This window comes from Salvia splendens, chromosome 18, assembly GCF_004379255.2.
Source record: "Salvia splendens isolate huo1 chromosome 18, SspV2, whole genome shotgun sequence".
Lineage (NCBI taxonomy): Eukaryota > Viridiplantae > Streptophyta > Magnoliopsida > Lamiales > Lamiaceae > Salvia > Salvia splendens.
This window is the reverse complement of record NC_056049.1, coordinates 10,639,253-10,709,741: the sequence shown is the minus strand read 5'-3', so window position 1 is coordinate 10,709,741 and position 70,489 is coordinate 10,639,253. Positions and strand designations below refer to the sequence as shown.

The window sequence follows — 70,489 nt, the reverse complement described above, 5'->3', positions numbered from 1 at the left end:
TAATAATTGATCTTGGAATTATAAATAATCGTTGCTTCGTTCTCGAATGAATATTTCAAGTAAAAAAAAATAATAATAACACCTAATAAAAATTTATAATGTCCGACATATCTCCGAAGTCCGCTAAATTACTATTATACAAATTTATCAAATCCTTATCTATTACAATTAGAGAAAAGTTCACGCAGCCTGTTCAACGGTCGTGCTCGCACTCCAAGAAAGTCCGGTGCATCATCAGGGAAGACTATGGATGTTATTTGTTTTCCTACACCAAAGCCACGAGCTTAAACTGGGTTTTTCCTATACCAAATTAAATAAATAAGTAAATAAATATATAAATAATAAAATTTAATAAACAAATAAAATACAATAAAAAAAAGAGAAGACGGATTCTGTGTATCACCGACATCCCAAATGAATGTTCCTGCATAAATTGGTTTTGGGTGATAGTGGAAATTATATAAGATCTTGGACTTAATAATGCCAAAATCAAAATATAATGTAGCAATATGGATTTGAAGATTTTCTCAAAGATTTACCTAGGCATTCATTTATGAAGATTCACGTATTATATCAAATAAAATATGATGAGAGATAAGTAGGAATTTGCAAGTGGGTTGTGTGCATTTAATGCATATAATCTTTGAAGATTTCATCACAAGATTTGACGGAGTAGATTATGCCATGTAAACAAAAAAAAGATATCAAATCTCTGCATATGATCTAAACTTATCAAAACATAAGAGATATATGTACAAGATAAGCTTGGCAAAGCATATATGTATATACATAGGAATTAGCATTCCTTCTCCATCGCCCCTCTCAAAACAATAAGAGATCATGTTAAAATCCTTCAACAAATTCAAAGTAGAGACAAGGAGTCAAAGAAAAGTGGAGAGTTCCAGATCAATTATAGGGCCAAGTCCCACAATCCAACAACATATTTTTCCCACCAAATTAAGGTAAACTCCAAGCCTTCTACCTTTCTTTCTTTCTTTCATATATGTACAAGCATGCATATATAAATAGGTAACTAGAATCAGCCTAAGTGAAATTCCCAGCACACATAAGCTTAACATGATTTCACCATCAAGTCTTTTAGTAGTAAGACAATAATTCAAACTCATCGAATTCATAAAACAGATAAACCAAGTTCTACCACTATAGTAAGCACAAGTTAAGAAGTTATCTCAACAATATGAATCTGCCGGATTCCGACAGCAAGTTTCGGCACTCCGTCGTCGATAAAAACCGTTCCATACCCCAAATCAACCACCAAAATCGTAACTTTCACCCATCTACATGTTTCAAACACCAAGAACCTTATATATATGTATAAATTAACAAAGTAAAAGTCTAGAGAGATTAGGATGAATTTCTTACCAACTGGAGGAAGTAAATGGTGGTTGTGGTGTTGTCGGAGAGGAGAGGGGCAGCCGAGGGAGAGAAATAAGGAGTGGGAGAGGAAAGAAGTGATGGAGGGGAGGCTGGGCGACGGAGGCGGATCCGCGGCGGCCGGCGGTGCAAGGCGCGGAGAAGGCCGAAGCCGCCGCCTGTGCATGCACAGCGGCGGCGGCGGCTGACTTTAACGGAGGGGGACGGAGATGGAGATGGAGTCGGAGGAGGAGGCGGCGCTGATGGGGTGGCTGGTCGACGGAAAGAAGAGAGACATTTTCGCCAATTTTTGTGCAATTTGGGGAAGTAGACGGAATTGAGGATCTTCTTCAATTGGGGTTTTGTTTCAATTGGGAAAAAGGAAATGGGAGAAGGGAGTGAAGTGCCGATAGTGGGGAAGGGAGCTATTCCCATTTGTTTGGAGCTATGGTCGAGTTTTGTTGTTTTTCCCCTTTCTTCCCCTTTCTTCCCCGCTTCTTTAACCCTCCCCTAGTGGCGATCAACCGTGTTTTCTATCCTTAGAAAATGCGGTCGTGACAAATAGAGAGAGTAATAAACAGTTACAAATAATATTCATTTATTTTAATAAGAAATTGTCACGCCCGCTTTTTCTAAGGATAGAAAACACGGTTGATCGGACTAGGGGATGATTAAAGAAGCGGGGAAGAAAGGGGAAAAACATACACATTTGACCAAAAATTTAATAACTGGATTAACTTTGAAAACGTCATAATATTATCCTAACAATAATACCATCTCTAAGTAAATAAGGAAGGGAAAATAAACAATTTTCAAACGAGTTAGACTCTCCACGAATAAACAATTCTAAAGAAAAGGACTCTTAGCGGAAGAGTTCAAGACACGGAAAATGTCAAGTATGAAGACACGACAAATCCAACAATTATTAATCATGACAAAACAATCCATGAACTCTGCTCAACATCCTCCACGTCCATCGCCGCTCAATCTGCACATTAAGAAAAACAATATGCAGGGCTGAGTACTTGATGCACTTAGTGGACACATGCCAAAACATAGTTTGTCAAGCCATAATCAAGTGACCTTGGGGTTTTAATTAAAAGAAACCCAAGTACACCAAAAACATACATGACAAGGAACGTGGCCACGAACCAAGTCACTAGACCGGCCAACTCCAAAGAGATAGCACACGATCTACGGGGTGTACACTAGTCCGAGCAGGGTTTGCTCCCCTGTCCTCACTTCCAAACGGATTTTCTCAAGTAAAGTATCGCGTCTTTGAGCTTCCACGATTCTAGCCCTTAGGTCGGGTTCCATCACCAAGGTGGCGATCCTTCCTTCCACTGTCTCGGGTGCTCTCACTACCTCCAATCGCATTTTACTGAACTCTCGTATCAAGTTCTCTTTGTTCGTGAGAAAAGTGGCCAATTGAGGTTGAGACTTTCTACTTAGGGCATCAGCCACTACATTCGCCTTTCCTGTGTGATAGTTTATACTGCAATCATAATCCTTCACCAACCCAAGCCATCTACGCTGGCACATGTTCAAATCCTTTTGTTCAAAGAAGTACCTGAGGCTTTTATGGTCCGTATATATCTCACATCGAACTCCATAAAGATGGTGTCTCCAAATCTTCAAAGCATGTACAACTGCGGCCAACTCCAAGTCATGTGTCGGATAGTTCAACTCATGTGGCCGCAACTGCCTTGATGCATACACAATCACTTTCCCATTCTGCATAAGTACACATCCGAGTCCAACTTTTGATGCATCGGTATACACCACGTAGTTAGTGTCCGGCTCTGGTACGGCGAGAATTGGTGTCGTGGTCAACTTCTCTTTCAATAACTGAAAACTCGCCTTATACTCCGGCGTCCAATTCACTTTGACCCCCTTCTTTAGTTGTTGAGTCATTGGCCTTGCTATCTTAGAAAATCCTTCGATGAATCTCCGATAATATCCCGCCAGTCCTAGAAAACTCCGAATATCATTAGGTGTGGTTGGTGATTTCCATTTCTGTACAGCTTCCACCTTTGCAGGGTCTACTCGAATTCCATCCGCGCTCACTATGTGTCCAAGGAAATTCACTTCCTTAAGCCAAAACTCACACTTACTGAACTTGGCGTAGAGTTTCTCGGCCCTTAATGTCTCCAAGGTAGTCCTCAAATGTTCTTCATGTTCCTTCTCATTCTTTGAGTAGATAAGGACGTCATCTATGAAGACTAAGACAAAGTTGTCCAAGTATGGATGGAACACACGATTCATAAGGTCCATAAATACAGTCGGGGCATTTGTCAATCCGAAAGGCATTACTATAAACTCATAATGGCCGTATCTAGTTCGGAAAGCCATCTTGGGTACATCTTCTCATCGGACTCTCAGTTGATGGTATCCCGATCTCAAATCCATTTTTGAGAATACTCCGGCTCCACGGAGTTGATCAAACAAATCATCTATCCTCGACAGTGGATATTTGTTCTTGAGTGTCAACTTGTTCAACTCTCGATAATCTATGCACATCTTCAATGTTCCATCCTTCTTCTTCACGAAAAACACCGGTGCTCCCCACGGCGACACACTGGGTCTAATGAAACCCAAGTCTAACAACTCTTGTAGTTGTATCTTAAGTTCTTCCAATTCCTTAGGCGCCATACGGTATGGTGCTTTAGATATCGGTGTTGATCCTGACTCCAAATCAATTGTAAACTCCAACTGTCTATCGGGTGGTGGTCCTGGCAAGGCGTTGGGAAAAACATCTGGAAATTCTTTCACTACTGCCACATCCTCTATGCTTCTTTCTTTCTTCTTCTCTCCTATTAGATAGACGAGATACGCTGGGCATCCCTTCCTCGTCATAGTCGTCGCTTGAAGTGCAGAAATTATGGACTTGCGTCGATTCATAGAAATCCCATAAAATATAGTCGGCTCCTTTCCAGGGGTTCGGAAAGAGATCTCCCTCTCTTTGCAGTGAATGGTAACATGATTCTCGGCCAACCAATCCATTTCCAAAATTATATCTACACCCCCCATCGACATAACTTGCAATTTGTGTGCACCTAGCTTAAGTTCTCCCATAGTAAATCCTACATTCGAGCAAATTTGTGAAATATCTATAGTTCCTCCTACGGGTGAAGTCACACTCATTCTCTGTTCAGTTCTATTGATAGGCAGTTCTAAAGTATTCACACATGATGCTGATATAAAAGAATGTGATGCACCCGTATCAAACAAAACAACAATAGGCATGTCGAGGAGCGTGCCCATACCTGCCAAGTTTCCTTGCTCTTGATTCTCTTGCTGGTTCGTCGGTTGTTTCCCTTTTAAAGCATATGACCTCGCCTGAGTGGGAAGTCCTTGATGACGTTGCTGTTGCTGCTGCTGCTGTTGTGGTGCGGGTAAGTATCCCCTCGGCTTGGCTTGCAGTGCCCGCACTTGCGGACGAAACCCTTGATTGTTCTGTCTTGCTCCCACCCCCATAATCTTACTCGGGCATTCTCTAGAGAAGTGACCATTTCCACCACAAGTGTAGCATTTATTGCTCATTTCTTTGCACTCCCCAAAATGGTTCTTAAAGCACTTAGCACACGGGGGGGCTCTAGGCCGGAAGTCACCGCTCTGATAGGGAGCACTCTGTCTACCTCCGTACTGCGGTGTGTTTCTGATGGGTTGCTGCCTCTTGTTATCATATGGAGTCCGATCTCCATCCCATTTCCTCTTATCTCTAAAATTATGTTGTTGAAGTGGCACTGGTGTAGTATTTGCTACTGTCATCTCCTTAGGCAACGCTTCTTCCACATCTAATGAACAAGCCAAAATCTCAGAATATGAAAGTCCTGCGACTTGCCACTGCTACTCTTATTTCGTGCTTGAGACCAACAAGGAACTTTTCTGCCATTTTCTCATCTATATCCACCAACTCAGGAGCATATCGAGTCATTTCACACAGTGCACGATCGTACTCTGTCACCGTCATATTCCCTTGCTTCAAAGTATGTAATTCAACTACCTTTGCTCACCTATAGCTCATGGGAACGTACTTATTGTACATCTCTTCCTTGAATATCTCCCAAGTAAGCGCTTCACGGCGTTCAGGGTTCATTGTCCTTAGCTTGGTATCCCACCAAAAATCTGCGGGCCCGGTTAACTGGAAAGTTACACAAGCGAGGCGTTCCTTGTCGGTGCACTCCATAAAATCAAATATGCGCTCGAGGGCGAGTATCCAAGTCTCTGCCTTAGACGGCTCTCCCAGTCCATCAAACTGTGGGGTTTTGCCTAAAAAAGGTATCAATGTATTGTTTGGGTTGAGGCGGTGGTAGAGGTGGTGGTGGTGGTGGTGGTGGTGGTGGTGGTGGTTGCTCTCCCTCTACATTCTGAGGGTCCACGGGGTCCTCCTCTCCACGTCCACGTCCACGTCCACGTCCACGTCCGCGCCCATGTGCACGCCCAAGTCCACGTCCACGTCTCGGTGGCATTCTGATTCAAAACGCATAGATTAATATGATCGCTCCAATTGTTAATCACTATATTCTCGTATCAAGACTTCTCACGCAACCTTTCATATATAACGATTATAGAATACGTATAATAAAACAAGCTACGTATGCGCATGTAACACTAACTATCATCACTCAAACTTCCATTCACACCTTCCGAACGTTTATACTTATTATTTTTCTTTTATCCTTTCGGTTTTAGAGATTTACTGTGGTTAGTTGTTCCACGTTCATTTAATTTGCTCGGAGAAGCAATAATTTAGTTGCTACAAACAATTAGAATCGATGATGTAAGTTCATCCCAAAACAGTCCGCAATCACACAAGGAATTCATAATATCATACTTCAGTATCTATGAGTCATGACTCAAATCATCAGATAAAGGCCACATAATCAAGCATTCACAAACAATTATCACTAGACGTCTCAACACATAACAACATCATGTTCCTCAAAATCTCAATAGGAAAAGAACTAGCATGCTTTCACTAAAAGTTCAAATATTTCCAAAAAATTTCACAAGTTTCCACAACATAAATTTTTTTTCCGCCAATAATTCCATCATGCACAACTAATCATTTCCATTCCCAAAATATTTACCTCAAAATCACTTACAAAAATTTTGGTTACCTCTTTTCAGGTTGAGCGCGATGGTCGGATGTTGAGCCTTTGACACTTTTAATTTTTTTTATTTATTTAATTATTTTGATCTAGGGATACTAATCTAGATCAAGAAGGAAAGAAGACTCTTGGGTCCAGAGCGGAAAGAAAGTCGCTCAGATACCACTCTGTCACGCCCGCATTTTCTAAGGATAGAAAACACAGTTGATCGCGACTAGGGGAGGATTAAAGAAGCGGGGAAGAAAGGGGAAAAACATACACATTTGACCAAAAATTTAATAACTGGATTAACTTTGAAAACGTCATAATATTATCCTAACAATAATACCAACTCTAAGTAAATAAAGAAGGGAAAATAAACAATTTTCAAACGAGTTAGACTCTCCACGAATAAACAATTCTAAAGAAAAGGACTCTGAGCGGAAGCGTTCAAGACACGGAAAATGTCAAGTATGAAGACACGACAAATCCAACAATTATTAATCATGACAAAACAATCCATGAACTCTGCTCAACATCCTCCACGTCCATCGCCGCTCAATCTGCACATTAAGAAAAACAATATGCAGGGCTGAGTACACCAAAAACATATATTTCACAAGTTCGGTTGGCCAACCATTTTCCATCCACATTCACCATCACCATATCTGAACATACATGACAAGGAATGTGGCCACGAACCAAGTCACTAGACATGCCAACTCCAAAGAGATAGCACACGATCTACGGGGTGTACACTAGTCCGAGCAGGGTTTGCGGCCCTACTGGGACCCGAATTCGATTAAACATACATGGCATAGCCACTTCAGATAGGTTCATTCAAAAACAAAACATGGCAAGACAAACACTTTCCACCTCCTTTCACATAAAAATATATTTAGGACATTGTCCTTATTTAAAAAGAAAGCCCACCTCAAACGTTTACTCCTCAATCACTTTCTGTTCTCACCGCAAACAACATGCACAAGCTCACCCTTTTCGAAATAACATGATATGCAAAAATCAGACTTTACAAATAAATAAATTTAACAATGCATGAATCCTCCATTCATTCATTCATCCTTTCTACCACAAACTTCATATAATCAAACTAAACAACATCAACAAAATGGGCAGAGAACTAAACATTCATCATTTATGCCATTTTTAAAAAGAAAGTAACCATTTTTAATTGAACGAAACTTACTATTTATTCCATCATAAATTTGTTCTATTTAGTCTCATTTATTTTAAAACTAGCCATCTATCACATTAATATATTTAAGCCTAAGGAAAAAGTCAAACCAAAATATACACCATCACAGTACACGTCTATACACCTAATCCAAGTGAATGGAGAATTCACCTAGGACTTTTTACAAACAGATGATGTGCATCTATTCCATCACAAGATAAGACACCTAACTAATTATATGAATGCACAGGTATTTTGCTCCAACTTACGAATAAATAAAATGGCCCAAATGCATACAACAAAGATTAAAAAATAAGTACATAGTCACCCTCGTCTCCCTAACATCTCTCTCTTTTTTTTTATCTCAAAAAGAACACATCAGTTTTATTAAAACTCCCAGCCTGCCAACGTACGTACATATACTATAATCCCACGCCCAACACAAAATAGCAAACTCTTTCTCTCTCTACTTCTCAAGTTGCTCAAAACAGAGAAAATAAAAAGCAAAACATAAACTCCAAAGCCAACACAGAATGGATACATAATAGCAATTAAAATAATTGAACATAAATACTCCTACACTACACACGTCTACTTCCTACCCCTCATAGAATGAAAAGACAACAATTTAAAAAGAGGATTGAACATGATTACTCCCAAACCTCACACGTAAACTCCCCAACTTCATTTTTTTAGTCAAGCATTACAACTTAAACACGTAAACAAAGAAACTATTACTCATATTCCATACTCTTCTTCCTCTCTGTCCTATCACACTCTGAAACACATATATCGGCTATACCTCTCTCTCTAGTTCTCAATATTTTCGTCCAAAATCACAAATAGGAGATACCCAACTCTCTCTTCTAAACTCACGTCTCTATTCTTTTTCCCAAAACAAATTCTTTCTCTCACAAAACAGCAATAGTAGAAAAAGACTCCCATCTCCCTTGTTTCAGAATTTAAATCTTTCATTAAAATTTCCAGTTGTTCGTTTCAAATATTCATGGGCAGACAGAGAAATTTAAGAATTGGAATTGGAGTTGGAGAAAAACACAAAAGGCACATTCTAAGCATTAAAGATCGAAGCTTTAGGAGGGAGCATCATTCAATAGTTCCAAGAATTTCAAAAGGGATTTATATCTCGTGTGTGCTTATGTGAAACTAAATCATGGAATGAGATGCAGAGGATTCAGAAAAAAATAGTGGATATACCTTCACGGAAGAAGCAGAACTTGCAGAAGAGAAGGTATTGAAAAAGATCACTACTCTCTGGGTTTCTCCTCCACACTGATTTCGAAAATTTTGATTATGGAATAGAACAATATGCAGATTTTTGAACTCAATGGGAGAAGAAGAAATTACCTTCAATGAAGGGAAGAAAAGCTGCAGGAATGACGGTTTGTTGAGATTGTGGGAGGAGATGTATAAATGGAGTTAATAGAGAGTATTTGGTTGGAGATTTTTAAGGTGAGAATGAGATATGGAGAAAACTGAATAGAAGTGGGATTGAGAGAAATTTATTTGACTAAAATTTGACTGCACGAGGAGTAGAATAATTACTTATTATTTTGGCTTCTCAAAAATTGGTCAACTAAAAAGAAATAAAGGCTAGAACAATAGAGATAAATTATAGGCTCAAATATATATAATTTTAGTACATTGATTAAATTGTGGTGTTTTATTATTTTTGTACTTTGGTGTTATTCCAAGCACATTGTAAATGAACGCCCAAATTTTCCCATCGACGACTCTCACGTCAATCTCGTCGACAACTTACACCACACAATTAATAAACAATAACTCAAGCATTCACTATTTCCATTCACAACCAATCGAAACAAACACGGTATTTTATTCAAGGTCTATCACTCGCTCGTTCCCAAAACAAAAAATCTTAACTTAAAAAGATAGAAAAAAAAGCGGGTATTACAGAAATTGTTATAATGTTATCCACATTTATGGGTGAAATAAATATAGAAATAAAGGCCTTAATATATCGAAAATATCAAATTTTTGGTGTATCATGATTTTCATTTTAGAATGATACATTTTATAAATAGTTTGGGACGAGCCGAAACTGAAGAGTTTGAATAAAATGGGACGGATGGAGTAAAGTTGACATGAAAAATGAATCCTAGGAATATGAATCCTGAGAATATGATTCCGAATCACTTTACTTTTCTGTGCTTGGATAAACATCGACATCTTAAATTTTGTTTTTAAATTAAAACACTAAATTAAATAGAAAAAACTAAAGTTAAGATTTGCAACAAAAAATAATAAACTAATTTCATCCTAATAGATTACTTATTCCGTATTAAAAATATCAATGAAAGTTATTATGATTTTGAACTTTATTACTAAATACGCTAAATTACGTGGCAATTATTAAATTTTTAATAATAGTAATAGTAATATAATCAATAATTTAGAATTTATATCAAGATTTTATCAATAACCTAATTAGAAAAATGATAATGATTTAGAATTTATATCAAGATTTATAATCGAATCAATTTGGTGTTGAGTACAAATTTAAATAACAAACACTAAATAAATTAATTAAAATAAAAGATATACAAATGTCCAATTATGTGTTTACAAGTTTGGGCTCCACAAAATAAATAAATTAAAAGGAGTTTGGGCTCCAAATGAATTAAATTAAGTAATTAACTTTGTAGTCAAGCTGAGCCCAAAGAAATGGAATTGTTTCGTCAAGTTGATCTCCAATATGAAATCTTGGTCCAAAAATAAGTTAATCAATTACCATAATGAAACCTTTAATTCCAATATAAATTCTGCAATTACCACACAATTTATTCATTCACTACCCTAATCTAATCTGCTCAAAAAGGGAGACGCATACATCCTTCTACCTGCTTTCTCCATTCGACCCTTGTCTAATTTCCAAGTTTTTATAATCAACTCTTCTTTTCTCAGAAACCAAATACTACACTTACCAAGCTCTCCATTTGTTCAGCAGCCATATATACTTTTTTTTATATGAGAATACAATATCCCCAATATCCTAGTACTATTATTTATTTAATATTAAATTATTATATCTTTTTCATATTTTTTACTTTAGGATATTATATTCGATTTACTATATTTTGGTAGGATATTTATTAATATCCCTACATATTATAAATATATATAATTAATAGATCTTCATATTATTCAATCAATCAATATCCCAGTAATTTATTTTTTGCTCAAAACCCTAGTTGGGCGATAATTGGCTGCTCGACTGGATTCTCCCCGCAAACGAACCAATCTCGTATCAGTTTTCTTCTCCCTCCCAACACCAACTTCCCATCTTTCCCTTTTACCATACAAATTCCATAATCTCTAAATCTTTAATCCAATTCAACAATGCCCCAAACTCAACCAATAACCAAATTTAAAGAAATCCAACTTTTAGATTGGTTAACTTGATTCTGATTTTGGACTAAGAGTAGTTTATTGATTCCTATAACTTGCGAAACTTCCACTCTCTTTGGCAGCTTGTGGTTTATGTTGGGAGCTGTATTTCCAGCTTGTCAAATACGATTTTATGCCGTCCCTCATACAAATCAGCGAACGTCACGTGCACTAGCGCCACGCCGGATTTCGTCACATTCAACTCAAGCCAAGCCAAGTCTTGCGAACAAGTCAAGATCATAACCATTGATCTCAAATACGTAGGCGAAAAAGCTAGCGCCGACTACTACCTAATATGGAAAGAAGATTGGTTTAATATTCTCATAGTACTCGCGCTGGCTTTTTTGCCTATGTATTCGAGATTGATGGTTCCGATCTTGACTTTTTGGCAGGCTTGGCTTGCTTCAGTTGGATATGACGACATCTGACTTGGTGTCGGTGCCCGTGACGTTGTTGATGGACAGCTTACCCAACAAGCAATTAGGCATAAAGCCTAGTATCACACTCGTGCGTTGCAAGACTAAGATACTTTCAAACATTGATTTAAGGTTATAAAATAATTTAATGTAAAGCCTCGACACGTCACGACATTAATGAGATATAGAATATGCTTATAGGTTTGATAAAAGCTCGTAAGATTATGTATAAAATTAATATTTTACAAAATGTTGGATAGATTTGAAGTAAAAGATTGTGATCAATTTTTTGATTAAATCTTATAATATCGATATTTGATTACTGAAACAAATTTTTTATTTGCAGTTATATATTATTATGATCTATCAGACTAATTATCGAGTTGAGTCCACCTAATCAAATTGCATATCCTAAAACTCAGTTTTATCTTCGTAATGGTTGTTTTAAAAATATCAAATTGTTGTTTGTAGTTTTTTCAAATATTAAGATGTTAATATCCTGTAATTTTAGAGAGTGTGATGTATGAGTCAAATTTAAGTAAACAAAGATTTCATACATTTCGGTTAATATCTTTGGTTCAAGTCGGCTTGCGGATTATACTGATTGTAGACCCTTTTTTTTAATAATTATTATTATTAATAATATTATTTTTGTAGACCATCTATATTTCTACAATGCAGGTTGAGTTCTTATTTTTCCCTTACACTTGTTATGGATTTCATAACAGTTTTCTTTAAAAATTTTATTATGTATGGAACCTTGATTTTTCCCTTACTAAATTAATAGTATGTTACTTTTAAATTCTTTTTATTTTAGTATATAAATTGCAATTACATAATTTATCAATTTTTAAAAATCACGTACTTTAAAAGTAGAAAAACTTATAATTAAAATAAAATTTCTTTTATAAATTCGCAATCATAAATATTATGATCATGTGATATATAAAAATGAAAAAAATTACTCTATCCGACCCTATTTTTAGTCCAATTGGTGTTGGGCATATGTTTTAAGAAAAATAAGAAAAGTGAGTTTAAAAAGTTAGTGGATCGTGAGTCTCATTTTATGTAGGTTTTCTTATCATTTATATAGTAAAAAGTGAAAGTGGACAACAAATGAGGACGGAAGGAAAGAGTATCTACTTAACAAAATGAAATTTGAAAAACAAATATTACTAATACCTCAATTCATAATCTATTAAAGTTTATTAATCGTTCAAGATATTAGACATATAAATGTACAATTTAAAAAATAATAAAAATCGCAATTTAGAAAAGAGCAATTTATAAACAATTTTATTTTGATTGAAATTATTTGTTGAATAAAAATTAGTAATTGTATTTAAATTTGAAAAAGCAAGTCTCGGTTTTTTAAGTTCCATTTTCGATTTTTCGGTTTCGGTTTTTCAGGTTCGGTTTGGATTTTGAACTAAATTCGGTTTTTCGGTTTTGGCAAAAACCGAACCAAAACCCGAATGCACACCCCTACTATTAGGTATTCTTTTTGTTTCGATCAAGTTGATTCCGTTTTTGGACCATGACATTTTTAGGGGATGTTATACATAATTGTCATGTTCGGTTTAAGAGTTTAAATAGTATTGAGATACAATATGAGATAAAATAATATGGGCCTTGTCTAGGACTATATTAGTAATGACTTTATCTTGTTTTTTGGTTACTAGATGATACGATTATTTTAGTAATGTGTTTGCTTGATGAGATTAATATTGTTTCTAGTTTATAAAGTATAAAAATAGCAAGTTTAATTAATAGATTGACTAATGATATATAAGTATTTGATAAAAGGGGAACACTAGTGTTCTTTCATCCTTAGAGTCACAGCATCCTTCTAACCATATGCTGCCACGTGACACTTATAAGCAACATAACAACGTTATAAAACAACAAGATTAGTAGATGACATTAATAGATTTTCGTGGATTGCGTAAAAGACTATTTATGTTGCATTAAATGCAGTTTATTTTGCATAAAAGTCTTTTATTGTACCAAAGAAAAACGACATCCATTAGCCCAAAAATATGCATATAAAATCATTTGTACAAACAAAAATAGAGAGAGAAATATATGTACGCCTGCCTCTATGGTGAGAGAAAGATGTGGCTTTTAGTGAAAAGTTGAAATTTCTGTTTCTTCTCTGCGCACAGAAACAGAAAGTTGTTTACTCCCTTCTCATATCCAAGAACGTGAGGGAGTGGCGGAGGAAGATAAAAAGATAGGTGCGACTAATTTTGTAGGAGGGGTAAAGGTAAGATGGGTTGTCATGGGATAAACATCAATCACTGGGGAGTTAGTGGGTATGAACATACACATTGCCAAAGCCAGCAAACAAAGCGAGCAAGCGAGACACAGAGAGTGCATCTTTCAATTCGAACCAAAAACCGAATGTGTCTAGCTCTCGTATGAAGATCACCTACATACACTAGTCTCCCTTGCCCATTGCCTAATCATAGCAAGAATCGAAGCTCACCGCCCTCAGCCACTCTCCCTTATGCAGTTCCCGGGTAGAAGGTACTTGTATTCGTCCACATTCTCCAGCAGGAACGAGGGCAGATGAACAGCCGAGTGAGAGTGAGGAATCGGGCCCATCTTCCCGATGATGTCTCTAAATGTGTACTCCTCCGGTATCATATCATACAAATCAGCCCCTTTGCAGATCACTTCTTGAATCCTCTTCGGGCTCAGGTAGTGAGCGAATCTCACTCGATCCGTGTGGCTATACGCCTTCATCTTGAAGATGAAGTCGCTTATGTAACGAAAGCAGAAGCTACAGTGCCAGCCAGAGTCCGCCAAGAGGTAGTCCGTCTGGCGGTAATGAGCATACCTCGTCTTCCCCCTTTGGTACCTGTGGACCGAGGCCCTCCAGCTTCGGAGATCATACAAGAACTCAAACGAGTAGAGGTAGTTCTTCAGCTGGAGGTGAAGAACCGGAGGGATGTTATCACACCATCTCAGTAGATCAATGGTGTGCCGGCTAGGGATCTCATCAACATCCGACATGACAAGGAGGTCGTCATCCTCTATCCCAGCGATCCTCAGCAGCTGGTCGAGGGCCAGCCTCTGGTACGCCTCCTCAACGAAGGGGTTCTCGCCTCGCCTGAACCGCCCACCAATCGTCCCATAGGTCAGCCTAGGCTCAACGAATTTGAACTTGTCTCGGTTTAAGGCAAAGTTGAGGGGCTTTGGGAGGGCAGTGAAGGTGGAGTTGGCCTCAAGGAGCACAAACTGCGAGATGTAAGGATACATCTCGTTCCAGCGGATCTTGAGCATGTCGACCTCGTTGCTGAAGAGGACAGCGTCATAGACGCGCCTAGGGAAGTCCCGGAGCCCCCACCCGTGAAGCCTGCAGAGAGTCTCCATCGACACATTCTCATGGTAGTAATGAGTTAGCGTTATGAAGGGCTTCGGAGGGGACTCCCACAATGGCCGGAGGAAATAGGTTATCTTCTGGCCGTGGAGGTATATGCCCGAGGGAATGACTAAACATAGGAAGAGCAACGCCCTCAAATCGAGCCCTAGGAACGACCATCGGACTCTCCACATCTTTAACAATGCTTGCTTCAGTTGGAACCAAGAATTATATTTCACATAAAATCACAATGGACACAACAATTGTGCTATTTTTCTTATCAACATGAACTATTTTGGATTCTGCTCAATATTAAAAATCAACAACCAAACAAAGCATCCATATTTATAATTATTGCATAACACAGTTGCTTAACTGTTAACAATATGAACTAGCATTGGATTCTTCTCAATCTCAACAAAGCAAACATAGAGTTTCTGTTTATAAAAAAGGCTCAATCTTGATATTGCACTCACATTTGCTTATACAATATGAAGTGGCTCTAGAAATGGCTCTTCCTTCCTCCTCCGCGATTGCATACACATCAAAAGTCGTGATCATAAATAAGCGGAGGAAAGAGGAGAGAAAGAAAAAGATTATGAATTTTTTTAGACTCCTCCAAAAAGAAAAAGACAAAATTGGGAGAGAAAAACAGGGGAAATTTGATGTTCCTCCTCGAGAATGGGTTGGTTTTTATCTCACCACTTTCCTCTTTCTTCCTCTCTCTCTCAAAAAGAGTGACCTTTTTGCAATTTTTCCTAGGATGAAGAAAGTGTGCAATTAAATTGGGAGAAAATGGCGTTAGTGGAAATGAAATCAGAAATGGACAAATCGCAGTGGAAAATTGGAGTTTGTGGAAATGAAATCAGAAATGGACAAATCGCAGTGGAAAATTGTAGTGGAAGGGTAGAAATCGGGAAAAGGGAGGAAATGAAGAATTGTAATGTAGAGACTGCATGCCTTTTTTTTTTAGTTAACCTGCTCTAAATAAATGCACTTTTAGTAGTTTTTTTTAATTTTATTTTAAATTTCTTAAATTTAAATGTACCAGTGTAGTCATAAGAAGACTTAATACGCATATTTAAATTAAAAATAATTTAGAGAGAACTAAAAAATATTGAAAATTTATATGCAAGTAGCAAATATCGATTTCGTTTAGTATATTGTCTTTGGATGAAATGGGATTAAAATATGAATGCAGTTCAAAATAAAAAAAATGGATAAAGTTATACTTATGTCTCATTCTGAGCAGCTAAATGCGAAATTCTTTCAGATAAAAATTGGATATTTTTCTGAAGATTAGGCGTGTATTTAATTCGAGTTAGTACTTATGTATATTTGTTATAATCATTACGTGTACGTATATAGGGATGATGTCAGTCCACTTTTCAACTTGTGAGCTGGTCTAAATAGGCTACTAAATTTAAAAGATTAGGATTAGAAATTTTTAATCCGATAAAATCACAAACAAATTAGCTCGCAAATCAAGTAGGCCAGACCCGAAATCCGATGAACTAGTCCGATGAGTTGCGCCTAGATACAACTATTGTCTATTAATATTTATTAATGTTTGACACATAATACGATATTCCATCAATTATTTTTATAATATAAATAACTATAAAAAAACTTCAATTTATACTCCTGTCCAATAAGATTATGCATTTTTTTCTTTTTAGTCAATCTCAAAGAGTATGCACTTTTTAATTTTAAAAACTATTTTATCTCTAATTAGGTGAGACTCATTATCTATAAACAATACTTTAATTACTTTTTCTTTCTATCTCTCTCTTACTTTACTAACTATGTATTAAAACTCGTGTCCAACCAAACATGCATACTCTTATGGGACGGATGGGGTATTTAATAAAAGTGTGGTATAACAATGAATGAATAAATGGTGAGATATGTACTTCTTATTAAATTAAATACGAGATCTCGATGATTATTTATTTCTTAATAATTGCAAGTGACTTTAAGTTTACGGTGTTCGTCATACGCAATTTTCACTCGTCAATAAGTACAGATATTTCTACATATATAAATATATTATTTTCTTTCTTCACTTAATATTCAAAATAATATCTTCTAAAATATCATGCTATTTTTCAAGTATGCCAACTATTATGGGGGAGTAATAATGTCTTCTCTACAAATTATGATACTTGCTAGTCACGCATGTATCTAAAAATTCTAAATCTCTATTTTATGCGGATAAAATGGAATAAATCAACCAAGATTCAATAAAAGTGAGACATCTGTTTGCATGACCTCCCAAGGATTTTGGAGCTATTCTATTTGTATTATTTGAAAAGGTAAAAGTCACTAAATATTAGGTGAAACGAAGTCCATAAAATGTGACGAATGTTGAGGATCAAATTCTTAACCATTTGAACAAAAAGGGCTGCACATATAATTTTATAACCGCTCTATGATCCCCACTGGTATTTAGATCAAATCGTCACTCTATTTTATTTTATTTTATTTTATTTTACTCTTAGTCACTGACACATAAATTATTTTCACCAAAGGGTCACTGACACATAAATTATTCTATTCTATTCTATTTTATTTTATTTTAAGATCGAACGTATATTATTTTCGAACTAAAAAATATATTTATACTAGTTTATTTTGTTTACAAAATCAAATTTAAAAGCAATCTTGGACCGAATTAAATGACACATCGAATAAGTAATTTAATAATTGAGTGTCTTTTCATTTTAAATTAGGTATCATGTTTGCTCAACAAAACGATCATCTTAAGCCTATATGCTATATCCAGTCCAATAGAGTTCACCTATAAATTAACTTACCAAGTCTATTCTTTGGTGGAGACAATTAATGGAAAAAGACAAGAAATTGTATAAAAAATATATACTTCACAAATTATTTTTTTTTTCTCAAATGGGCAATGTGAAGCAATAATGATTGAATGAATTTCAAAAGAATAGCACAATAGCCCAAGCAGCAAGCAATATTTACAACACTATATATGAGTTTAAGGGAATGTTATATCTACAAATATCATTTTACATTTCCAAAACTTTCTAATATATAAATAAGAACTTAAGTTGATTAGCCCACTAACCAAATTGGAGTACATACTTATATTTATGAAATAGCTCGTTTTACCTACATAAATCAGCCATTAATCAACAAAACGCCCAATTTGATGCTAATACACCCAATTTGCTCACTTCCTAGTTAAATTTAACATTATACAATGTAGAACATTACATTTTCTAGGGATATACATTAGTATCAAACAAGCTAGAATCGCGACACATTAATTGATTGCTATATTAAGAAAAAGGCATCTTATTATCATTCACTATAACTATAGTATAATAATATTGACTGTCCGTCCAATCCCAAATTACAAGTAATTTGGGCTTTATCTCTTTAATTAATTATTTCTCGTGTTTAAAATATAAATATCCATTAATTAATTTAAGTCTGCTATTTGACTTTAATTAATTAATATTTTTTTCCAAGAGTTGTACAGTTCAATATCTTTATTTATTATTCTAGAATAAATTCCAACTTGCCGGGTTTCTGAATAATAGGCTTGTCGAAACGCGTAGCGGGTATCGGGTATAGGGTTTCTGAATAATAGGCTTGTCGAAACGCGTAGCGGGTATCGGGTATACCCGAATACCCAAATAAATACCCGATTAGAATTATAGAGTAGAATATATCCTATATTTATACTACACAAGTCCTCTATCATTTATCGCACACGATTCATTGCAATAACAATATTAACACCTCTAGACATTGATCACCACTATCCAAGATACTAGGATTCTTGGATTGCAAAAATTCGCACCATTTAGTAAATCAAAGTAGTGCATAATCAATATCGTATGCTCAATGTTATGTAGACAATGATTAAGAAATAACAATCACTGAGACATCGTCTTTCAGTAAATAGCAAGAAAGACTTATCTCAACTGTTAGATCCTTCAGTGCTATACCACACCGGTGTCGTTTATTTCATAAGGTAAGGAAACATGCGGACTGACACTGCAACCTTTCACGATAAGTAGCCAAAGCCTATCTAGGTTGTGAAATTCTATTTCTCTTCTACAAAAGACCGACTGCATCACCTTCTGCGTCGTTCACGACCAGTCTACTATGCAAAATAATTAGACTTGTTTGCTTCTTATACATTTAAATGTTTGGAAAACATCTTAAAAATGTATAAGCAAACACCAATGCGATAACAATACTTCTTCTCGCCTTGGGTTAAAAGTGGATTGTAGAGTTTATTGTATACAAGCAATTCTATCCGTGCAACATGCTCGAAATATGTTTTTTCAGTATACCAATCCTAATACTCTATTCCACTAACTTTTTCCACCCACTTTTCTAAACATTTCTTAAAACCAATGCCGCCAAGAAATGGGACTCCTATGGTGGAAGGAAGGAATATTATTTGTTCTCATAATTAGGTAAACAAGTGGACGTGGCGTTTCTCGTATAAATGCACAAGCTGACTGTACAAAGGGATGTACGCTCGAAGCATCTTTTAGTATATAAACCCCATCACATAACTCTATATAAAAAGATATTAGAAAGGAGATTTAATGTGAATTAACTCATAATTTCGTGCTCCCCTCTGGGAGAAGGCGCAAGCAATCAATGATGCTTTAGAGAATCTGCTCGATAATTCTAAACCGTAAGAATTCATATATATTAGGGTTTAGATTTCCTTAAACATGAATTTATGTGCGTTCTACCATTCAATTGATTGTTTAACATGCAAGTAATGTTGATTGGAATGACTGTGATACAAAGATACACTAACCGGGCATAATACAACCTAATGAAGAATGAAAAATTAAATTGAAATAAACTGAATTGAAAATACAATAATCGAAACTGTAAACTGTAGATATAATTTGTAAGCCGAGTCGAGGAGTCTTCTTTCCGCAAGACGAGATACGCCCCGGTAGTGCTCTCGGATTGGCGAGTCGTCCCTAAAGATAAAACGGATTCGTCTTGTTCTTTGCAGCACCGCAAACATAACAAGCTCCTGTGAACTGGATCATGGCGAGGGCAGAGTTTCGACGGAAGATTATGCAGAGAGAGGGAGAGAGCTTTGCAATGCTATGCTTGGTGTAGTGTGTAGTATGCAATACATGGAGTGACTGCCTATTTATAGGCCAAGTCCACCTATTGGGCATTGATGGAGTCAACGGCCATTATGTGTGCCATGATGGCTTGACTGTAACCTCCGGGGGTTACAAGCCGTTACGGGAGCTAGAGAGACATGATGCATCTGGACACGCTACACGACGAGATTCATCGTGGACCTTTTGGCACACGATCCGTCGGGGTCCATCGGGGACCTTTTGTCACCCGCTATGCGTCGGGGTCCATCTTGGACCGTTTGGGACCCGCTATATGTCGGGGTCAGCCGTTGACCTTTTGGCACCCGTTGTGCGTCGGGCACGGGACACAGTGCACTGAGCACGGCTCGCCGCTCGTGACGAGGCAGCGTGCACGCGTGGGCTCTACTGCCCATCTTAGTCCACTATAATTATTACACGCAATAATTCATCTTATTAAATACATGTTTAATAAGGTTCTCTCCACCAATGTGAGATAATTAATTCTTTTAATTAATCCTTTGGTTTTATCTCATAGCTCCTTTATAGCGCTTACAGTTGTGACAAACTTTATTTCATAATTTTTCACACACCGGGAATCGGTTTGGAGAAAATGAATATACCACGGCCATCTAATCCGAAAGTAGATCGTCGCTATTGCATTTAATTTTATGAAATTAAATGTCTCGTCACATTTATTATTGGTCAAAGTCCATTGACCAAATACGATTCCAACAAGTAATTGATCTCATAATCAGTTTAATAGATTTGTATGCATGATTTATTGTTTATGCTTGTCTTCCACTGTGCAAGGGTGACATACTTGGATTTTGCATGGTTTTAGAGAGTAGTCTAGGAAAATTTTGATTATATTTTGTCTTTGTTTGACATGATTATGGCTACATTTCTATATTTTGGTATTTTGACATGTTTGTTGAAATATGATTAAAAAAAATTAGAAAAAGGTACAAAATATGTAGACATGCAACCACCTTAGTTCGAGGCAATTTTGCTGGGGATTTTGAAGTCCAATCAGACGTCAATGCACATCATTCTCTTCGACTTTGAAAGAACTTCGAGTGGGTACCTCATACGCCTCAATCGAAGTTCAGTAGATGAAGTTATGACCGTTATACGAACACTGCGTTGTCCAGAAAATTCAACCCAGCCGGGTGAATTATTGCCATGTTAATTACACCCGGCCGGGTAAAAATGATACAACGTTGGACTTCCAGTATAGGGTCAAAAAGCTTCACCCAGCCGGGTGATTTTTACCTTTATAAATTCACGCGGTCGGTACTTTATTTTGGCGAGTTAATTTTGCTAGAACACGATTTTTGAAAGAAGAAAAGGGCTAGGTTTGTAGAGTCTTCGGATCTATTAACCACCTACCGCCTACCACACTATCAAACATTTTCTTTAACCTTAACATTTAACCAAAAGCAATAAATATCATAAACATTTATGTACATATGAATATGTCTAGTATTTGCTCGGGATTTCCACTGTATACAACCCCTTGGTCCCTTTTATTTATTGACCTTTCCACGAAGGCCCCTCTTTGTATTGACTTTTCCACGAAGGTCACTCTTTGCTCTTTGTATTGACCTTTCCACGAAGGCCTCTCTTTTCTCTTTGAATTGAGCTATCCATGAAGGTCCCTCTTTACTCTTTTGCTTCGACCCGTAGGTCTATTATCTTTGTATATGACCTGTAGGTCCATTGTCATTGTATATCAGATCTAGTGCAAGATTATTACATATCCTTTTTAATCTAATGATACAAATATTCCAAATGTCATATAAAAACATATCCATTGTATCAATCGCGTATCCATATTATATTCCATCGAATAATTCAAATACAATATATAAAATATATTCAATGCATCAATCACATAACACAAATAAAATTAAAAGTATAATAAGTACAAATAAAATTAAAAGTATAACAAGTATATACATACCCGATTATAATAAGTAGCTTATTCAAAAGTAACTCACCCAAAGGCCCGATTCCTCTCCTTATTTTAGAGCCCTTGATCCCACGTAGTGATCCCACGTAGTGCTCATGCAAAATTCAGTTTCCTCACTGTTCTAATTTACTCATTACTTTCCTTTTTTTTCTCTTTCGACTCGTAACTCCCTCCTTTCATTATAACCAAGTCTTAGGGCATCAGCAGTGGGGCGCCCTATGGCGCGCCACGTCATCAGTTTTATCCTCCTTCCCCCCACATGCAGTGGGGCGCCCTAAGGCGCGCCCTATGGCGCGCCACATCATCATTTTATTGTTTTGTTTAATTAATTTAAATGTTTTCAAATAACAAGTAACGAGTAAATAAAAAACGTCTAAAAAACAAATGGCGACGCATTAATAAAAAAAAGTTACACCATTCAACTTACAAAAAAAACAACTAAGTCGGTGCAATTCCCAACTTCCGATGCAGCTCATCAATTAACGCCCGGAGATATTCGGCTTCGTCGGGGTTGGTACACTTCTTGAGGGCCTTATGCGTCTGCAATAACGTCCTCGCCATCGACGCTGTTGCCAACGACTCAAACGCGGTGGCCGTCTAGGTCGGGAGCGTTTTCGGGAACGGAGATGGGTTTGCAGCGGTCGAGGATGAGGTTGCGGCCACCTTCCCCTTGGCCTTCGCAGCCTTGACGCCGGGAGGACACCGGTGTGCCGGAACTCCTTTCATCCACGTACGTCCGGTTGAGGTCAACCGGGTGATTGCCGCTGCCGCTGCTCGTGTAATCACCAGCTTCGGTGGTCTTCGTCCTCTTCGGCGCACCAGTGTGGAGAATTCCACCTTGGAACTTCTGCTTGTCCCTCAAGAGCGCCCAGATGGCCTCGTGCTTGAAGTCGCCTTACATCGACCGGTACGACAACAACGCTTTAGCATGCACGTCGCTCAAGCTCTCGCCGCTCCCCTGTGCCCGCGTGAACTTCTCGAACTCCGCCGCGTACAAGTTCACTTGCTTCTTCACTTGATCCCAGTGCTTGCGGAGTTGCTCACGTTTGCGCTTGTACGCGGTCGGCGGCTTGGCCTCATTGTAGAGGCCGGCGATGCGCTCCCAGTACGCGACCTGCCTCTGGTTGTTCACAAAAATCGGGTCTTCCGATATATCTACCCAACACCGGGCCAAAATGAGGGTTTCGTCGTCGGTGTAGTTCGTACGACCGGGGGCGTACTCATCGCAATTTCAAGGGGGCGGCAACTTCTGCGCCCGCTGCCGGTTCCGCTTCTTTTTGGCTGGGGCGGAAGCGGTCGCGGCGGGTTCGGGATCGGCCGCTGCGGCGTCACGGCGGGAGGGAGCGCTTCGTCGGTTTGGAGACGGCTCCATGTCAGACAACCCGTACGATTCCGTACTGAAATCGGGATCGTACTGGGTGTCGGCGTCGAACGAACGATATTCGCCGGGTTCTGTACCCGGCCAACTCGCCTCTCCGCTAAACATAGGACTATTGGGACTTGAATCCATTTCGTAGTAATTATGTAAATGTAATAAGTTTCGAAAGTGAAATCGTGAAATGAAATTACAAATGAACTCTATTTATAAAAAAACGAAACCGCGTACCATCGTCCGCGTCGATCGTCCGCGTAGCCCACAGTGGGCCGGACTATGGCGCGGACGATAGCCTATCGTCCGCGTAGGCCGCAATGGGGCGGACGATGGCGCGGACGATGGGCATCGTCCGCGCTATACTCCGCGCCCTTAGTATATGGCGCGGCGATCGTCCGCGGCCTATGTCACGCACCCGCAATGGGGCGGACGATGGCGGGCGCGGACGATGCGCGCCATCGGGCGTGCCATCGTCCGCCCCATTGCGGATGGCCTTAGTCAGTTTTGTCACAAGGCACGTACAATCTAGTCACGTATTCACCACTTTATTTCGTTTATTCTTCGTAAGGCACGTATACATTCTATTATAATAGGAGTATGAGTATTATGTAAGCTAAAACCCATTAATAAATTTAATTTAATTTAATTTAATTTAATTTAATTTAATTTAATTTAATTTAATTTAATTTAATTTAATTTATGTTCTATAATGCAATAACATGCATTTTTCAATTAATTTACACGTGCACACACATTTTTATCTTCTTATTACAGATCACCTTTACATAATATATGCATGTATACGTATATGACTTGTATGAGACTATTCTTATCTATATTTAACATGTTATACTCATATATGGTATAGTTATTTTAAAAATTTTAAGAAACCCAATTATGGATTTTTATCTATAATGACGTGTATATATTTATATAAATAAATTAATATATACATTTTGGTCAACGATATTCCAATCTTTTTTATCTTTCTTGCGTCAATAAGTCGGAATGGAGACACATTGTTTTTTAGCTTTGCAAAGAAGAAGTAGATGCAAGATTTGCTAAAAATGTATATTGCAAAGAAAAAAAAAATCCATATAGTGAGATGTTTATTAGTGACAGTGGATTGAGTATCCAACTTGCACATGCTCTCATTCAGCTTAGCATTGAAGATGGAGACGAGATAGATGCATGTTTAATGCTGGAGGTGGCAAATTAGCAACCTCAGTATGAATTTAAAAACCTATCTTGATTTTGTTGTTTATTATCTAATTATATGTCTTTTAATAACTTTATCTTCTAAATTTTTAACTTTGCAAAATGAAAAAAGAGTTGAGTTTGTTCGAATATATTTCCTTTCAATTCAATTGCGTGAATAATTGATATGAGTAGTAGGAGAAATAAAAAAATATGCAAAATAATTTAACGGATTATTCATAGAAGGAGAAAATTAAAAACAAAACAAATTGTAATTAACTAATGTTAAAAAGTGGAAAACAGAAATAAAATTATGTCAACGCCGGTGTTTCAGGTTCTTGGTTTCTAGGTTTGATGGATTTGATCAGCTGATATTGTATTAGGGTCCGTTCGGTATACGGAATTGGAATTGAATTGGAATTGAAATTCTACGGAATTGAATTTGAAGGAATTGAATTATAATTCCAAATCCTATGTTTGGTAAAATGAAGAATTGACATGAAATTGAATTGACATGTTTGATAAATATACACACAGTGACACACTACACACACTACACACACTAGTGTGTGAAAAGTGTGAAGTGTGTGTAGTGTGTGAAATGTGTGAAATATGTGAAGTGTGTGTATTGTGTGAAGTGTGTGTATTGTGTGAAGTGTGTATGGTGTGTGAAATGTGTGTAGTGTGTGAAGTGTGTGTAGTGTGTGAAATGTGTGAAATGTGTGTAGTGTGTTTTGTGGATATATAGTGAAATTTTATGACTATTTGGAATTTGAAATTACAATTTTCTAGTTTTGATATGGAATTCAAATTGTGGAATTAGAAAATTTGGAATTGCAATTCAATTCCAAATCCAAATCCAAATATTTTTGTGATACCGAACAACGGATTTGGAATTGGAGGCTCCAATTCCAATTGCAAGCCCTCAATTCCATGGTACCGCAATGAATTATGAATTAGAATCTTGCCTATTATATATCGGTTGGTGCCTAGATTTCAAGCTATGTTTATGATGTAGAATTTTATTTAATACTGAACCCGAAACATCTCCCTTTTACACAATGCATTGATTGATGTACTGATGTTATATAATCTGGTTCGACATTTTGAGGATGAGATGAGAAAGATGTGGCTAAGCTAGTTCGTTTCTCTGAGTTCAAGTTGTTTTTCTTTTTGTTGAATTCAGTTCTTTTTCTTTTTTTTTTGTGAGTTTTGGGAAAATCCCCTTCATGGGTCGGAGATGTATATCTGTCCATGACTCAACTAAAAGGTAAGAGAGAAAAGATAAAGTAAAGGAGAGAATAATGTACTTTAATTATTTATTATTAATTTCTTAAACAAGTGTAAAAAAGATGTGTCACTTACCTCTCAGATCATATCTCGCATCCCTCGCTGATGCAGAATGCGCGTCTGTATCAGTTTGGTGGGCGGTCTCGCGTGAAGACGACTATTGGTTTTCGTTGCACAACAAAGATGATATGCCCGCCGTTGTAGCATGGCTAGGTATCATCCATTGTGTATGACATCCTTGGCTTTTTCAATTGTGAAGGCGGCCTTTTTCAAAATCAAGAGCTTCTTTTTTATCACAAAATTTCTCTACTTAGACTTCTCACTAAATACACTACAAAACTCCACATATACAACACTAAGGCCCTACTTGGTATGATGGAATGGAATGACATTCCTACCTCCATTTCATTCTTTTGCTTGGTAAATTTTTTTCCTAAGAATCACCATTCCATTTGGAATGGCCATTCCATTCCACATGGGAATAGCTATTCCATCCATTTAGCTAAGGAATGGTCATTCCATTCCATTTCATATTCATTTCTTCTTATTTTAAATTTTAACAAAATTATATAAATATTATTTTATATTATATTTAAATTTAATATCATCACAATTTTATAATAAAATTAAAATTTTAAATAATTGAAAAATCCACACACACATTTCACATATTTCACATATTTCACACACTACACACAGTTCACACACTACACACACTTCACATATTTCATACACTACACACACTTCCACATTTCACACACTAAACACACAGTTCACACACTACACGTACTTCACACACTACACACATTTCACACACTACACACACACTATACACAAAAATACACACATTGCACACAAAATAAATACACTACACAAAATATACACATTATACACGCATTACACACACTTACAAATTTTACATGAAATACACACTCTACACACACACTTCACACAAATCTAAAATTTCAAATTTAGTTCAGTTTTTTGGTTTGATGCAGTTTAAACTTTTGAAAAATTTTAGTTTTTCGATTCGGTTCGGTTTGGATTAAAGAAAATCTAAAAGCTGAAAAAAAATCTAAAATAGAATGCTTGAAATGTGTGAAATGTGAGCAGTGTGTGTAGTGTGCGAAATGTGAGTAGTGTGTGTAGTGTGCGAAATGTGTAGTGTGTTAAATATGTGGTGTGTGAACTGTGTGTAGTGTTTGTAGTATGTGAAGTGTGTGAAGTGTGTGTAGTATGTGTAGTGTGTGAAATGTGTGAAGTGTGTAAAGTTTTAAACATAATTCTATATTAATTTGTAGTTATCAAACATAGGAATGAAATCAATTAAGGAATAACAATTCCATTCCTTTTGCATTCCTTGTGGTTACTGATAAGGCCTATTTCATGCATCGGTTTAAAGGGTAAAAAGTATGCTACTTGATCAGTTTCACGCGGAAAGCGAATGTTAATTGTGCAGGAATGCCGCTTGACCAAGGGCAGCTAGGCCAAACTGATCAAGCTAGCGCAGAAGGCACAAAAGGCCAAAAAGAGTATGGGTTGATCAAGTTGATGGTCAAGCAGTTAGTCGGGGGACCACTGCGAAACAGAAAGAGGGCACGTATATCCAATGCGCTGTAAAGCGATCCTAAATCGGTTATCAAGGACCACTACATTCTAGAAGGAGGACACGTATCGACGGATGAGACGCGCATTCCCAGCAAGGACGAATATTCGCTGCCAAAGTTGTTATCACAGCTGGAGGTTGTTGTGGAGAGCCTATAAATAGAGGGCGCAGTGCCATAGTGAGGATCTTTTTTTTTTCTCCGCCTGTTCCTAGTTCGAAGTCTTTCTCCAGTTCCAAAATAGCTTAGATTAGACAGTAGTAATGGTTAGCCAGAAGGAGAGCGACCGAAGGGAGCGCGACAGAGAAACCCAGATCTTTTCAGCGCCGTCTCAAGTTTTCGACCGAGGATCTCTCGGCTTTATTCGCTTTCTTATACTCTAGATCTAGTTGCCTAGTTTAATTTCGTGTTTGTTGCGTAGTTAAAGAATCGTCCTTGGTTTGTATTCCGCATCTTCACAGTTCGGTTTTGAGTTCTGAGTTAAAAATCAAAGTTATTTGTTTCGGAATCTTCGTCTACTGTTCTAGTCTCATCTTTATCTTTAAAAATCCCAGATCCAGTGTTGAACTTTCATTATGTTGAATGGCAAAGTGTTTCGTAGATTCGTAGCATGTTTAGGTAGTTAAATCATTTATTCCAGTTTGTCGCTTACTTGATCGATTCGCTATTTTCCAGCATGATGAGTCACTTGATCCAGTAGTTAGTTTACATCCCTCCTAGTTTAATCCAGTAGCTTGAAACTCCCAACTTAAAGCGTGGCAGCCGCCGAGCCCTGTTCACTAAACACACACTCAACGCACCAGTTTCTTTGTGAGATCGACCCCGTACTTGCCGCTTGCTGTTAAAAGTAGGATGCATGTTAGGGAGTTATAAATATTTATTGGTGTGAGAGTGATACGGAGACAACCTCCATACCTAGTGGGGGAGGTCCAGCCGAGGGATGCATGCCAGTGGACGTGGCAGCAGAGATTGAGGTGACAGAAGAGGAGACGCCGCCAACGGGGGTTCCGGTGACCAGTGGACGACCCCGGAGACAACCGAAGCCGATCACGCGTTATGGAGACTTTGTGTCTCGTTAGAGCGGCAAGGCAGAGACGTCCGAGATTTTCCTATTTGCATTAGATTAGTATTAATTAGTATTATTTATTTTTGAATAATTTCCTTTTACATTTTGGATATTTTTATTATTAATTGAGTCGAGCCCAATAAGCTCCTTTCCGGGTTTTCTTGGTGATTCTTTCCCGGATCGCAAAAGAGAGTCGAATCATCTAGGGTCCTTAGATATAAAAGGGAGATACATTATGATTTTTCATTAAGCAATAATATCATAATTTTCCCAATTTCTTGTTCTTCACATTTTTGTTTACAAACCCTAGAAACGGAGCAGATCGCCGAGAGAGCCTGCGACGTCCGTAATTGATCTCTCATCGTCGACTTCTCGTCGCCGATTGTTACTTGTTAAGGGGATTACCCTTAACAGAGAGAGAGAAGCGCCTTGATCAAGTCGCAACGACACTTGCAAACTGATCCCCTCGATCGGTTGTTGGCTTGATCTGTTCGCATATATTTCACATATCCTCTTCATCCACCCAGTTACCAAGCACAAGAATGGAATGGAATCCTCATTCCATTCCCACCTTCATTCCATTCTCATCTCCATTTCATTCCATTCCCTCCTCACTCTATTCCATCATACCAAGAAGCCCCTAAAACCAATCACTCCTTCAAAATTAATTTAGCATTCGAATCAAGTAGTGAGGACCGAAAAGAAGGCTAAAACAAATAAAGTGGCTCAATGTGGCTTACGTAATGGCTTAGTGTTTAGATAACAAATAGGCAATTCAAGCTCAATGTGGCTACAAGGGAATTTGATAGGGGCTTTATTTATTCCATCTTGAAGAAAAGGGATGGTTGGCGTTAAATCAAATCCTAACAACTAAATAATAAACATAAAATATGTTAACTAATTATACGAAGAGATTATCAGCTTCCTTTCAAAATAAAGTAGAAGTCAAGTCCCTATCAGAATTTATCGTGTTAAAATAAGTCGAGTCACCAACTGGATCCGTCATTTTCCACTTCCGCTTGCTTTTCTGCTGCTTTTATTACTAATAACCTCCTCATCTATAAAATAAAATCTAAATAAATTAAATTTATCATAGTATGAAATTTCTTTAAATCTGGATAAATTAAATTTATCATACTATGAAATTTCTTTTTAAACTAAATTGCTTACCTGATCTTTTGTAGGTAAAATCAATAAAACTGAATCTGTGCCCTTCCACAGTCCACTCTGGCTTAGCTGCTTGTAATGTAGCTTTACCTTCGTCGTTTACTTCTCGCTTAAACGACAGTCTTATTTCTTCTATCAGGCAAGCACAATCAATCTCCTGCTTGCCAAAGCATGTTGATGGGGTACGAACTAAACAAGCCCAAGGAAGAGTATGAGTTCGGCATTACCAAAGAGTTCGGAGGAGTTCGGCATTACCAAAGAGTTCGGCCTCAGCCTACAGCTCGGTAAAAGCCAACCAATCAAGCTCTGCTCTCAGGTCGGCATCAAGCTCTACTCTCAGATCGGCAACCAAAGCAGTTCGGTCTCAGTATTCGACCGAACAAGGAGTTAGTGGACCCATGCAGGATTTCCACAACTTCCAACACACCCACTACCACGTGGCGTCAACTCAGGCCACGATCTTAGGCCATGACCTACACGACCTCCACGACCTAGAGTGATGATGTAAGCCACGATCTTAGTTCAATGTATAAATAGAACTTAGATCTGGTAGAAAAGGGTTGGAATCACTCTAGAGAAATAATCATATAGCAAGTCTGTGTTGTAAGCTGTAATTCGCAGATCAAGCAATACAAACCTGCCCTCATTTCTCCCCGTGGACGTAGATTTACCTCAGTAAATCGAACCACGTAAAATTCTCTGTGTCGTAATTTATTTTTACGAGCATTTATCATCATCGAAAATTCGCCGATTCATCACTGGCGCCGTCTGTGGGAAACAGAGAACCAAATTTGTGATAAAGCGAATTTTTGACCATTTTTTCAACCCAAAAAATGCATACCAGATCGCAGAGTACCCGTATTCCTGCCCGTGAGAACCAGGAGGAAGCCAATCCATCCCATAGGTCTGGAAAACAGCCTAGGGATAAATCCACCACCAGTTCTCATGGCGGAGGAACAAGCCGCTCCAAAAGCCGTCACACCGAGTCTTCCCAGCAGCCCGATTTGAACGGGGCTGTCAAGCTGTTTTTGGCTGAAAAGCAGGAGGAATTCTTAACCTTCCTGCAGAGAAGCCAAAAGCAGCCGGAGGCGAAAACGGCGGATTCTCTCTCTCCCTCCATACGAGACAGTCACTACCGCAGTAGTATCATGTCTTCCAGAAGAAAGAATCCTCGGTACCGGAATCACAGGAGAACTCCATCTCCTCCATACCGAAGAAATGTCGGGTTCGCCATGTACGGAGCATTGAGGACTCCGTTCTCGGACGATATTACCCGAACTTCCCTACCACAGAACTACCGAACTCCGTCGATGACCTATGACGGACTCGTGGATCCTCATGATTTCTTGGGACGCTATCAATATAACATGGCGAACCAGGGTCTCAACGAGGTCCACATGTGCAAGCTGTTTCCCGAGCTGCTTATCGGGAACGCAAGAAGGTGGTTCGATAGCCTCCCCCAAGGCAGCATTAGATCCTACCGAGATCTAATGGATGCTTTCCACAGGAGGTTCTTTCAGAAAGCGGAAGCCCGGATCACTTCGGCTCAGCTGCTTTCTATACGTCAAGGTCGCGACGAAAAGATCAGCGATTTTATGACGAGATTCCACAAGGAATGCCTACAAGTAGATAATCTCAATGATCTACTTGTCTTTTCGGCATTCCAAAATGGAATCCTGCCCGGAGCTCTCTACAGAAAGCTCGTGGAGTGCGGTCCGCAAACAGCTCAAGAGATGTGGGACATTGCGGACAAGTTTTCTCGTGCCGATGAGGCAGACCGTCGAAAACGGTCTTTAGACAGCTCATCCAGAGAAGACAAAAAGAAGCCCGGTCATAGCGATCAGAGGCATCCTCGCCGAACACCTTCTCCACTAAAGGAGAGATAGCGGTCATCCGAGGTGATCGAAAAAGAGCAAGTGTGTTCGCAGATTGCGCTTAAAAGTGCCGAGCAATCAGTTCGGCACCATCAAGCATAGCAATCACAGCAGCCGGAATCAGAGGCCGGCGAAATGGCCGAAGTCACACCGGAGCCGAACTCGATGGTGTACGGCACTGAAGCCGTGATTCGGTTGAGATCGGCATATCCAGTCCCCGAACTCAATTTCTCCTCAGAAATGAATGGTGATGGACTGAGAGCCGAACTAGATCTTGCCGAAGAAAGAAGAGAATTGGCCTGCCTAAAAGCAGCCAAGTACAAGGAGCAAGTAGCCCGGTATTACAACCAAAGGGTGAAGAAGCTGCAATTTCAAGTGGGAGATCTCGTCTTGAGAAACAACGAAGTAAGCCGAGCAGAAAAGCTGGGCGAACTCGAGCCCACATAGGAAGGTCCATATCGGGTGTCAGAAGTCCTCGGCAAAGGGTCTTAAAAATTGACTCATGCGTCAGGAGCACAAGTACCCCGAACATGGTACGTTTCCAACCTCAAGAAGTTCCATTTGTAAGAGACAGTCCGGTCAGTCAGTCTTATGTGTTTTCTTTGTTTTTTACTTGTTCTTGTCTCTACGTGCGTTGTGTCTGTCTATGTGAGTGTCGTCTCTTACAAATAAAACTGAGGTATCTCGTTCTTCAAAGGCTGATCCCCTTTTTAGAACATACAAGCCAACGATTGTGCGTCAAAGCTTCTAAAGAGGATACAAGACCACAATTCAGCTTAAACAAGCAGTTCGTCTGAAACGAGCTGCAACAAGCCCACGATTGTGTGTCAAAGCTTCTAAAGAGGATACAAGACCACAATTCAGCTTAAACAAGCAGTTCGTCTGAAACGAGCTGCAACAAGCCCACGATTGTGTGTCAAAGCTTCTAAAGAGGATACAAGACCACAATTCTGCTTAAGAATCAAGCACTTCGTCTGAAACGAACTGCAACAAAAGTCCGATTCTCGCGATAAAACTTGCCTGAATTAGGACAAGGGAAAGTCCAATCCACGCGATAAAACTCGCCGAATTAGGACGACCAAGTTCGGTCAAAGCAGTTTACCTCATAAGACCGAGGACGACCATGTCTAGTCAAAGAGGTTTACTGCATAAGACCACTTCGGTTAACTGGGAAAGTCCGATCCACGCGATAAAACTCGCCGAATTAGGACAAGGGAAAGTTCGATCCCGGCGACGAAAATCGCCAAATTAGAACACAAAGACGAGTCCGGTCAAAGATGTTTATTTCATCAGACCAAAGACGAGTCCGGTCAAAGATGTTTATTTCATCAGACCAAAGACGAGTCCGGTCAAAGATGTTTATTTCATCAGACCAAAGACGAGTCCGGTCAAAGATGTTTATTTCATCAGACCAAAGACGAGTCCGGTCAAAAGATGTTTATTTCATCAGACCAAAGACGAGTCCGGTCAAAGATGTTTATTTCATCAGACCAAAGACGAGTCCGGTCAAAGATGTTTATTTCATCAGACCAAAGACGAGTCCGGTCAAAGATGTTTATTTCATCAGACCAAAGACGAGTCCGGTCAAAGATGTTTATTTCATCAGACCAAAGACGAGTCCGGTCAAAGATGTTTGTTTCATCAGACCAAAGACAAGTCCGGTCAAAGAAGTTTACTTCGTAAGACCTAGGACAAGTACGATGAAATTTCTTCGCTAAGCTGTAAATACAGTGTTAGAAGCGAAAACAAAAACAAAATTTCATTTTCAAATCTTGTTCGGCACACAACTCCGCTACCCTACAAGATGGCGTTACGCTATTACAAAGGACTATTCTACTGTCCAGGGTTGCTAAAGTTGAGCCATCTATTCACAAAATCCTCGTGAAGCTGAGTTCGGGCGTTCCAGGCAGCTGCAGAATAAGCAGGTCGACGAGATGCTCTAATCGACCTGCCACCTCTTCTCTGAGCCCGGGAAGCCCTAGCACCTCGGCGGCGAAGAGTCTCTTCACGAAGCATTTGTTGATCTTGCTCACTCATAATCACAGCTCCTCTACGAACTTCAGCCTGTTCTCGTCTTGACGTTTCCGGCTGTTCCAGAGTTCGTTGCTGACTTGGAGTACGGTTTTGAGCAAGTGAATCAAAGGTTTGATCTGGAGTGCGAGCATCTGTTGGCACGATATGCCGAAGGAATCTTTCTATGGAGGGGCGCCGAGAAAGAACAATGTTGTACCGAGAAGCCCAGCGCCGCAATGATGTCACGACTTGTTGGCAAGCCGAGCTCTCCAGCGCATTGTTCCTCCGGAGTACATTATATTCCTCCCACAGTTCGTCAACTCGACTCTGAACATCTGATATGGTCATTCCCCCGCGCACACGGATGTAATCCTCGTACGCAGTCCTCTCAGCAATGGTCGTATTCAGCTCGGCCTCCAGATCATTCTTATCGGACTCTAAGTCCTTATTATCGGCATCCAGCTTCACTAAACGAGCCAGAAGCTCGTCATTCTTCGTCTGATCGGCTATAGCTCTTTTCTCAGCTTCGTCTAAAGCCGAAGAGTACAGCCGCTTCCAGTGAAGTACCTCCAGCTCCTTGAGAGTTAAGAATACAAAGCAGCTACGTCAGTTCGGCATTTCAGCTTACCGAGCAGGTAGTAAACCACAACAGGAGTAAGAGAGTACGAAAGGCTATACGAAGACACAAGAGCAGAAAGAAGAATTTTTTCATTCATAAGAAAAAAATTTTTCTATACAAGGAGGGCTTCAAGGCCATTTTACATAAAGGAAGAAACTAAACTAAGAGAAGGGAGACGAAATCATACTTCGCTAGCTTCGTCTCCACCTTCTCGGTGAGGTTCAGCTTCCTTCTCATCTGCTTCAGCTTCAGCCTCTGCCTCCTTGCTCTCCTCAGCCTGCTCGGCGCCACCGTAGCCGATCTGCTGCGTCTCCTGATCGGCTTCCTTCTCCGGATGCCCGGCTCGCTCGACTTCGGCCTCCCGCTCCAGCGGCTCGGCCTCACCCTCTCCGTTGTAAGTCGAAGCGGGTGAAACGGGTCCCACGGAGGCAAAGATAGCCTCCAGGTTCTCGTCCCGATCAGCTCGACAACTCCGGACTCGGTCTGCAGAAAGCAGGACCGAGGATGAAGCGAGCTCCTCAAGGAGCGGCAGATTCTGAAGCCGAGCTGCTATCTCTCGGCTGTACAGAGGCAGCACGACATCGGCCCCCTGCTCGCCCTTATCGGCAATTAGCCTTACCAGACTACCGACAAAAGCCGAGAACTGGCTACTCAAAAAGAGTTTCTCCGTGTAAACACGGAGAGCCTCCCCCTGGGCAACCACGGCGGCAGCATCACTCCGTTTCGCCTGCTCTCGCTGGATGGCGAGCTGGTTTTTGGCAAACTGAGCTTCATCCTGGGCCGAAATCCTAGCAGCTCTGGCTTTCTCAAAGTTTGCCTCGGCCTGCTCGGCCCGGTGACAAGCAGCCGCCAATTTCCTCTGCATCTCAGCATAGTCATTGGACGCTTTGGAGAGTTCGACGGCGACGAGCTTGGAGAGCATATCGTTCCTCTGAAAATGGATAAGAAAAAAAGTCAGCAGAGGGCACCAAAAATACAGGACAGAAGCCAAGCCAAAGAATCAAGGAGACAATTCACCTCGGCGAAGTCCGTGGGCCATAAAAATGGCTCACAGATATGCTCCGAAGGAGGCGCCAAGACCACGTCTTTCTCTGGCGCTCTCGGGGGCTTCTGGGTCTTCCCCTTCCTACTTGCCGAAGTCGACTCCGGCTTCTTTGGACCCGAAGAGGTCTTTTGCCTCTTCGGATTCTTCTCGGCATCAGGCGCCGAGCTGGTAGCCTTCTCTTTCTCCGGCTCCTCAAGCTCGGAGGACTTTCGGATAGCCTTATTCAGCATGAACACTGCCAAAAAGCAAGAAAACAAGGTTAGTTTTCTTCGTTAAAGCAGTAGAGCATAAAGATAAAGAGAAATCCTCACCCTCGGCCTCTTCGTCCGAAGACGAGATATTGAACACGAGGTCGCCCTTGACGAGCTCAGTTTCCGAATACTGTTTCCTAATCATAGGAATCTTATTGAGCTCGCCCTCGAGCTCGGCCAACGGTTCTAACCGAGGATGGGGAATCACGGACTTCGGCCTTCTCCAAGGAAAGCCGGGAGCCGAAGTCCTATTATAAAAAAAGAAACGGTTTTGCCATTTCGGCCACTTGGTTTTGCAGAAGGCCCTAAAAGGCTGTAAGGGGATCAAGTAAAACCAAGATCCCTTCCTTTTAAACTGGAAAAAATTAAGGATTGCCCTCAGAGACAGATCCTTATCTAGCCTACGCAGTTCGGCAGCAAAAGCCGATAAGTGCCTCCAAGAGTTCGGAGTCACCTGACCTAAAGGGAGTTGAAAAAAATCAAGAAGCTCTACAAAAGGTGGGGGAAGAGGAAAACGAAGCCCGCATTCTAAGCAGGCTTCGTAAACGGTGGCATAACCCTCCGGCGGGTCGTTAGCCCTATGATCATCGTCGGGAACCACCGCCTTCCCCCCAGGTAAAAAATATTTCTCGTGAAGGGATATCACAGTATCCTTACTCAAGATACTGTGAAAATACTCTACGGTCTTCTCCCCGGATTCTTTCCGGCTAGAAGACCCCTTATCCCCTTTCCTACCGCTACCCGACACCGAAGAAGAAGAAGAAGACATTTTTCTTACTTTTTGAAAGTGAAGAAAGTCTGAAGAAGCTCTTGAAAGCGGAAGAAAATTTCTCGAGAAAGAGAGAGTATAGAAGACGCAACAGCAAAGGTGTTCAAATGAGGAAGAAAGAGCATATTTATCAGATTCGGCGAAGATTTCAAAATCGTCGCACCGTTTCGAATCCCACCTTTTCAGGATTCAACGGCCGGATTTTACTGTCGCATTTAATGCAGTCACATGCAAGGCACGTCCCCTGACGTCAGCCTCCCCCGTACCTTTATCCAGAATGCCGAAGTGACTCGCTTTGCCGAAGTGATTCACTTCGTCTTTCGGGGGGGGTAGTGATGGGGTACGAACTAAACAAGCCCAAGGAAGAGTATGAGTTCGGCATTACCAAAGAGTTCGGAGGAGTTCGGCATTACCAAAGAGTTCGGCCTCAGCCTACAGCTCGGTAAAAGCCAACCAATCAAGCTCTGCTCTCAGGTCGGCATCAAGCTCTACTCTCAGATCGGCAACCAAAGCAGTTCGGTCTCAGTATTCGACCGAACAAGGAGTTAGTGGACCCATGCAGGATTTCCACAACTTCCAACACACCCACTACCACGTGGCGTCAACTCAGGCCACGATCTTAGGCCATGACCTACACGACCTCCACGACCTAGAGTGATGATGTAAGCCACGATCTTAGTTCAATGTATAAATAGAACTTAGATCTGGTAGAAAAGGGTTGGAATCACTCTAGAGAAATAATCATATAGCAAGTCTGTGTTGTAAGCTGTAATTCGCAGATCAAGCAATACAAACCTGCCCTCATTTCTCCCCGTGGACGTAGATTTACCTCAGTAAATCGAACCACGTAAAATTCTCTGTGTCGTAATTTATTTTTACGAGCATTTATCATCATGTAAGCTGTAATTCGCAGATCAAGCAATACAAACCTGCCCTCATTTCTCCCCGTGGACGTAGATTTACCTCAGTAAATCGAACCACGTAAAATTCTCTGTGTCGTAATTTATTTTTACGAGCATTTATCATCATCGAAAATTCGCCGATTCATCACATGTCTTTCTCCAAGGAGTTTAAGATCTGCAAAACAAAAGTTAAAAACAACAATAATAAAATTGTGAAAAACAATTTCAGGCTACAAATAAAAAACTATTAATACTTACTGGGTGGTGTAATACGTCTAATAGCGAGTGCATAGTATAGATACATCGGTGCACTTATTCCGAAAAGTAAGCCGTGTTTTTCCTGCTGGTACAAAAGAAATTGTTCTGTAGCCTCAAAACACTTTGGTTTGGTCAAATTTGGCCAATATTATGATATTTCATCCTCATAGTCCTTAAACATTTGAATAAAATTAAGTTAAACAAAATACTCATTAAAAATAATAATTAAAGTATATTAGTCCTTTAACATTTGAATAAATAGGGAATCTTTATTGATCATTTTTTCTCAATCTCATATACAATTATACTTCCGCAAGTTACAATTTGTATATTTAATACTCCTAATAATTTTTTTTATTAAATAGATATATGAATATAGCAATAATTAAGTATAAAAATAAAATTATACTCCCTCCGTCCTATAAAAATATGAGCATTGGGTATGGCACGAGAATTAAGACAAAATTAGTAAAATAAGAGAGAGGTTGAAAATGGTATGGTAAAATAAGAGAGATGAGGAGAATGATACTTAAAGTAGAGTTAGTGGATAGTGGGACCTACATTATTCAAATGATATAACTATTCAAAAAAGGAATGCACATATTTTTGTGGGACGGACGAAAATGAAAAGTGCACATATTTTTATAGGACGGAGGTAGTAATATAGTAAAAAAAATTAATCACAACTAATAACTATAATCTCAATTTAGAGTACTATAAGTAGAATACTAAAACCAACAATGCAATTAGTATAATATTTAAAATTATATTACAACAACAAAAGCACATATATTGATTAAAACGTTTTTTATATAAAAAGAACATTCATATTTAAAAAAATACTACCTCCGTCCCCAAAAATTTGTCTCACTTTGACCCGGCACGGGTTTTAAGAAATGTAATGGAAAGTGAGTTGAAAAAGTTAGTGGATTATGAGTCCTATTTTTATATATTAGTTTTTCACCATCTACATGTAATAATTTCAAACAAAAATCAAATGCATACCCTATTGCAACTTTTGCCATTTCATTTAACTTTTGAGGCTCTTTTTGCATGAAATATGTGGAAGTGACGAAGTCCGAGATGAATATGCAATGCATTAACTTCAAAATATTATAGATAGTCAGTTTCTTTGATTATTCTATTTGTAAAAAATTGTTATAGCTAAGACAAAAAAACTAAAATAAAACTAACAAAAAATAAAATAAACTAATATTAAGAAAAAAGCTTACATATGGACTAATATCACTCAAACAAAACATGATCCTCAAAATAAGTTTTTTAAAGGGCAATTTTCCTTTCACCTTATCTCGCATGACTTTATCACTAACTCTACCTCAGCTTTGTTTTCCTTCCCAATCTTCAAATAATATTTATACATGTACGCAAAAACAATGTGATATTTTATACTCTACGTCTTCTTTGCTTCCTTTTGCCATTTCGTTTACTTTGGATGTTCTCTTTGCATGAAATTTGCGGAAGCTATGAAGTTCGAGATGACTATGCCATGCACTAACTTCAATATATTATAGATAGTCAGTTTCTATGATTTATTCTATTTGTAAAAAAATATTATAGCTAAGATAAAAAAAATTAAAACAAAACTAAAAAAACTATAACAAAGGTACATTAAGAAGAAAAAAAACTTAAATATGGACTAATATCACTCAAACATAACATGATCCTCAAAATAAGATTTAAAAGTAATATTTTCCTTTCACCTTCTCTCATATGACTCTCTCTCCACAACCTTCGACTCACATCTTTGGCTCTTTGAGTTTCACTCTCTCACATAGGATTATATCTCCACACCCTCTGTCTCCATATATTTTTGCAGGAGAGCTCTTGTTGTCGGCCTCTTGAATTCTTTGAGGAAACAATAATGAAATTTATCTAATGTTTGTATTGAAAGATAATTCCACAATGAAAGAATATATATTTATATATAAAAATTGAAGATCCCAACAATTTTTAAAACCTATGGTAAAATTGAAGATCCCTAACAATTTTTAAAACCTCACCATATATCATAGAAATAAAAATGCATTTATCTTGCTAATCAATAACAATTAAAATGACTATTAATTTACAATTAAAATCATTATTTAATAAAATTAGTGTAACCGCCAGAATCCTTTAACCATGGCTGAATCATAGCATGTTTTCTATATGCCATACGCTGAATTATGGAGTATATATTTGGGTGATGTTTTCGTAACTGATATCCACATTCAAATAGTAGTGTATAAATTTACATGCGGTTATATTATTATTTATTTTGGCTATGGTTGAATAATAAGTTTTTCATACAAAAACTTATACATTAAAGAACAAAGTATCACTAAGAATTAAAAGTAACATTAATAGTCATTTTAAAAGTAACATTAAGAAAAAAGATTAAGATATATTTTATTGTGTCACTAACTCCTTAAGAACATAGGATTCTGGCGGTTACACTAATTTTATTGTGTCACAAGACGTTATCAAAATTATTTGATTGTTAACTGCTTATCACGCACTACAGAGTATATTTTGTTAGCAGGTTCTCATTTTATTATTTTCAACGACAAAACACAATGATCATATATATTGGAAAGCATAACTCTTAAAGATGGTAATCGAGAGAGGTATAGATAAGTTGGTAAGGCATATTGAGAGTAGAAAGTAGAAAGAAAATATTTCTTGTATGTTTTTCTTATTCTTTAGACATGCTCATCTCCTTAGTATTTATAGGGAGATTTGTGACCCTTAGAGTACACTAATAAATTAGTATTGGGACTACACCACAACTAGGAACTCTACATCATTAAGTATGTTCTAGGAACTCCACTGCAATGAATGAGGGGCGGCCATTACGATGTCTTTTTCCAACACTACCCCTCAAGTTGAGCAACGGTATCTGCGATACTCAACTTGCCCAGAAATTCTTTGAAGACTTTAGGACACAACGCCTTGGTTAGTATGTCTGCAAGTTGTTCCTCAGATCGGACGAATGGAAATTCGATGATACCGCTCTCAAGTTTTTCTTTGATGAAGTGACGATCAACTTCGACATGTTTCGTTCTGTCATGCTGTACTGGATTCTCTGAAATGCTGATCGCAGCTTTATTGTCACAGAAAAGTTGACTTTTCCGTGAAGGAGGAAAGCCGATTTCTGTTAACAACCTCCTAAGCCAAAGTATTTCTATCAGACCACTTCTGATCCCTCAAAACTCTGCTTCTGCACTTGATAATGCTACAACCTTTTGCTTTTTGCTTCTCCAAGTGACCAGATTCCCCCCAATAAAGCCGAAATAACCTCCAGTGGATTTTCTGTCGACTGGATTGCTTGCCCAATCTGCATCGGTGTATCCATCAATTTCCAAATCTCTCTTTCTTTCTAGGAATACCCCATAACTGGCTGTTCCCTTTAAATATCTCACAATTCTTATGACAACATCCATATGGTCTTCATGAGGTTGATGCATGAATTGACTGACAACTCCAACTGCATATGTGATGTCAGGCCTAGTATGAGAAAGATAGATAAGTTTACCTACTAACCGTTGATATCTTTCACGGTCTGTAGGCTTAGCTCCATCCACAATCTTCAAACCATGGTTAGGAACCATTGGAGTTTCAGCAGGCTTGCAGTCCAGTAGGCCCGTTTCTGCTAGCATGTCAAGTACATACTTTTTCTGCCTTAGGAATATTCCATGCTTGGATCTCAACACTTCAATTCCTAGGAAGTATTTTAAAGCTCCCAAGTCCTTCATTTCAAACTCCCTGAAAAGATTCTCCTTTAGATTTTGGATCTCTTCGGCATCATCTCCTGTTATGATCACGTCGTCAACATAGATTATTAGACATGTCATTTTACCGTTTCTCTTCTTTAGGAATAGTGTGTGATCTGAATGGCTCTGTTTGAAGCCATGTTTGAACATTGCCTGGCAAAATCTTCCAAACCACACTCTGGGGGATTGCTTTAACCCATAAAGAGTCTTCCTCAGTCTGCACACTTGTCCATTTCCAAATTCTTCACAAAAACCTGAGGGGACCTCCATGTAGACTTCATTTTCTTTCTCGAGTTCTCCATGGAGAAAGACATTAGTAATATCAAACTGGTATAATGGTCATTCCTTACATGCAGCTACAGATAGAAGTGTTCTTACTGTATTTAGTTTGGCCACAGGGGAGAAAATTTCTTCGTAGTCTACTCCATACACCTGAGTGTATCCCTTAGCAACCAATTTTTCCTTGTATCTCTCGATTGAACCATCTGCACGCCTTTTTATGGTGAAGATCCGCCAACATCCTACTGGTTTTTTTCCCGGAGGTAGAGTACACTTCTCCCACGTTTCATTTTTCATTAAGGCATCAATCTCCTTCTTCATGACTTCCCTCCAGTGCTTGTGTTTTATTGCCTCCTCGAAGGACTGCGGAATCTCTTCGTCATAAAGTGCAACTTCGAATGCCTTAGCCATTTCGGTAAGGTGTCCCTGGGTGAGATTTGCAACACTGTATCTCGATTTCCGCCCTTTCCAGTTTGGCGAATATCTTCGAGGAGGAATGCCCCTTGTACTTCTTTGGGGCAATCTGTCGTGCCCTGTCTCTTGTTCCGTCGGTGGCTCATTTGTATCACTTCCGTTTCCCCTGTCACTGTCAGTGGTTTCAATAAGGGTACCAACATTAGGATTAGAAGCTTTTACCTCAGGATTCAAGGACTGTTCAGATAGCTTGGCAGTGTCCTGAAGCGGCATGTTATGTTCCTGTGGATTTGACTGTCCGGTGGTACTGCTAACTTCCTCTGTTGGACCGATTTCTATGACAGAATTTTGGTCTGGTGAGGTAGTTTGGTGGTTTTCCCCTGAATATCCTCCCCCTGAATGGTTTCTCCCCACAGAGGTAGCCAATTTAGTGCGTCACTGTTTGGATTTTCCGTCTCACTCTCCCCCTGACCGCTAGATTGGCTATAGAAGTATTCATTCTCAACAAAGTCACAATTCATAGTAACATACATGCGATCTGTTGACGGGTCATAACATCTATACCCTTTCTGATTTTTCCCATAACCCAAGAAGACACATTTTACTGCACATGGTGAGAATTTGTCACGATCATTTTTGGGTATGTGAGCAAATACGGAGCAACCGAAAATTTTGGGTTCGAGGTTGAGAGAAGTAGGTGTCGAGTGTTTGGAAGAAAAGACCTCTAGGGGGGTTTTAAAGTTTAGGATTCCTATGGGAAGACGATTGAGGAGGTACACGGCTGTTGCGATAGCTTCTGGCCAAAAGGATTTAGGAATGTTAGACTCGATTAGGAGCGCACGGGTGATTTCAAGAATGTATCGGTTTTTTCGCTCGGCTACCCCATTCTGTTCTGGTGTGTATGCACATGATGTTTGGTGGACAAGGCCTTTTTCGGTGAAGAAGGTTTTCATTTTCGAGTTCACATATTCCCTCCCATTGTCGGATCTAAGGATTTGAATCTTGGTGTTGTACTGGGTTTGAACAAGACTATAGAACTTAGTGAATTTCTCAAAAACTTCTGATTTTGTTTTCAAAAAATAAATCCAAGCCATACGAGAAAAATCATCAATGAACAACAAAAAATATCGAAAACCTTGTCCCCCAGTAATCGGGGCTGGTCCCCACACATCAGAGTGAACCAAAGCAAACTGTGATTTTTCTCTAGTATTGTTCAATTTAAAGGAATGTCTATGACTTTTTGCTAAAACACAAGTTTCACAATTCAAAACATGTGAAGAAGAAACTAACTCAGGAAAAAGTAGATGGAGATATCCTATAGAAGGGTGCCCTAACCGGCGATGCAGGAGCCAAATCTGTCTGTCTTTTAGTCCTTGAGTTAGCATCGCAGTACTTTGTTGGGCTATCTCATCCACGTAATACAGTCCTTGCCGCTCAGTGCCACGCCCAACTATCATCCCCGTCTTGATATCCTGTAACATGCAAAAACGAGGCTGCATCAGTAATTTGCAGTTAAGATCTTTTATGACATGACTCACAGACAAAAGTTTGTGGGACAAAGACAGAACATAAAGACAGTTTGAGAGGCGAAGGGTTGGTGAGAGAGTGATAGTCCCCGCCCCCTCTACTTGTGCTAAATCCCCACTAGCTGTTTGAACATAATGTTTTGTGGATTGAGAAATATCGAGAAAATCTGATGCATCAAAAGACATTGTGTCGGTTGACCACAATCAAAAATCCAGTGGTGGTCTTTCTGGCCTATGTTTGAGGATGATGAATATGCTAGAGAGCTTGGTATGAGTTAGAACAAGGGATGGAAGGATGAAATTCGAACTTGAGGGGTGTATTTCTGGATTTTTGAAAATTTTGGGGTGCCTTTTGAAATTTCTTGGTCAGATGGGGCTTAATGTGAAATGTAAGGTTTGACTGTGGGGAAATTTGAGAGGCATTTTTCGGATGGGGCTCATTGTGAAATAAAGGGTTTGGCTGGGGGGGATTTGGGAGGTTTTTTCCGGATGGGGTTCTCTTTGGGATAAAACAGAACTGGTCGGGAGGTGTGAATTAAACACTCCACCCCTTCTCCATTCAACCCTAGCCGCCTCCCTCGCAAAATCCGCCTCTCCTTCGGCCGGAACCCTATTCCCTCCCGGTCACCTGCACTGCCTCCACTTGCTGTCGGAACCCTTATTTTACCTGATGTCCAATTTTTGGTGGTAGCAATTGATGTCATGGTTGTGTTGGTCGGAATCTTGCTGCTGGTGGGGGTGTTGCTGGCTCCGCCGCCGCCGCTGAGGTGATGCAGAGGTGGAGGAGGGGGCGGTCTGGAGGTGTTGCAGATGCCGCCCATCGCTCCGTCGGTGTAGGTGGCTCTGTCGCCATTTTCAACTACCGCCGCTGCCCTTCCACCGCTACTGCCACCGCCGCGTTTCCTATTCTGTCGTGAACGCTTCATCTCTTGCCACAAGTCAGGATACCCGTGGAGATGAAAGCACGTCTCCTGTGTGACGTTTTCCTCCACAGTGGGAGCAATTTAACTTGCTCTTATCTTCCTCTGGTTTCCGATTTGTGCTGAATTTGGTTGCCAGTGGGTGGAACGGTAGGCTCCGGTCAAACGCGCCAAGTCCGGTGGCAATTCCAGATTGGTCCGATTGGGCAGATTCTTGCTTGAGAACTTTGTCATTGACCGCTTCTCTTCTCACCATTCCGTAAGCTTTTCGGACGGTTGGTAAGGGATCTTGATTTAGAATTTCTCGTCTGATCTTGTCATACTTTTCATCCAGGGCCCAAACGAATTGATATAGCCTATGCCTTTGAATGTGTCTGTTGTATTTGTCGATGCTTTTGGGGCGGTCCATGGGGTTGGGATCTCTGGCATCAATTGAAATCCATAAATCTTGGAATTTATTCCAAAGAGCTTTCAAAGTCATATCTCCTTGCTTCATTGACATGGCTTGTCTGTGTAGGTCATGAACTTGGAATGGATCTGCTCCACTCCCATATGTGATAGCCAGACCTTCCCACAGGTCTTTGGCTGTCTTGTATTGGGAAACTTCGTTAACAAGGCTGGTTTCGAGATTACTGATAATCCAATTGAAACAGATGTGATCCCGTTGCTGCCATTTTGAGTAGCCGGGGTCGTCGGATGGAGGGGTATCTGAACCTCCAGAGATGTGAGACGTCAGTCCCTTTCTCCCTATTGCTCTCTCCATCAAATTGGCCCAAAGGGGATAATTATCCCCATTGAGTTTGGTTTTCAGATTGATCTTTCCTAATGACTCCAGTTGCGGTTGTAGCTGTTTTGTGGAGTTTTCGGACTTGTTTCCAAATTTATTCATGAATTTCATGAATTCGGCAATTGTGCCGCAAAATCTGCCATGGTTTCTGTTGGGATTGGTTTGGTATTTTCTGTGTCACAATCTGACATCTTTGGTTTTGGTTTTGCAGGGATAATGAAGGAAAGGCCGAGAAGGGTATGGGACTATGATGACATTCCTCTGAGTCCCCAAATTGAAATTTCCTGCTCTGATACCATCTTAAAGATGGTAATCGAGAGAGGTATAGATAAGTTGGTAAGGCATATTGAGAGTAGGAAGTAGAAAGAAAATATTTCTTGTATGTTTTTCTTATTCTTTAGACATGCTCATCTCTTTAGTATTTATAGGGAGATTTGTGACCCTTTGAGTACACTAATAAATGAGTATTGGGACTACACCACAACTAGGAACTCTACATCATTAAATATGTTCTAGGAACTCCACTGCAATGAATGAGGGACGACCATTTATGATGTCTTTTTCCAACAATAACAATGTATAAGCACAGCTTATAAGCTTCTAAATTCTTGAGATGTGTTTGACAAAATATAATAAGTGTTTATATATATATATATATATATATATATATAGAGAGAGAGAGAGAGAGAGAGAGTCCCATTATAGCAAATCCACTCTTAAAGATCGAATTAGAGACCAAATTTGGGCCCTTAGATCTTAAATTTGATGGATTAGATTAGATAATCAAGGGTTATTTTTCGCACTTCATTGCATACTCAATTTACTTCAATGCGGGGGTATTTATGTCATTTCATAATTAGGGTAAAAAATCAAAATCACCAAAAATTTACTCGTCCCGCTTACGAGTCTTCAGCTGTAAACTTCTTCTCTCTCAAAACTTCTCTCACTAACCTAGCTAAAATCCGACGAAGAATCTTCATTTTCATCGGTCATCTCCGGCAAAAACGACATTCATCGACGATTCAGCACTTTGATCAATCTGTTCAGCATTTAAATCGGTAGATTTAGCATCTACATCGAATCCACATATTCAAAATGGTTGATACTCGAAAAAGTTCGACCGAAAATTCTGGCCTCCACTTGCGTTTTGGTCGATCTTCTGGTGAAGGTAATACACCTTTGAAGCTTTGCAAAGTTCTTAGTCTTAATTTACATCATCTAATTCCTAACTTGGAATATGATTTTTGTCAAAATAGTAGTAAAATATACTCGCAAGCAGTCGGGTAAATCAAAGACGGTCAAACAATCAAATCTGAAGCCCGATACAGATGCTGGAAACAAAATTCCAGATCCAGAAGGTAAAACCTAGAAATTAAATTGGTAAAATGAAGAAATAAATTATCATAATGAGGTAGCAGAGTATTCCAAGTGAACTGTCTATAATTGTGGATGATATGTTGTATATTGATATAATGTTTCTTATGAATGGGTTTAGGGTTTTAGGATTAAACTTAAGTGTTGTGTTGTTTCCACATAAAAATGAACTACATATTCTAATTTATGATATAATAACCTCATGTGATGAAGTAATGCAAGTAATCTGTTTTACTATTATCTATAACCTAGTTGTTGTGAAGTATTGAATTGATATAATGAAGTTATCTATGTATTAAATGAAGTAATATACACTGACTGGATGTTTGTAAAAGGTTTAGAAGTAATAATCTATTGCACATGTAAATAGATAGTAATGAAGTTAAAGCCCTACTCCTACTGTATAAAGCTAAGAAGTAGTAAATTGGTAAAACAAAGTAATAAAACATGATAATGAAGTAACAGAGTCTAAAAATGAACTATCTATTTACTGTGTTGCATGGGTTTAGGGTTTTAGGATTAAACTTAACTGTTGTGTTGTTTCCACATTGAAATGAACTACGTATTCTTTTTAATGAAGTAATAAATTGGTAAGATGAAGTAATAAATTATGATAATGAACTAATATAAATGACTTGTTTATACAGTAGGGTTTATTACTAAAATGAAGTAATAAATTAAGATAATGAAGTGTTGTACTTATTATATGAAGTATATGCACATAGTACTGTAGTAATGATATATTTTGATGGAGTAATATTATTATTATAAATTGAAATATTCTATTTCCTAAATTTTTTTTATTGTACTTCATTCTCACAGTTTATTACTCCATTCGTGTGGTCTGTTACTTCATTACATAGGTCTTCTTCCCCATATGTGCGAATCAGCATTATTATGGTATTTGCTTTTGCTTCAAAAGAAGTGGAATTGTTGTACTAGATAACTCTGGAAATGGCAACAACAATGATCTCACCATCAATTATGGTGACATTCCAGAGACGCTGGTTTGTATTCTTATCATATGATTGAATTTTATTAGACTTACATATGAAATTGATACACAACTAAAAATAACATATATTTGTTTTATACATGCATAGATCATATTTTTGTCACTTCCTCACACAAACAGGTCTTCACACACAGTGCAAGACAATATCCAATGCTAAAATACAAAGATTCAAAATGCCATGGAGAATTTCTGATAATGTTGAAGACCGTGGAGTATTTCTAATGCGCCACATGGAAATATACAAGGGTTAGCGTGAAGGTTGCTGGAACTGTGGCTTAAAAAAATCAAGTTTAGGTGTGCTCCAGAGCTTGAGGGCCAAATATTGCTCAGCGTTGATGTTAGCAAATAACAGCTATGAAAGCTTCAACAGAAAACACGTTACAACAGCATACTACGAGGAGGAAAGCAAACACCATGTAATAGATGTTGAGAAAATGATTGCAGCATATTTGAACAAGAAATGATGATTTTAGCAGATTAAGTTTTGTAATACTCATACATCTGTTTTGAGCAATTGAAAATAAAGTACCACGCTTTTTAATGTTGTTCATTATTAGCTTTAAATACTGCATTGGGTAATGGATATAGTTCATTGGGTAGTAAATTGGTAGAATGAAGTAACAAACTACAAATTTGAAGTATCAGACTCTAATAATGAAGTAACATACTCTAATTATGAACTATATATAACCTCATGTGATGAGGTAATGCAAATGATCTGTTTTCATATTAACTATAACCTAGTTGCTGTGAAGTACTGAATTGCTATAATGAAATTATCTGTGTACTAAATGAAATAATGACATTTTACTTTATGTCAATTAATAAACTAAACTATAGAACTTTTAAAATATTTACAGCTTCAACAATAAAAAAACATCATAATAAAGAACAACATAAGCCATTATAAAAACACTTTAGTCTATACTCTTTAAGATTGCAAAAAGTTTAAACAAATTCAAATTCAAATTCAAAGTGTAAATGAATTAAGAAACTACAGGAATGAAGTACAGAACTTAAAGAATGAAGTACAGAACATATCCCACTGAAGTAATAAACAATTGAACAGAACTACTGGAACAGAACAGAACAACAAGCCTCAACATTGTTGTTTCCTCTTTTTCTTCTTCTTCTCCTCCTATATCTTGTCATAATTCCTTGAATCATGCCGACCAACCTCGCCACATTTGGCACATTTCCGACCAGGCTTGGACAACTCTCTTAATTGTTTCTCAAGGCGGGAAAGACGTCGATCGGAACCCTTGGTGCTGACAACATCAGGTGGATGAACTTCTATTTCACTAGGGACTTGTGAGCCATAAAAATTCTCAATCATCTGTCTCTTTTCACTTATGGACAATACATTTCCCTCACCAAGTACTTCTTTTCTCACATAGTAGTTCATTATGAGTCGTATTGATCGCATACAAATTACTGTTAGCGGAAAATCAAAACAAAAATCAAATCAAAACAAAACAAAACATATTCATTCAACAAGCATATAAGTTCATTCGGCTCTATTAATACTTCATTATAATCACACAGTAGTTCATTATGAGTCGTATTGATCGCATACAAACTATTGTCGCATACAAACTACTGTTAGTGGAAAATCAAAACAAAACAAAACATATTCATTCAACAAGAATATAAGTTTATTCAGTTGTATTACTACTTCGTTATAATCAAAGATTAGTTCATTATGAGTCGTATTTATCGCATACAATACAGAGCATGTCAGCATACATATTACGATAAAATCTTCATTAGTGTGTTTGTTAACGCATTAATTCGACCTTTTACTTTATTATGAATCTGTTTACACTATAGTATGAAAAAAATTTTAATTACAACCTTCAACTGCGTTACTTTCTCCTTCTAACTCTGAATCTGAATCTGAATCGAATAGAGTGCCTCCTTGATATTGTAGATCATCTAGAATTGATCCAATACTAGCTTCTTCATTATTGGTCGATGAAGATCCATCTTTAACCCCAGAATTTGTCGGTGTCGTTCCTACTCCATCGAGACGCAGATGAATTTCACGTGTGGGATTCTCCATGGATGACAATTGAGGCAGATCGTGAATTGAAGGAATTGCGAAAACTGAGGCAGATCGATCGAGAATTTGATGCAGATCGCGATTGTCCGGCGATGCAGATCGTGAATTGACGCAATTGCAAAACGATCGTGAATTGAGGAAGCAAAACTGAGTAAGCAAAACGTGATGGAGGTAGAACATGAATTGAAGGAATTGCAGATTGAGGCAGATCGCGATTGAGGTAGATCGTGGAGATCGATGCAGATTGAAGAAGATGTTGATGCAGATTATACATCTAACGTAAATTGCGAGGAAATTGAAGAAGATTGCGTAAAAATTGATGGAGATTAATAAACTGATTTCCAAAAATACTCCTCAGCATGTTTTAATTGAATAAAATATTAAATTAATTGTAAATTAATCCTAACCACAAGATTAAAAAAATGGAGGGCCCTAATTTGGTCTCTAGTTCGACCCTTAAGAATGGTTCGACATTGATCACAACTCTCAGCCGTTATTAATGAGCTAAACTATAAGTACATGGTTGTAGTTTAAATAAATTTTATTTATAAAAAAGCCCTGATGATTTCTATGTCCGGCCCTGTTTATTGGTAGACATCACAGATTTTAATTCAAAATTGTTAAAATATGAGAGTTGAAGAGATAAAGTAAGAGAGAGAATGACAAAAAATATGGAGAGAGAATCACATATTTTTATATATTAATTTTTATAATTAATGTGACAGATAACTTTTTTCAAAAAAGAAAACGTGATATATTGTGGGATAAACTAAAAAGTAAAGTGTGACATCTATCTTGAGATGAACAGAGCGTGAAACTAATTATGGCAGATCAATAAAAATAAGAAGATAAAACTATTTTTGTGGATAAGGAACATAATATTTTATTAATTGGTTCATGTACATATTTCAATCATAATTTTTGATTCATTTCAAGTCAATATCTTAAACGTATGTTGACAATGTAGGTCCTTCCTCTCCCTTCATAGTCTCACTGCAACACATTTTTTATAGTCTCACTGCAACACATTTTTTTCTTGATTCTATACCACAAAACTCAAATCACGCCCCTCTTCATTTCTCTCGCATCATACACACACAAATAAACACAAGGCACAGTGGTTGCGCTCTAGTCCGCCCGACGCACCGTGGGGTTGGAATGTCCTTCAAAGACCAAAACTAATGAAATTTTCCGGTCGTCGTTGGCCATTGGTGGGGTTCGTAGACCCCCCTCCAACCCTATCTGGGTCGTATACTGTCCCCAACTAAAGTGTACCCAAATTTCAAGCATTGAGGTCAAGGTTTATTGTAAGGTGGGTAGATTTGGTGCACGCAATGCTTGCGCGTGCATGGGAAGGTGTACGGAACCAGCAACGATGAGCAGGAGCAGTTATTCAACTGGACCGTTCAACAGCTAAGAAAACAGTGAGAAACTTAGTTGTTACGTTTAATCGAGGCAGTTAGCTACCTAACTATCACTCGATCATCTCTATTGTATCTGTGAGTTCATCGTCGAATCTTGATCGCCACCACTATTCCGGTGAGCCTGACGTCAGCTTTGCACCATAAACGAACTTACCAGAAAAAAATTTATCAATGCATTGGCACAATATAATTGCAAAATAAATTGCATTACTCTCCAATACTACAGTGTGATCATCCTGTTTAAGTTACGGTTAGATTCTACTAGGATAATAGATACATTAGGCACAACGCCTCTCTCTCGCACACGTAGACATACACTCACTCAACCTAAGAAAACACCGCTTTACAATGATAATTAGCATATAATCACTGACGAAATCCATCTGGAAGGGCGACAACCCTGTGGAATGGCACCACCCGTTTCGGTAAATTTCCATCCTCTTCATCATCGTCAAATTCCACAACATAACTGCAAAGAGCCAAGAAACATAGTTTGGTGGTTCAGAATCTCATGTCATCTGAAGAAGAGGGTAATGTGAGGGAAAAAAAGAGGTGCAGAACTACTTACTCGTCGATTTTCCTCTACAAAATAGAGAATTCACGAGCATTGCAGTTTGGATGAGAAAAATGGTGGTTAGTTCACTCTGTTTTATAGGGGAATGTGATCAATAAGCACCAACAAATACCTTACGGGTCTGGCATACAGTTGCTTTATATAGCGCTGTGGTCTCTGGATACACAGCTAAAACATGCCTACCAGTAGGAAAGTCGGGGATGTTCGACAGATCGCTCCGTTTTGGGAAAGGTATGATATGAGACATAGGCAGCTTGTATTTTCTGAGAGCAGAAAACAGATTTTGTTAGATGCCAGAGTTATAAAGTAAATGTCTCATAACTCAATAATAAGATTCAATCAGAAATTTCATTACTAAACAAAGACTATTTTGACTTAATCCGTGAATAAATTTCTTAGAAAGGACACTGTAAAAGTGTAACAGTTGATGGTGTTGTTTGCATGTGTACAAAATAGCAAATGGAAATTTATCCTGCATAAACAAATTACAACCTTTAAACCATGACAGCTACGAACATTTTACCGTGTAAATTAAGTTATCTATCTTTACAGAAATTGACCAAAAGAAGTTGCACAGCATTTCAAGGATATTAGTTTTCATGTCAAAATGAACAGCAATCCTTGAGCCAATTTAACTCCAATACTAAGAAGAGAAATCTAAAATAAAACTAAAATAGTAACAGCCATGTACAGGACTAAAAAAACACAATTATTATGCAGAAATATTCAAATTGTCAAGTAGAGTACACTGTAAAATTAGGAAGGCATTTACCTCTGCACAGTACTCTCTTCATCTTCACCGGGGTCCTCGTCCAGCACCTCAAATCTACATAAATTAAATTATGGCATGCAAACAGAATATAAATTAATGTACTTTCTCGAAAATGCCAAACTTCGTTTAATCCCAGTAAATAAAAATCAGAGCTGCTCAATAGAGTTGTTAAAAGCTGGAAACCTACTCTCTTGTTTCCTTGTCAAAATGGATTACTTTCACCACAAACCACTCATCCTTTCCGGAATTCTCTTGAGTGATCCTGGCTGCCACCTAAATCATTTGGAGGTAAGAATTCAGGAGGCATTAGCAAGTCCATGCCATAGTAAGACTCACATGAAAATAACAAGAGGCCGACCGCAAAATTGATAAGAAAACGGGATTGAATATGTACGCTGGGCACATACTTGTTCACCCTTCAAACTTGCCAATGACTCCAGATGACTTCTCATTGAAGGAGAGAGCCTCGGGACTTCTGAATCAGCCTTTACCCTCTTCTTTTTCTGCTCACTGCCTTCTGTGATACATGAAGTTCTTAAGTAATATTGATGGACAATAGAATACAAATATGAAATGTGAGCTAGAAACTTATCAATTGATTCCCATGTTCTCTCTATTACTCATGTTTATTTCTTCTACCAATTGAAAAAAATCTATGATATGCCTAGCTTTCCCCGACCAGTTACAGTTTCCGCAGTCTCAAATCTTGAATGACAAAGATGCATAAACAGTTAGTCCCATTGAAGATTAATTTTTGGAAGGGTACAAACCTATCCGTCTCCGATGTTGTCCTTGAGTTCCAGAAGGCATTAATGCATCCAGTTGTCCTAACAATTGATTGGAAATACTGCAGGAACAATGATAAAGGAGAGCTGAGAAATCTAGCATTTTTCGATAAGTGGTTATTATCAGTAGTAGACATTGAAAAAGTCATTACAGATAGATTGTTTTGTCTATGAGTGTGCAGGGAAGGGGGATATTAGAGGTAGTAGCAGTGGAATATTCATACAAGATGAAGTTACTAACTTCAGAGGCCTCTTGACGTAAAGTCCTTATGTTCATAAGAAAACTGAAACTACAAACTCAGAAAATAAGAATATCACTGTTAAAACGTACCTCACTTCACTCTCTGACAGTTCTTTGGCTTGCATATATAACATCTTAAGCTTCGATAGTGAAGAATCACCCGGCTTTTCAACCACCTCCGGTGCTGCTTGCACAAACAAAAGGTGAAGTATGATCCACAAATGCTAAAGTCACTGGATGATCAAATAATCAAGTAATGTACATACTTAAGATCATATAACTCGCGACAACATAGAACATAACAAGGGAATTTTAGTCCGCAATAAGAACAACCAAATCAGACTATTCCCACAATATCAATTATGTACTTAATCATTTTCAGATTTTCGAAGATAGAAACAACCCGGGCTCTCAATCCCGGTCAAAGCTCGTCTGAACTCAACTCATAGCCTTGTCATATGAAGCTCATTTTGAGCTAAACTGATAATTAAACAAAGCACACATAATATTTCAAGCATGAGCTCATTATCAATCAGCTTATTCACACCAATCCCTAAACACAGGAATCTAAAACTTTCCAACTCAGCGTTATTCTAAGCTAAAATTCACGCCTGTAACCGAAACAACAAACAATACATACTTAAAATCATCATTAACTCGCACTTTCCACGCTTAATTGTGGCAACCGTAATATCCAATTAAAGACAAGTGAGTAAAAAAGGTAACTCGCAATTCTGATCAAATTTAACGGTCCAATCGAGAAACACAAAAAACAAATTATCAATAAATGCAAATAATAATAATAATAATAATCAAAGCTCCATAATGACTCACACAAAATCAGCTTCTTATGCATCTTGTTGATCTCGACAAGCACCTCCTCCTGCTCTTTCCTCAACCGATCGAGCTCCTTCGAGTTGTCAAGGATTCCGGCAATGTCCGGCGACGACATCGTTCTGAGCCGACTCGGAAATCGCGCTAACTCAGCAGCCTCCACGAATTTCGGAGGAAAGCAAGCAATCCGAAGAAATTCAGCTCCGCGTTTTCATCTGCTCGAGAAATTCAGGTGTTTTTTCTTTTTCTTTTATTGAAAAGAAATAAATTAATTAATTTATGACAATTGTTAATTTTAGAGATATTTTGGGGGTGTGTTTTAGTTTGGAAATCAAATTTATAACGCTCAGCCACGTGGCACGTCGCCTGACGTTGACTCCTTCGATGATCAAATTGAATCTATACTATACCGTTTATCCAAATAAATTGTAGTAATTCGATTATAATAAGGGCTTGTTCTGTTTGTCCAATAGGATTTAGGGTAGATAAGGAGAGGCCAGATAAATATGACACAAATTAGAAGTTGGGTTATTCATTTCAGCTGTTTGGTTTGCACTATATAAAGCACAAGTGATATATATCGTGTGTTTGGTTTGCTGTAAATCAAATACCACAATACCCAAACCTAAATTGGAGAATATATATTACAACTCTCTTCCGCCGCTCTTCCATTTCAGTGTTCCAGAATCGCCTCGCAAATTCCGCAGAAGCTATTTTCACTTTGTCCAGTTGAAGATGTCTGACTACATGCGTTCAAGGTTCACTTCCCCTGATGTGCCGAGTTCGCAAGGTACATATAGCTATCTCAGAATTGAATAAAAGAGAGTTTATTTTCGTATGGTTCAACATCATTTCGTTTGGTAATTTATTTGAAAGCACCAGTGAATTCGCATTTCGTTCTTAGATCTTGCAGTGCTTTACAGTTTTAATTGGGTGATTTTGTTGTGGTTCAGTGAATTCCCGCCTTGGACGGTCAAGGAGAGGCAACGGTGACCGAACCCGCCGAACCTGGTCATACCGTGAGGAGGAGATTCTTGTGGTTGCGCTGAAGGACCTTGTTGTCACCGGATGGAAAGCCGATAATGGATTTCGGACAGGCTACCTTGGCAGACTCGAGGAAGCCCTGAAGAAGCATTACCCCAACACTGACATCAAAGCAACTCCTCATATTAACTCGAAGCTCACTTCCTGGAAAAGATGCTACAATTCTTTGCGTGGCATCTTAAGTCGTAGCGGTGTGGGGTTCAACCTCCACGACGACTACAAGATAGATTGCGACGACGATCAGTGGTCGCAAATTGTCAAGGTACCAAATCTCGTTCTAATGGATATCATCATGTTTTCAAGTTAGTTTTAAAAATAATACTCAATATGTTTGCTTCACATTGGCAATTCTGATGGTGTGTGTTATGTTACGAATTCGTATGTACAGCAAGACCCTCATGCTCGCTACATGAGGGATAAGAGCTGGCCATTCTGGGACCATTGGCAGGTCATCTTTGGTAAGGATAGGGCTGCTGGGGGATCAGCTACTGGTTTGATGGATGCGGTCAATGGGCTTTACACTCAGGACACCGGCTCAGGCTCAAGCGATGGAGGTGAGGTTGGCAACTCTGTTGGCTCTACTGATGTGCCCACTTCTCATCCACTGAGTCAGACCAGCACTCCTCCCGATGCTCCGGTTGAAAGCTCAGGCAACACTAACCGTGAGAAAGCTGCTCGGCCTGCGGGTGGGAAAAAGAGAAAGGCTGACCATTCTATAGATGGTCTCATTGAACTGCTGGGGAAAATCAATGACGCCACCAACGTGAGGTTGGATTCTTTATCCCTCCGCATTGGTTATGAGTTCGATCTGAGCAAAGCACGGAAGGAAGTATTTGCTGAACTAGGTCGCTTGCCTGGACTGACAAGGGAGCAAAAGTTTGATGCAGGGGAGATTATTCTGGAGAAGGTGGAAAGGTTGGATTTCTTTCTTGGGATGCCGGATGATGACCGTATCGCGTTCGTGCTTCGTGTGCTTGCGAAATATGGTTCGGGATAGATGGGGGAATCTACAACGGGTGAAGGGGTGGCGTAGGTCGATGGCTTGCCTGATATAATTTATAAAGCCTATTTTCTGTCTGAAACTTTTTTTTTGGAAGCCCCTCTTCAACATTGGCTTGTTGCAATTGTCTGTAGATTATATTATTATCTATCATCTTTTGTAGGAAGGATTATGTTGCCTTAATCAGTAAACGATTTCCTAGTATTCCTTAATCAGCTGCATTTGAAGGAAAACCTTAATCAGCAAATATTGATCTCATTGATTGAATTTCCACATAGATATTCCAGCAAAACGTACACGAGATAGATCACATACACAACCTAGCTTAATAGAGTAGAAGGAAGACAAATACAACATAAAACGTCAATACTTGTGGGTGTTCGAAGAGCCACATGAACTTCCATGTGGCGAACCTAAATTGCTTGGAGGAAATTTCTTCGGCTTTGGGGGGTATTTCTTCCCGATACGCGGGTCCATATCCTCGTTATTGGACTGACTACCCACATTCGTGAACCCGTCTCCAAACAAATTGCGTTTCATCTTTGGCACTTTGGGCATGGGAGGAGAAGAGACGGACACGCTTAGCTCCACGGTCGGCGCCATTCCAACTCCATCTAATGGCTTAAACATCAGATTGAGATCCTCTACGGGCACGGTAGTGTCAGAAATATTGAATATCAGTGGTGCACTCTCCTGCTTAATATCTTGCGGTCCGAACAGCAACCTCAATCTTGGAAATTCGGGGTCCCCACAATAGTAATAAGCTGCAGCCAATTTATTTTCCTACAAGAACAACGGAGCCATGGAGTTACAATGAACAAGCTGACATAAAACAAACATTGTATCCACCTACCTTCAAAATGGGTTTCCATACTTGCTCCGGTGCCATGACCACGTTGGTGTTAGCATTCCAATACACACCGTTGGTTTTGACTACCTTGTCGAAAAGTATGTGTCTCTCTTCAAGGTTCTGAAATCTCTCGTACAATTGTGGCCATGTGAATGGCACCCCCACTTCTTTGGTGAGCACCTCCGCCACTTCTTCGAGGATGGGTATGGGGATCACGGAACCGCTCCACTTGTTCATTTCTTTGGTTTTGATTATCAAGGATAGCAGCAGTGAATCTACCTCAGCTGTCCAGCTTGATTTGTAAAAGAAAAAGCCTTGTTGAGGGATTTTTGTTCCCATTTCAAGTGAAGGAATGAAAGAAGCCAAAGTTGCTGGGTCCAAGCTTCAATTGAAGGGTCAGCTAAATATGAGTTATTTCATCACCATCCCAAGCAATTGTATGCCCGTGAATGACTAGACAAATCAGACTCGTGAGGGGCATATCTGCCATCGCAGCCTTGTTTAGAGTAGATTCCTGCATGATAATAGGAGATTCCTGCATGATTTTACAGCTCATTGTTGCTACTGTGTTGTCTTTCATATAGTGATGGGTGGAGCAGATTTATTTTGTTTGGAAAATGCTTTGTCAAATCAGCTCACGGGTAAGATGTAGCCTCCACAAAGCTATATTGAAGAGCTTATGTTGTACAAGCCCCCAAAGTATCACTCTTCGGAACCAAACTGTATTCTCTAATCACATCATGTATGCAATGGCATCAGCATCAGCTCCTCCGCCACTGCTGCCGGAGTAAGTAATTTATTGTTGTCGATTATCGAACATTTTTATTTTGCATATAACCACTAACTTTCCGGTTCCTAGGCACATTAAACCATCGTTTTGTCGGACATTGACTACACGGTCATGCTTGTACCGCATGGTAAGTTGGAAAATTCATATGTATTTTACATGCGAGGCTTGCTTTCCAAACTAACAACGACACATACTTTTTTGACATGAAGGTTATTCCTTATGAATGGATGTGCGAGCATGGAGGTAGCTTACCTAATCTCTGCAGACTCCAAATGCTCAATGGCCTTGAATGGGTGGTGGGCGTAACAAGGGATGGTCGTGAGAGCTACTTTGATCAAAACTGGAATGCATTTGTATCTGCTAATAGTCTCGGGATGAAACACGTCGTTGTTTTCAGTTACCACGGTGAAGGCGAATTCAAGGTCATGAGGTTCAATGCAAGTGGTTGTATGCCATCGACCGATATCTTCGTTCAAACTAATGGTGCATAATCTTAGAAGTGTTTCTATGCTTATTAAATGAATTTTAAATTATTTAGAATACTTTTTGATCTTATGTCCTCAACTATCTGGTTGCGATAATGTATATTTTTTATTCTAGACTTTCCAGATTGGGAGTACAATCCCAAGCGTAAGGACAAATCATACTATGAGGAATTTAGTGAATCAGAATCCACTGACGACGACGACACGGGATGTCCGGTTAGACGGGTTGAGGAGGTGCCGACCCTTCCCTCTTTTACCATTATCCTTCTTGCGTCGCAACTGGACCGGATCATGGTATTGTCCTCATTTCAATTGTGGAAGCATAAAACTTGTACATTTTCAAAAAGTAATCATATTCATTTGCAAATTCTGACGCAGTGCTTGCCTGAAATTTGGTGGAAAACCCACATTGCTGACCATAACAAAATTCAATCTGTGAATCTTTTGGTTGGTGATCATTCATGGAATGTCTACGTCAAGATTCAAAATGATAACGTGAAAATAATTCACGGTTGGAACAAATTTGTAGCAGACAACAATCTCGCCGTAGGGAGCATGTGCAAGTTCGAGTTGTTACCGGCTGAAGTCACAAAATTTCGGGTATCTTTTTAGTTATGGAACCTATGTAACTTTTAAATAATTGTACAAAGTGGACCCAAATCAGAATGTATTTCAGTATGTGGATGTTGCCTGTAGTTTAAGCGAACATATTTTTTGTTTTTGTTTTTTTTTCAGACAAATTTATATATGTTGGAGTCAAATACTCTCTAAGGCTGGCCCAAAAACAACGACTATACTAACAAAAACATAAATACTCCCACAAGGGTTCCAAGTTGAAAACATTATTAAACACAAAAAAATCAGTTCAGATTAATGACATATTAAGCTGACCAAGTTTCTAATCAGAAGGAAGGTGTACAAGTCTAATGATTACTAGAGAAAACATTTGATAAAGTTTGATAGTCCCACATGATATTGCCAAACACGAAATACATTGCTAGCAGCTATCCTTCTTGCAACTCGCATAAGCAATCACTGCATTGTGGATATGCGCTGTGACAATGGAATAAAGCAATGAATCCATTTCAGTATATGTAAGCATTGAAACATGTAAAAAAAGAACAGATTTGCATGTAGGTGTACTCACTTCAGCCCACATCGAGTTTGCCAGATCATCGCGACGCTGATTCCAAGATGACGTTGCCTCAACGTAGTCAACGTATTCACTGTCCCTATGATCTCCCTCGGCCTCAGCCCCTTGGCTCTCAGGCATGCAGTCCAAAAGGTCATCGAGTGGATCAATTGGCATCTCAGACCGAACGTAGTTATGGAGAAGGAAGCATGCTATAATTAAATTTATTTGAACTTTGAGGGGATAGAAGGAGGCACTGCGCAAAATACCCCACCGCATCTTCAGTACCGCGAATGCTCTCTCAATTACATTCCTAGCTTTGGTATGACGCATGTTGAAGAGCTCTACAGCATTTTGTGGAATTTGCGCATCAGGACCCCAATCTTGGAGGTGATACCTCACCCCCTTGTAAGGGGTTAGAAAACCTTCACTGTTCGCATATCCATTATCACACAAATAATAATTACCTAGACCAGACAAAACTCAACATCAGTTTAGTAAAAACTAACCAAATATAAATTTTCCATTTGAATTGATATATGTTGCTGAATATTGTAACTTATTCAAAGCTAGTCAATTTACCTATTGGGACTCGCAACCCATGAGGACGAGTTACGGCATCGCGAAGCACTCGAGCATCGCCAGCTGATCCCTCCCAGCCGGGTAATATGTATGTGAAACGCATGTGCCTGTCGCAAGCGGCCAAAGTGTTGGTTGTTATCTGACCCTTCCTATTCCTAAACCGTGGTTTGTCCTCGTTTGGTACTAAAACGTCAATGTAGGTGCCATCAAGAGCACCAAGACACCCCTGTATGCACAAGAAGTAGCCACACACTCACGTAGTGAAATGCTGAATATATAGTTTATTCCAAAAAGAATAGTCTTCGCTACTAAAATATAAAACATACCTGAAAACATTTCCATCGCCAATCTACACAATCTTCGCGAATAGGCTCGGGTTTGACCAAGAACAAGGAATGCAACTTTAATACTGCTGCAAGGACCTCATGAACGTAGAATGAAACTGTGTTCCCTGATCGCCAATGATCAAATCGAACAACACGGTTTTTCTTGTGATGTGCTATGACACCTAGAAAAATGGCGACTTGCTCTTCTATCCCTACGAACCGCCGGACGCGTAACATTCCCAACTCTGTAAACAATGAACACAACCTTCCAAACGTATTCCGGTCCATCCTACAATTAACTAAACAATCTGTGTCAGTTACCCCAACGAGTCTGTTTAAACGTTGAATCTGCATCGGTACTCGATTCAGAATGTCGTAAGCCAACGCAAATTCAGCTCGCCTCCTTTTCTTCGAAACTTTGCTAAAAATCATGTGCAGTATACAAATTCGCGCCACGGTTTGAGTCCAAATTATGTCCTCAATTATTTGCCTCACATAAGCATTTTGCTTCTTATGTTCCCTCATCTGTGCATAGATATACAAATAAGTTTCAATTCCAACTAATCTTTCATCATTCAAATAAAGGAAGCTTAAACTATTCAACTACCCTTTCATTATTCAAATAATAACCACAAAGCTGTGAATTCTCTACATCACAATTAGCACGATGCAACATCAATATTAATTTTTTTCACACAACAAGTTGCTGAAATACTGGTATATTTCTCACACTATATTTTGAATCGATTGGATTCAACATTACAAATTCAAAGTAAGCAATTGGATGAGAAAAAATTAAACTATGCACCATTGCAGTGGAAAACTTCAAAATTCCCATTTTTCTCACTGAGTTCAACCAAAATTCAGCATCTTTAATTCTTTATCATTAAACCAGACATCTTAATTAACATCTATTACGCGGTTTCATTTGCATTCAAAAACCCCAAATCACACGTCGAGACGCACAAAACGAATCAGCCACGTAATTCTACAATCCATATAACCTATAACACCGGATTGCATTCGAAAACGGCCAAATGAATTAATAAATTCGTTTGCTACATTAACTGAAAGGCAGATTCCCCACAATACGATCTAGGGTTTTTTAGCCTCCAAAAAAATTCAAATTCAAATGAATTAATCAATTCAATTGTAAACTTGGGTTGGATTCAAAATTACAAATTCAAATTATTCAATTAGAAAGGGAGATTCCATGGGTTTTGTAGATTTCGAAAAAAAAATAGGGAATGAACCGGTAGGAGGATTAATTCAAAATTACAAATTCGAATTGGGTTTGTAGCCTTCGAAAAAATTAATCAATGCAAACAAAACAAAGAACAGACTCACCTGAAATCTCTCGTTGCGGTGAGTGTCGCTTCTCTTCTGCACAGATTTGTTCAAAGGGCTTGTGTTGGTTTGGGAATGTTATGCTACGATTCCCCCAATTTTCTATGCATGTTCAAAGCAAATGTTATTGGTTTACCTCAAACCCTGATTAGAGCCTAATATGTATCGTAGGGCCAGACCCCGATACACTAACGCCATTATATGGCCAAAAAGAAACGGGCCAAAGCCCATTTGTAGGGCTGTGCATTTATGGTGTATGTCAAATAGAACACATGATAGGCACAGATACATAATTTAAATGACCTCTATATGACAAACAGAACAAGCCCTAAGTGTCATATACAAAGGAGTTACAAAAAACATTGTCACGGTACAATCTTGAAATAGGATATTTTTATGGAAAATTTTCCTGTCTTGTGCCAACATTACTAAATAATTAATTATAAATTGTTACATACAATTAATGATATTAATGATTCTGTGGTGTCATTAAATATTTGGTAGTTGAATAACAACTTAATACTCCCTCCGTCCGCTAATAGAAGTTTTGTTTTGCCATTTTGGTCCGATCGTAAATAGGACTTCCGGTTCATAATTACTATAAATGGTAAAGAGACTTTATTCTACTAACTCATTCCATTCTTATATCATCTAAAACTAATATATACAAGTGAGACTCATATTATATTAACTTTCTTCACCCATTTTTTTAAATAGCATTTTTTAAAATTTGTGCCAAAAAAAATAAGATTTCTATTTGCAAACGGATGAAGTATACTACAATATGAGTAGTTGAACACCGCGTAATATTAGTAGTGATAAAAATATATGATTGACACATCGTCATTTTGGGATGCTTAATAAGAATGTTAATCATACACTTCATCTATCCCATGTTACTTGAGGCGTTTCATTTCGATACGAGATTTAAGAAAATTGTGTTTAGTGAGTTAAATAAAGTAGATTGAGAATAAAGTAAGAGTAAAAGAATAAAGTATGTGAGATTAGATGTTTTGTTTTTAGCTAAAAAAATGACTCAAGTAATTTGGGACAATCTAAAATGAAATACGACTCAAGTAAATTGGGAGGGGGAAATATATTATAAACTATTGACATTTGAGTTCACAATTTCAGACAATAATTATCATGTACTTGGTTGAGTCAGGGTCTTTTATAATACAATTCCCAAATAGTACTAAAAATTATCGTTAAAATACAATTAAGCTCCTTATTGGTTGTACATAGTACCTCACAGACACAGTTGGCATACATCATTAATTGTATAGATTTACATCCTCCATACGTTCGATCTAGTACTATTTAAAAAAATCAATAGAATATTGTTCTGTTTTTATATATTTATTTATAAATTATAATAAAAATATAAATGAAATGAGTAAGTAAAATACGAAGTCGTCGAATTAGTAAAAATAATAAAAAGTGGAGTAAATATAAGTGTTGGCGAAAGAAACGATAACAAAACTACTTACAAGTAATTAAGGATAGAGAAAGTAATATATACACTAATCTTTTCTAATTTTTTTATAAGTTGTAGCATTAATTTCCAATCTTAGTTATATTTCTCTCAATTTAACTTGTTCACTCGATGGAAGATAAAATGGATTGATATATGCTTGGTTGGGGTTTTCCTCTATAACTACATGGATTAGTTGTTTGAAAGGATAAATGTGGAATTTCACATGAGATGAAGTGTAATTTTAAAATTTTAAAATGCAATGTTAAAACTCTTCTCGTGAAATAAAAACTCATTTAGAGTTATGGCGGATTTTTTAAAAAAAGTGAAAGAATATGGATGGTTATGATTTGAAAAATATTTAAGGAACATATTGAACATCTCAAATAAATGTAAATGCAAAATTCGAAATTTTTAATCTTTGGCTAAACACATAATGTGCGCGTCTTTATTCTCATTGCTTGTGACATTAATTGAATGTTAGTGACATTAAATATGGTGATTATAAATTACGTTTTCCAACCCAAATTAAACCTAAATATTTGAACTAAAAATATCCAATGGCCATATTTATGTGAGGATTTGTAGATTGTGTGGATAATCAGACGCGACCTCGTCTTTTTAAACAGTACTAGTAATTTTTTCGTACTAGAACAACACTTCTGATATAGTCATTTAATTTATAACAATAGTAACTAGTAATTCAAAATCATTTAAAACATACTAACTTAAATAAAAGCATGAAAAAAAGATTTTTTATTTCTTTTATACATTCTAAAAACACAAACCACAGCAACTTTACTACTTTAATAAAATTTGAATCTCAAATTATGAAATAAGTAAGAAGCATAGTCATAAACATTATCATAAACCCTCATAAACGTTATCATAAACCAACAATAATAATGACACGCGCGTATTTAAATTTCTATTGGTTTAACCATCAACATAAACAAAAAAAATGCGTAAATAATTAATGAGCTATTGGATCTGTTGACCACATAATGAGTTTATAAAATAATTGACCTACAATCCACTGATACTAATTTCGCTAATTTTCACTTACTTAAACAATTTTTCTCTTTTTTTTTACTTTACAAATTTTGTGTAATAGCCGAGACTTAGGTTTCTCGGGAGTTATGAAATAAAATACTAGAACTTTTATTGACAAATGAAAGAGTATTTTTATTTCTTGAAAAAGGGTACAATTACAATTTTCAGAAACCTCAAACTAAATTACAATCTTTGACAATGAAAATAAAAGTCGAGCTACACTACTACATTTAGAAATCCCTAAGGGCTACTTTGGCCTTCGTCATCGGGCCGTCTCGGCCCCAGATTTTTCAAACGAGCCGGGAGGGCGAGACCACGAGGGAAGACAGCCTCGTTGGCCAGTCGCAACTCCTGCCAAAGCACACGAAAGAGAACTAGTTGCATGAATAGAGACTGTTGGTGGATTGTGATAGCTCGGCACCAAGCTCAACAGTTCGCCACCAAGCTCGGCAGTTCGGCAGGGAGCTCAGCAGTTCGGTACCAAGCTCGGCAGTTCGGCACCAAGCTCGGCAACTCCGTGATCTGGAGAGAAAGATCAAAACATGAAGAAGAGCTCGGCTGTTATGACAACTCGTTTCAACAGCCGTTAGATCTCCTCAATTGTTTACAGAGACAACAAGAGAAGTGTATTAAGAAAGGGAAGGGGAAACAATACCTTTCAGAAAGGTGAGTGAGTGTTGGACCGAAAGAGGCAAACTCCAGCCAGCAGGCTCCCCTCCAGCTAATACTCTGCAAAGCTGCGGGTAACAGCCCTTGCTTCCCCTACCCAAACCGGTTATAGTCCGGAAATCAGCCCCCACAATGCCACCTCTAGTGTGCACCTGCAAAAGAAGACAAAATTCATGAATGAATCAGAGTACAAGGCAGCACAAAACACCAAAATCAGTTAAAGGATGCTGCAAGGTCAGCCAACACTCAGCCTCTGCAGCTTTCAGTTACAAGATATGTGTTTATATACACATTCTAAGCCCCTCGGTTACTATACCACACCACCACACCTTCCACTTAGTAGCAAAGTAACAAGCTAAAGAGAGGGAGGGAGAACCGAGAGAAAGCGGGAGGAATCGAGCAAGAGTAAGAGCAGCCTCACTCAGCAATCACAAGAGGTAAATCCTCCAAACCATACTAGCATCATGTAGTACACAGTAGATAGCCAAGAATGAGAACTTAGGAACACATGAGCTCAAGAACATAGGAGTATGCCTTAGAACCCCACATCAGAACATAATCAGTAACATAGAAACGGCTACCACTGGCTCAACCCCTCCATGAAATCAAATCAATCATAGCAGAATGTAAGAAAATCCCCTAATGCTCAAGTCACAGTATCTTTTTCGCAAGCTTCACTTAACAACACTAGAAAGATTTAAACAAGAAACTTAGCTTTGGAGGGAGAATGGCTCTGGCCGAGGTGCCGTGCTGCCAGAGGCGGAAACGCTAGACGAGAGGCAGCGACCCGACGGCGGGGTGTCAAGAGCGGTGGCGAGCCGAGACAGCAGGCGATCCCGGCGTGCAGTAACGGTAACGGACCCTACCGTGTTCAGCCTAACCCCTGCGAACAGCGACGGCGTAAGCCTCGCGAAGCTGGATGCCTCCCCACTGGCCCTCGACGGTGGCGGCTCGACGAGCTCGCGGGAAGGGGGGACAACACCGACGAGGGACTGCTGCCTCGACGCGACGGAGGGTGAATCGATGGTGATCCCGCCGAGGAAACGGAGGAGCGCGGAGGGTCGCCACTTCCCTTCACTGGCGAGAACGAGACGGAGCCGATGGATGGGAGCACGGCAAGACTCGCCGTGGTTGGAAGGGACCGACGCGGCGAGGATATTCCCAAATCAGGGAGAGAGTTCGCCCTTGCAGGGATGAGCGAGGGTGAGACAACGCGTCGCGCGTCATCGGACCTCCGCCGGAGCTGGAGCTTCGCGGAGGGAGCGGACGTCGAAGAAACTAGGGCTTTCTCAATGTGGGGTTTTAATTTCGGAGAAAGGAGGAAATGAAGAATGGGGAAAAGCCGATGGAATCGGCTGATTGAGGAAGGGAGTATGTTTTCTTTTGGGCCTCTTTTAGAAAAGAATAAAAGAAAAGAGAAGTGGGCCGAAGGATACTTTCTGGGCCAGATTATTTCTAACTGGGCCTGAGAAATTATTTAGTAGGACCATTATTTTGGGTTGGAGCCATTATCTTAAGATTATTTCCAAGAGTTAATGGAATTAATTCCCTAAGCCACGGAAGAGTAGAAATATTAAACCGTGTAGAATAGCTTTTGATAAAATTTAAAGCGGGCTTTAATAGTCACAAAAAGTATTTTTAAAAATACTTAAGGATAATCCGGGAATATATATTATACCCAAACAGATCAGTCGGTTTCGGAACAAATTAAATCGCCGATTTAATTAAAGATTTTAGATCTCTAATATTTAGAAAGAAAGAGATAAAATAAAAGATCACGCTTAGGCATGCATTCATGCAAGATCAAAGATTACTTAAAGCCTAATTTAAGTATATTATTTTTTGAAAAGGGACGTCGTCGCTCGACGAGTAAATCTCAAGTCAGACAGTGCCCGTTTGAAAGAGTTAAGCAAACGAGGTGGGCTTTTCTATCCTACATTATGTGTGGGCTTTCTTTTTCAGAATTTATGTGAAAAGCATGATTATTTGAATGAGTTGTCATGCCATGTTTTATTTTGTGGTTGCCTATCTGGTAAATCGAATTCGGGTCCCAGTAGGTCAGTAAATCCTACTCGGACTAGTGTACACGTAGGGACCGTGAGCTAGCGCCATGTTGGCCGGTCCGTGGGTCGTGAGCTAGCGCCAGGTTGGCCGGCCCAGTGGTCGTGGAATGTGGCCACATTCCCGACTCACGCAGCTGATATGGCATATCATCAGAAGTTTAAATGACTGCAGTCTATTTTCAGAAAGAAATAACAGATTTTAGTGACCGGGTTAGATTTTCAGTAAAACCCCGCGTTCACTCAGCTTGGCTGACAACTAAAAGAAAACAGTTTTCGGCATAAGCCCACTGAGTGCATCAAGTACTCAGCCCTGCATATTGTTTTTCCTTAATGTGCAGGTTGATCGTTGTCGAAGCCGAGGAGGTGTTGGGACAGAAGGCCAAATAAGTAGGAAGGTAGTGGGTGTAGTATGTCTTCATACATATTACATCTGTCTTGGTACTCTTCCGTTGCGCAAATTCAGAACATTCATTTAACAAAGACAATTTCTCATAACTACTCTGATTCAGCATGATTTGTACCCTCAACACACTTCAGACAATGTTTCTTTTGATTTAAGCATCTTATGATGAGTTGAGACAGTTTCAGTATGTTTTAGTCGCGGTAAAGCTACACTTTCTTTGACTAGGGAGATGTGGTCGCGACAGAGTGGTATCAGAGCCCTTTTCTTTCGCTCTGACCCAAGAACCTTCCTTCTAAGCCTCAGTCCAGAAAAGATAGTACTAGGCTAGAAAGTGAACAGAATGTTAAGTACAAGATCCCAACACCTCAGCTCGACACGATCAACTGCAGCAGAAACAGGGGTCGACGCCCGCTCGTCCAGAAAAGAAAATTTTAAAGAAAGAAAATGAAAATTTTGAGATTTTTAGAAAAAGGAAAGAATTTTCACAGCCCTTTATGGGAACGAAAATGTTTAATTGAGATTGTTGCAAGATGCAACGTGATAGCTGATACTTTGCATGTGATATGCTTAAAGTATCTGTGACTTATGAGCTTGACATGAATGTATAAGTGTCATGTGGACTATATATGCGAACCTAGAGTGCTTTAGAGAAGTACCTTAGGTGGGACATATAGAGCCAAGTACAAGTAGAACGAGAATTTTTACCGCCTTCCAGGGTGATGAGACCAATTAACACCCATCAGTTTGGGTAAGCTTCTAATTTCAAGGAATTATGAGAAAGAAAAGACGAACCAGAAAGTACTATTGTACTACTTATAGACAGCAATTAAAAGAAGTCCATTCCTTTAAGCACACAGATAGTATACATATATATATGTATACTAGACGATGAACCAAGAAGTTCCCAATGTCTTTACAAAGACCAAGTTATAACGAAAATAGTTTACCTTCCAGCTTGTTCGGGAGATGCATCCCTACACGGAAAGAGATCGTACCCGCGATCTAGTAAAGTGATCTAATGTGGCGTAACAAGCCCAAGTGGCTACGTGATCCAGAAGCGATACTTATAGCGTGCTACGAAGCACGATGGAGAATGTGATGTTTTACCAGAATCGGCGTTCTAAGTTATCAAGAACGATATGAAAGTATGACCTCCAGCTGCAGTTATCAGTTTAATAGCACGAGAAACCCCATCTTGAAATGTATGGTTTCCTAGAACGCGTTTATCATGTCAGAACTCCACAAGAACAAACAAAGAAGTGTCACATAACTAGAACCGATGAATATAATCAATAGTACTTACTTGGATCCCAGTGAAATTCTTTCTAAGAGTCCTCCCAAGAGCACGGTACCCCCGTCTATTCAGACTTTAGTTTGACTCACAAGTAACATGCCAGTATTCATTTCTCTATGCGAGGTTTGACTCACTTCCAGCTTATGGACTGCAGTCCTTTTTGACTCATCGTACATAAAGAGTAAAGTTTTGACTGTTTAAGCTCCAGTCGTAAACCCTAAATTCTACAGTTGTTCATATCCATGATCTTCGGAATGAGCGTATTCCTCAGACATTCTTTGAACCTCCGGGACAACGATGTCCTGTCGGCTATTAAGACCTTTGATTGACTCACGTTCTGCAAGTAGTACGCCACTTTCATTCTCTTCAGGAAAGCGGCGACTCAGTTTCAGTTCCCAAATTTTGGATACCTTTATGTTTCAAGCATCGTTATTTGTTGTTGTCTCCTTTGAGCCACAATATTGGAGATTTATATCTCGATTTCTTGGACCTATGCAATGAAATTTCATTCTTACGATGCTTACGTTGTGATCCCCAGAGTGATCAAGACAGTTAAACATTTTCCTCAGGGAATTTCATGTGGTGCTGGAACTTTTTACCTCCCTATTTTGAGATCCTACAAAGGTGAAATTTTTCGACCTCGATTCCAGTACATGTATTATTCCTAGTCTCGGAATTTTTCTGCAGCTCAAAGTTAAGGCAAGCATATTGCACCTTTCCCTAACAAGCTTGCCCTAGCTGATTTTTTTTGAATAGTTCATTTCAGTGCATTGCCTTAATGAACCTATGAAATCATTGATGTGATTTTGTTATTCCATATCAAGATGCCTTTGAAACATGATCAATGTTCCTTCATTGCAATCGCCTACGTTTATAAATTTTCGTGGTTGATCATCTTAGGCGATGACATGTTTGAACCACTGTCCTTGATGCCCAGATCCTTTCAGTTTCATTGGACAACTGTATTGTCCTAGTTTGCAGCTTACTATGGGAATTTACAGTTAATTCATTTCCATCCAGTTTTCATGACCTATCTCATGATTATTTCTAGCTCCCACCAGGGGTGAGCCTCAGCTTCTATGAGTTTGCCTGGAACCAGTTGAACTACGTAGTTCTTTGAATGAACTCAATACTTACCTTCAAGGTCGATTATCGACAAAAATTCATATAAGTTGAACAAGAGATGTTATTCTAGTCCAGTTGGGTATTCAGTAGCCCTTCAAACTTTCAGTCATACTCTCTTGTGTGAATAATAATCCAAGTTAAGACTATTAGATTAATCATCGAGTTATTGATACGAGGCTAGCAGAAAAAGGCATGGTCTCAGTTTCTTTCAGATACGCATAATAAATACGTCCCCATGGAGACACGTGCAGGAAATGATGCACCAACCAGAAGCGTCGCATAACCGACAGCAAAGCGTTAAATACTTCGAATCTACGTACCGCTTGTGACCAGCAGGTGGAAGATCGAATATTTTGTTGTATAGAGAAGCAACTAGCCTTGAGTAGAGAAATATCAAGGAATATTTGTGGATTAAATGATGTCCGAAGACGTAAAAGACCTATATGGTAGTTTGAACGATCAAAATGCTTACTCCGAGTAAGATAAGTAAGCCACAAGAACAAAGACTCAATCATGGGCATGTAATGAAAGCCATGGAGAAAGTACGAGTGTATTCGTAGTTTATGTTTGACGGAACAAATCCCATCAGCAAAAGGGATTCGTCTGTGAGGTGGCCAGGAAAAGCTAAAGCTGGAGAGACATTCGGGAAAGAGGAACGCGTGATAGCATCGCTACCCTCACC

The 70,489-nt window shown here is 38.9% G+C and overlaps 7 protein-coding genes and 1 long non-coding RNA gene across 15 annotated transcripts in view; 3 read left to right on the top strand and 5 right to left on the bottom strand.

Moving 5' to 3' along the window:
- Positions 1-9,150, bottom strand: part of LOC121777577 — a 9,160-nt gene extending 10 nt beyond the window's left edge. The window contains exons 1-4 of one of the 7 annotated variants that reach the window (XR_006045536.1): positions 9,028-9,150; positions 8,878-8,952; positions 7,401-7,462; positions 1-300 (exon numbers count right to left, since the gene is read on the bottom strand). The exon at positions 1-300 is cut by the window's left edge and continues 10 nt beyond it. Coding sequence is in view for 3 of the 7 variants with exons in the window: in XM_042174874.1 (XP_042030808.1) it covers positions 3,742-5,145 (1,404 nt within the window). In the remaining 4 variants the exon portion in view is untranslated. The other 6 variants (XR_006045533.1, XR_006045535.1, XR_006045534.1 and 3 more) reach the window with 6 other exon arrangements.
- Positions 7,471-9,357, top strand: LOC121777578. The gene is made up of 2 exons (XR_006045537.1): positions 7,471-8,911; positions 8,995-9,357. It is a non-coding gene; the product is annotated as an uncharacterized LOC121777578 (long non-coding RNA).
- A 4,251-nt stretch (positions 9,358-13,608) lies between these two features.
- Positions 13,609-15,799, bottom strand: LOC121776430 (beta-1,4-mannosyl-glycoprotein 4-beta-N-acetylglucosaminyltransferase-like). Its single transcript, XM_042173606.1, has one exon. The coding sequence runs from the start codon at positions 15,063-15,065 to the stop codon at positions 13,998-14,000; it is 1,068 nt and encodes a 355-aa protein (XP_042029540.1). The 5' UTR covers positions 15,066-15,799; the 3' UTR covers positions 13,609-13,997.
- Positions 15,800-51,151: 35,352 nt separating this feature from the next.
- LOC121775884 (SAGA-associated factor 29 homolog A-like) lies at positions 51,152-54,448 on the bottom strand. 2 transcript variants are annotated; one of them, XM_042172964.1, is made up of 9 exons: positions 54,171-54,448; positions 53,427-53,520; positions 53,081-53,157; positions 52,718-52,827; positions 52,498-52,583; positions 52,311-52,364; positions 51,651-51,801; positions 51,533-51,546; positions 51,152-51,433 (listed from the first exon to the last, which is right to left on the bottom strand). In XM_042172964.1, exons 1-9 carry the CDS (start codon positions 54,286-54,288, stop codon positions 51,331-51,333), a joined length of 807 nt encoding a protein of 268 aa, XP_042028898.1. In that variant the 5' UTR covers positions 54,289-54,448; the 3' UTR covers positions 51,152-51,330. The 2 variants fall into 2 exon arrangements, with proteins under 2 accessions (XP_042028898.1, XP_042028899.1); XM_042172965.1 differs by having other exon boundaries at positions 52,718-52,824; positions 54,171-54,447.
- A 175-nt stretch (positions 54,449-54,623) lies between these two features.
- On the top strand, positions 54,624-56,426 carry LOC121775883. The gene is made up of 3 exons (XM_042172963.1): positions 54,624-54,960; positions 55,124-55,476; positions 55,603-56,426. Exons 1-3 carry the CDS (start codon positions 54,906-54,908, stop codon positions 56,209-56,211), a joined length of 1,017 nt encoding a protein of 338 aa, XP_042028897.1. The 5' UTR covers positions 54,624-54,905; the 3' UTR covers positions 56,212-56,426.
- Positions 56,427-56,449: 23 nt separating this feature from the next.
- On the bottom strand, positions 56,450-61,715 carry LOC121775885. Its single transcript, XM_042172966.1, has 3 exons — positions 61,427-61,715; positions 57,068-57,427; positions 56,450-56,997 (listed from the first exon to the last, which is right to left on the bottom strand). The coding sequence occupies exons 2-3, from the start codon at positions 57,401-57,403 to the stop codon at positions 56,578-56,580; spliced, it is 756 nt and encodes a 251-aa protein (XP_042028900.1). The 5' UTR covers positions 57,404-57,427; positions 61,427-61,715; the 3' UTR covers positions 56,450-56,577.
- On the top strand, positions 57,363-59,045 carry LOC121775886 (putative B3 domain-containing protein Os03g0621600). The gene is made up of 3 exons (XM_042172967.1): positions 57,363-58,337; positions 58,455-58,633; positions 58,718-59,045. Exons 1-3 carry the CDS (start codon positions 58,058-58,060, stop codon positions 58,949-58,951), a joined length of 693 nt encoding a protein of 230 aa, XP_042028901.1. The 5' UTR covers positions 57,363-58,057; the 3' UTR covers positions 58,952-59,045.
- On the bottom strand, positions 59,166-61,951 carry LOC121775882. Its single transcript, XM_042172962.1, has 5 exons — positions 61,727-61,951; positions 60,380-60,904; positions 60,054-60,279; positions 59,487-59,938; positions 59,166-59,392 (listed from the first exon to the last, which is right to left on the bottom strand). The coding sequence occupies exons 2-5, from the start codon at positions 60,902-60,904 to the stop codon at positions 59,372-59,374; spliced, it is 1,224 nt and encodes a 407-aa protein (XP_042028896.1). The 5' UTR covers positions 61,727-61,951; the 3' UTR covers positions 59,166-59,371.
- Positions 61,952-70,489: the final 8,538 nt, after the last annotated feature.

Excerpts from the sequence above, each read along its gene's own strand:
- LOC121776430 (XM_042173606.1), bottom strand. The coding sequence starts at position 15,065 with ATGTGGAGAGTCCGATGGTCGTTCCTAGGGCTCGATTTGAGGGCGTTG.
- LOC121775884 (XM_042172964.1), bottom strand. The coding sequence starts at position 54,288 with ATGTCGTCGCCGGACATTGCCGGAATCCTTGACAACTCGAAGGAGCTC. Across the intron at positions 52,828-53,080 it reads ACAACATCGGAGACGGATAG|AAGGCAGTGAGCAGAAAAAG; the intron begins GTTTGTACCCTT and ends CATGTATCACAG. Across the intron at positions 52,365-52,497 it reads TTTGACAAGGAAACAAGAGA|ATTTGAGGTGCTGGACGAGG; the intron begins GTAGGTTTCCAG and ends TAATTTATGTAG.
- LOC121775883 (XM_042172963.1), top strand. The coding sequence starts at position 54,906 with ATGTCTGACTACATGCGTTCAAGGTTCACTTCCCCTGATGTGCCGAGT. Across the intron at positions 54,961-55,123 it reads TGATGTGCCGAGTTCGCAAG|TGAATTCCCGCCTTGGACGG; the intron begins GTACATATAGCT and ends GTTGTGGTTCAG. Across the intron at positions 55,477-55,602 it reads AGTGGTCGCAAATTGTCAAG|CAAGACCCTCATGCTCGCTA; the intron begins GTACCAAATCTC and ends TCGTATGTACAG.
- LOC121775885 (XM_042172966.1), bottom strand. The coding sequence starts at position 57,403 with ATGGGAACAAAAATCCCTCAACAAGGCTTTTTCTTTTACAAATCAAGC. Across the intron at positions 56,998-57,067 it reads TATGGAAACCCATTTTGAAG|GAAAATAAATTGGCTGCAGC; the intron begins GTAGGTGGATAC and ends TTGTTCTTGTAG.
- LOC121775886 (XM_042172967.1), top strand. The coding sequence starts at position 58,058 with ATGAAGGTTATTCCTTATGAATGGATGTGCGAGCATGGAGGTAGCTTA. Across the intron at positions 58,338-58,454 it reads TATCTTCGTTCAAACTAATG|ACTTTCCAGATTGGGAGTAC; the intron begins GTGCATAATCTT and ends TTTTTATTCTAG. Across the intron at positions 58,634-58,717 it reads CGCAACTGGACCGGATCATG|TGCTTGCCTGAAATTTGGTG; the intron begins GTATTGTCCTCA and ends ATTCTGACGCAG.
- LOC121775882 (XM_042172962.1), bottom strand. The coding sequence starts at position 60,904 with ATGAGGGAACATAAGAAGCAAAATGCTTATGTGAGGCAAATAATTGAG. Across the intron at positions 60,280-60,379 it reads GGCGATGGAAATGTTTTCAG|GGGTGTCTTGGTGCTCTTGA; the intron begins GTATGTTTTATA and ends TTGTGCATACAG. Across the intron at positions 59,393-59,486 it reads CAAACTCGATGTGGGCTGAA|CGCATATCCACAATGCAGTG; the intron begins GTGAGTACACCT and ends CCATTGTCACAG.